At 38.7% G+C, this 71311-nt stretch overlaps 5 protein-coding genes across 13 annotated transcripts; 4 read left to right on the forward strand and 1 right to left on the reverse strand.

Annotated features, from left to right (window-relative positions):
• The first annotated feature begins 20557 nt into the window (after positions 1–20557).
• On the forward strand, positions 20558–20960 carry LOC144712013 (EPIDERMAL PATTERNING FACTOR-like protein). Its single transcript, XM_078586188.1, has 2 exons — positions 20558–20639; positions 20707–20960. The coding sequence occupies exons 1-2, from the start codon at positions 20558–20560 to the stop codon at positions 20958–20960; spliced, it is 336 nt and encodes a 111-aa protein (XP_078442314.1).
• Positions 20961–22710: 1750 nt separating this feature from the next.
• On the forward strand, positions 22711–24570 carry LOC144712446 (phragmoplastin interacting protein 1-like). 4 transcript variants are annotated; one of them, XR_013583796.1, is made up of 3 exons: positions 22711–23434; positions 23509–23554; positions 24238–24570. XR_013583796.1 is itself a non-coding variant. In XM_078586728.1 (3 exons), exons 1-3 carry the CDS (start codon positions 23276–23278, stop codon positions 24376–24378), a joined length of 303 nt encoding a protein of 100 aa, XP_078442854.1. In that variant the 5' UTR covers positions 22711–23275; the 3' UTR covers positions 24379–24570. The 4 variants fall into 4 exon arrangements, 3 of the variants coding, with proteins under 3 accessions (XP_078442854.1, XP_078442852.1, XP_078442853.1); XM_078586728.1 differs by having other exon boundaries at positions 24281–24570; XM_078586726.1 differs by having other exon boundaries at positions 24337–24570.
• An 11310-nt stretch (positions 24571–35880) lies between these two features.
• On the forward strand, positions 35881–38828 carry LOC144711587 (uncharacterized protein At1g01500-like). 3 transcript variants are annotated; one of them, XM_078585557.1, is made up of 4 exons: positions 35881–36025; positions 36295–36417; positions 37494–38132; positions 38515–38828. In XM_078585557.1, exons 3-4 carry the CDS (start codon positions 37494–37496, stop codon positions 38710–38712), a joined length of 837 nt encoding a protein of 278 aa, XP_078441683.1. In that variant the 5' UTR covers positions 35881–36025; positions 36295–36417; the 3' UTR covers positions 38713–38828. The 3 variants fall into 3 exon arrangements, with proteins under 3 accessions (XP_078441683.1, XP_078441684.1, XP_078441682.1); XM_078585558.1 differs by lacking the exon at positions 35881–36025 and adding an exon at positions 36062–36204; XM_078585556.1 differs by lacking the exons at positions 35881–36025; positions 36295–36417 and adding an exon at positions 36475–36509 and having other exon boundaries at positions 37472–38132.
• Positions 38829–44268: 5440 nt separating this feature from the next.
• Positions 44269–47985, reverse strand: LOC144711588 (uncharacterized). Of its 4 annotated transcripts, XR_013583620.1 has the most exons (5): positions 47609–47985; positions 45954–46157; positions 45243–45782; positions 44790–45159; positions 44269–44606 (listed from the first exon to the last, which is right to left on the reverse strand). XR_013583620.1 is itself a non-coding variant. In XM_078585559.1 (3 exons), the coding sequence occupies exons 1-3, from the start codon at positions 47716–47718 to the stop codon at positions 45716–45718; spliced, it is 381 nt and encodes a 126-aa protein (XP_078441685.1). In that variant the 5' UTR covers positions 47719–47985; the 3' UTR covers positions 44269–45715. The 4 variants fall into 4 exon arrangements, 2 of the variants coding, with proteins under 2 accessions (XP_078441685.1, XP_078441686.1); XR_013583619.1 differs by having other exon boundaries at positions 44269–45159; XM_078585559.1 differs by having other exon boundaries at positions 44269–45782.
• A 17552-nt stretch (positions 47986–65537) lies between these two features.
• Positions 65538–70462, forward strand: CAP1 (cyclase associated protein 1). The gene is made up of 10 exons (XM_078586198.1): positions 65538–65839; positions 66855–67023; positions 67192–67256; positions 68106–68409; positions 68485–68632; positions 69478–69587; positions 69673–69728; positions 69821–69877; positions 69965–70108; positions 70200–70462. Exons 1-10 carry the CDS (start codon positions 65573–65575, stop codon positions 70284–70286), a joined length of 1407 nt encoding a protein of 468 aa, XP_078442324.1. The 5' UTR covers positions 65538–65572; the 3' UTR covers positions 70287–70462.
• Positions 70463–71311: the final 849 nt, after the last annotated feature.

A 71311-nucleotide genomic window follows, 5' to 3' on the forward strand; every position in this document is an offset into this window, starting at 1 on the left:
TGGCCGACCTCAGCCTTCTTCGACCACCCCTCGGCCGCCCTCAGCCTGCCTCGACGCCCTTAGCCGCCTCGGCGTCGTTGGCCGCCCTTCGGCCATCTCCAGGGCATGGCATGGAATATCTGTGCCCCACCTCTAGGGCACGGTGGGGAATCCTCGTGTGCCACCTCTAGAGTGGTGGGGACTCCTCGCGCGCCACCTCTAGGGCATAGCAGGGAATCCTTGCACCCCACCCTCCAGGGCGCAACGGGGACTCCCTGCACGCCTCTTCCAGGGCGCGGTGGGGAATCCCTTTGTGCCTCCTCCTGGTGCGGCCCCACCTCTGGACACGGCAAACCTGGGTGGCCGCCTCCTCCACCCTCAGTGGTCATCAAGCCGCCCTCCAACCGCCTCTCAACGGCAATCAAGTCACCCCTCGGCGGCCCTCCAGCTGCCTTTTGACGACACTCAAGCCGCTCTTTATCAGCCCTCCAACCGCCTCTCCTTGACGGCCCTCCAGCCGCCTTTTGACATCACTCAAGCTGATCTTCAGCGGCCCTCAAGCCACTGCTCTTCAGTGGCACGCCAGCCTCCCTTCGGCGGCACTCAAGCCACCTCTCGATGTCCCTCCCTCCAACTGCCTCTCAATGGCCCTCCATCTGCCTCTCAACGGCCCTGCAATTGCCTCCCGACGGCCCTCCTACTACCCTTGTTAAACCTCCAGCTATCCTCCTCCATCTTTCTGACCATCCTGCTCTGCATGCCCTGCACCACCTACTGCTACATCACAATCTGGGCGTGTGTGTCGTTCATACACGCTCTAGCTTGGGGGGGAGTGTTAGAAAGTAGGTGGTATGGTGATGGAGATCACCCAAATGACGTTGACAAAACATCATCGGAGCCGTCATTGTCATCATCAGTATCACCGTCGGTCCATATCCAGCCCAACCGGCACACCAAAGCAACCGTGAAGACGCCCGGGTTTAAATACCCAGTGTAGAGCATGACCGTGTAAGCGTTCACATTTTAATTACATGTTTTGTTCATCCGATTTCATGTTCGTGTTCATCATGACGAGTTCGCCGTACTCGTCATGACGCGTCAATATCGCCGCATTTCACTCGTCATTTTATTTTGAGTCGTTTTAATATTTCTCCATGTTTTTTTCATTTTTAGTGTTTTTAAAGGGGTCCCTTATTGGGCCCCTTGTGTACTGTGTAACGGGATCATCAAGGCCCCATGTAGGGCCATGGTGGACACGTTCAATTTCAGACCTGGAATTTGTACTGGCAGTTATCTTCTCGTCCAGGTCTCACAAAGAAGAAGAGAGGGAGAGAGAAGGAGGAGGAAGAAAAAGAGGAAGAGAGGGAGAAAAAGAAGAAGAAGGAAGAAAAGAGAAGCATGTCGATTTAGGAGAAGGCAAAATGTATCAACAATGCCAGTTGGGCTCCATCCCTATCAGAACCATCTACATCTGCTTCTTCATCGACCATGATCGGTTCCTTTTGAAGAGAGGCAGTCCAATTTTTTGATACCTGTGGAATCGGCCGGAACCCCTTGTTGCACGTTGACCAGACCCACAACCAGAGAGATCTGTGGTCTTCATCGACCATGTCGGCTGCTTCACACTCTGCTTGATCATGGGATCTGTAGTTTGGTCCATGAGCTGAACACACGGCTACTCGCCGTGTGGGAACTGCTCAATGGCAAGAAGACCACCCAGGTCCTTTGGCTTTGTGACGAGCTACGCCGATAGCAGAATCATTTGCAAGGTGGCTGATCATAGTGACACGGCATCCATCCCAGACTGCATCAGTCGACGCGCTGGACACGATTACGGTGACGCCATCGCCCTCCGAGGCTGTCATGCTTGCACCCACACCCAGACTCACCATGTCCCCCGCCGCCGCACACGCCCACACGTGTGTCGTGTCGCCGCTCGCGACCGCACTTGAATACCCCGTGCCGCCCACAGCTGTCGTTGCTGCCAGACGCGTCTGCTCCGTGCCACGGTCACGCATCCTACAGCATCACCAGCGCACTCCGAATGACCTTCAACCTTGCCCTCGCCCTCCGTTCACCCACCTCATGGCACGTCTCTGCTTATCTACAAGTATTTTCCCCGGCCCAACTAAGACAATGACGATGAACACTGCCACCGATGAGGTACGTTGTTCCCCTTGCTCGTTAGTTATATAACGTCTTCTAGTATATTTTCACTGCATTCCATCGTGCTCAGGCTAGATTAGGTGAGAGAAACGATTGAGAAAACTACACCGTGAATGATTTCTTTGGTACGGGTCGAGCACATCCATAACGTGCGAGCCCCTACAAAATTATTCCATTCGGCGCCATAGTCACCGTTGTTGCTCCAGTCACCAGTCTCCCATGAGTCGGGCCTGCATGTACTCTCATCTTCGGCTTCATCGCATCACTTAGTTAGATTCACTTCGAGAATTATCCGTCGAACGACGCCATCGACGACGTCCGACATCATATGGCCTATTAGGCCCACTAGACCCTTAGCCCACTAAGGATTACCTCTCAGTCTCACATGGGATAAATCACTCATCCTCTCTCTCTCAGCCCTATATAAGGGCATGTATCCTTTCCTTTCTAATGAACCAAATCAATCCCTCTTCTCTTTTCCACAATTTTATTTTTAAATATTAAATGATGAGCTGATGCATGTCATTCATTTCATAAAAGATAAGAGAGAAAAGATGATTCCCTGATGTGACGATGTGTTTCTGCGGACAAAATCAGCATTGTTTTTGCTTTAACCCAATGGTGGTATTACACATGTGCACCACGTGTAACGCCACAAATATTGAATTTTAAGCTATAAAGAAATGATTTTTTTCTTCATTCCTTCCTCAATCATCACATTGCATTTATTGTGATTTTAATCCATTATTTTTCTGATTGCTCCAACTCACCTGCAAATTAAAAATAGTAAAAGTTGTCAGTCAATGATTGCGCATTATGGTATCGTGATTGTTTATGACATGATGACACCATTTTGTAATATTAGCTTATCTAATCATTGTCAAAACTCTTGATTGGTCGTGATTCAATTAAATCTGTAGGCCACAAGTGGTAAAAATGATTTTAAAACCCTGAATATATAAATTAATCTTTATAAACTAAATCCTGAGTCATAAAATATACTAAATATATATTTGGAATTATAAGTTCAATATCTCCATGAATATAATGTCAAAAAATTTAGAAAAATATATTTTGAGCTAGAAAATTAGTCTCATTAAGAATTTAATGTTGGGAAATCCTTAAAAATTCCATTTAATCTACAAAATCATAATTTTACTCTATAAATAGATTCAATAATTTTATGCTTCATAAAACACAAATAAATGATTGTTTTAATAATAATATTATGTATATTCCATATAAATAACCCATAAAATTTTCTGTTATTACTCCATTTAAACTTCTATTCTCCCTCCTTAATGGTTGTTCTAATACATTTTTGGTGGCCATAGTACATCAGTTTTTTTTCTCTTTCCTAATGGTGTCTGATTGATACATCAATTGTATGGATATGTTGGTTTGGAGAAGAAGAATTAATAGTATTATCAGGGGCCTTACCAAGTATTAGAATAATATTAGCGCATCAAATATAATTTATTAACCATTTTCTGTCATATATTTTTCTTGGTTATATTCAGGAAGACTGGTTAGATACATAACTTTCCAAGGTCACCAACCATGCCTCATAACACATTATGTATTCAAGAAGTTGACTTGTAAATGCCCTCATATCTAAGTTAGCCCATTTTTTGAAAGGAATAATGAATATTTATACAAGTGTGTACTACTACAAATATTTCTATTCATTCATAAAACTGATTTTAAAAATATGGACTAAACCGGACTCAGAGGAACATGAACCAAAGGGGAGGAGTTCATTGTTTCAAGAGAAGAGGTGATAGCATGCATCATGCACATTCATTTAAATCATCTTTCAGTATATTTATTGTATAATTTTCATGGTTATGATGCATGTTGTCATTATTTTATCATATTTTACCATTACCATGCCATTACAATTAGCAATAAGTTTTCATGAATTGAAGGTTAATTATATATTTTATTCATTTTTACCTATCTCAAGATGAAGCCATCTAAAACTAACCACATTTATTTATTTTACTTCTTTCAGGATACAAGTGGATGAACGAGGATGCAAGAGACGAATGTGAGGATTTGAAGAATCAAAGTTGTCCTTGTTTGACTTTTCAAGTAAAAGTACTGATTCCTATAAACTAACCATTTTCTATCTAATTATTTATTTCAGATGGCATGGTTTAAAGAAGATAAAAATTATAAACCAATTGAGAAATTTCATTAAAATGCTTAACAAATTAAACATACAATTTTTTTAAGTTATATTATTTTTTTTGGAGTTTAATAACTTTTTAGGGTCTAAAATGCAAAAAATATTATAGGCATGGGCCCACAGGAGCAGCTGACATGGATGCGCCAATTTCAAGGTATTTCTTCAAATCAACAAAGCTACATGGGCCCAGCACAAAACCTATGTGCCATGGTGTAAGCCATAGGCACCCAAGAGGATAGATTTGATACGAACATTCAGAAACAACATTTTATCCTCTTCCATAAATTGAAATATTTTCATATGGGGTTGTTGTTTTGAATTTGTATGTAGGTACACTCAGAAAAACATGAGTTCTCGGATGGCAATCTGACAATCAAGGCTTGGATCCCACTATGGATCCCATGACGTGTAGGACATGGCCTCTTCCACAATGACATGTGGCATCATCTCAATCATCTAAAGTTATTAAAAAATAATGGACTGCCAAGATACCTCATGTTCATATGAGTGTATTGAAGTTTTTTCTCTTCACAAGGAATATACCTCAGAAATCCTCAATCAATTGAACATGTATTCTTTTTTGTATGGTTCTAAAGAGAGTGATTTGCATTGTTGACTTAGTTACGCCCCTCTTGGTGCAAAAATATTGTCAATATATCAAAAGAAGTGGGAGAATCTTTGACAACATGCCATATTATTCCAAAAGAAAAGAATAAGGTGATTAAGGACTACTTTTTTGCGTTTTTGGTTAGAAAGATGTATTATTTGTTTATTTCAATTTATAATAGGTTAAAAATACATTTAGGTCATAAAAAATATATTAAAACTGAATATTCAATGTTTTTCCTCAAGTTTGTCATAATTTTTTTTAGGCAACTTCAGATACATTGTCCCACTGGTTTCTCAATCCGATTTCATGGCTTTGGTGGTAGTATGTGCAGATTTGAGTTATATTTTCACTGGTATATAATTATAGGAATTCTACGATTATTTGATCTCCCAAATCATTGTTTGAACGCCACATTTTCTTGTGAGTTGTGACATTTGGGTATTGTATTGTGAGACCATCTCAGTACTCAACTCGCCTAATTGCATCATTTTATAGCTTTGGAATCCTCTGGTACCATCCATGATTCATTAATTTAATTATGATATTATTCTTGGTCAATTTTTTTTCATTTTGACCGGATGTCCTTAATGGGATCATTTTTAAGCCTCGGCTTTGAAATTGTGATATAAATTTTAATATTGCCTAAAAAATGTTGAAAATATCAAACTATGGTTACTCTAAAGTGTATTCTTAAATCTGTTCCTCCCAAAACAAAACATGTTAAAGATGCCTAAAAACTTAATATAGGTCAAAATTAATTAGCTCTCAAATTTTAAATCAAAATCCTGAAAATAAAATAGATTTACTGAATTAAATTTGAAATAACTAAATATTAAAAATTACATCACTCTTCAATTTTCATAAAAAATGTGAATATCCTATCAAAATCCCTACTAAAAGGTTTGAAATTTGTATAACCCATATATGGGTAAGTATTAATCGCTGATCAATCAGTAAGATAGAGGCATGGAAAACTATAGCTAGAATTGAAAATTTTTCATGTATCAGTTTTGTTTCTGTGGCAGACACAAATGTGACTTGAAATATTTGTGATTAAATGATCATTTTGGGATAAAAATTTCTAGCTAGATTAAAGACACTTTGAAATAATTAATTTATAACTGAACATTTCCAAGCCTAAAAAATATCATATGGGAATTCTTAAGAAACTTATCAAATGGGTTTATAAGGGAAGAATGAAGAGGAAAGAGTAAACGGGATAAGCTGATGTTTACCTTCTTGAGTAAATGGGTAAGGCGGTAAACAACAAGGTAGAGTCAACTTACATTGCTCATATTGGAAGAATAAGAACCGTGCCAAGGATACTTTCTAGATTCTAAATGGAAAACCTCCCAAGCATGCTCAAGCCTAGATCACTGATGTCAAACAGTGTGAATCCAGTGATGGAGAACCACGGGGATAAGACACCACCAAGACCAGTTGATAACATTAAATTTGATAAATAAAATTAAGTTTTTATTCTTACTTTTTACTAAATATTTTTATATTTTCACTAGCATTATTCATTATTTAAGGATAAAATGAAAAATTAATGATTTATTTTTCTAACCTCTACTTTGGTATATATTATTGATTTTTTTAAACTAACCTGACTTGGCTCCTTGGAGTCAAGAGGATTTCTCACATCTTCTTGGAGTTTTTTTTTTTAAAACAGAAGTTATGTAAATGCAATGGTGGATTTGGGATGCAAATGAGAGGAAGATAGGAAATTAAGCGATCTAATTGATAATAATAAAAGGACCAATATACAAGAAGCCCACTTTAAAATCCCATTAAAACCTCCTTAAAGAATGGGTCTAGTAGAGGCAAGAATTATGGAACTAACCTACAGTTTGGATTTAAAAGGCCTGTTTTCAAAGCTGTAAAGGTGGGAACGTGGGTCTGGGATGGAAGCCAAGACATCCTAACCTTCCAAGTCCTTGGAATTAAATCCAATGGCTGGGAGAGCTAGGATACTTCTACTTATTCTCTTCTCTGCTCTCTTTGTATCTCATCTTGGATTTATGCTCCCCAATTCTTGTTGGAGGCCTTGTGCATCAAATTTGTTTGATACATTATTGTTCTAAAAGATTATGGGAGATAGATATGAAGGGTAATCAAAATTCTGAGAGAAATAGCACCACTTGGCCCTTGTGGGAAGTGACAACAAGGTTCATGTGAATTTTGTCACATTTTTCTCTAGAACACTATTGGATATCCTAGACTTCAGGATTTCTAACACATCAAAAAACACAGAAAAATTCCTCATGTAGAAAAAGTTACAGCACTCTCAGCCTAGTGCTAGCCCGGCGGAGCGCCGTGGCCCACTAATTGCGGCTGAAGGTTTTCTTCAATATTAATTCTTATTTTTTGCCTTAAAATTCTCCAAAAATTCCTTCAAAATCACATTTTATTATTATAACTTATCTAAAACAAAATAAATATGTATTTCATTTATTTAAATATTTTTAATTAGTTTTATTTATTTTATTGATTTTCCTATTTAGGAAATACTAAAAATCCATAAAAATGTAAAAATCACCTAAAAGAATTATTTTAAAATATATTACAAATAAATTTTACTCGCTCATTACCTGATCCTTGTGGATTCAACCATTACTTACCCTATTCTAGGTAAGGAAATTTTTATAAATATTGTTGCATAAATCAGACCCTTAAAACGACTTATTTAATCCAAATTCTGGTTAATCACCGCTCCTAAGATTAGTGTTTAAGACCATGTCACTTTAAAGGAAAAAGTTTGGGACCATGATAAGCTCTTAATCCACGGAACAAGTTGTTGAGCTACCTATCTATTCTGATCACATGTTATTTGATTGGATCATCAACACATGTGCAACCTTTCATATGACTCCTTATTTTAAGTTTCATAATTATTCTTCATATGAAGACACAGAAGGGTGTGCAATGCAGGGGGAAAGTCCTAATGGTCATAGGTATTGGCCATTTGAAAACTACATGCCTCAGTCTTATTAAACATGTATTATGTGTTCCCGTTCTCGAAGATCAGCAAATATCTCCACAAAGATTTGTAAAATATTTAAAACTTACTTTTTCCAAGACACCTAATGATTTATTTTTTATGATAAGAACAGAAGAGTTCACCTTTTAAAGTGAATAAAGGGTTCTTATATGCGAGTGATGAAGGTGGTGGTGGTTATACATCATGCTATGATGCTTAAGCACCAAATAGTGAAGTAGGCAAGTTGAGCAGATCAACATGATGCATTGTCCCCACAGCCACCCATCATTTGAAGCTTTGATACATATGTTCACAGTACTAGGTGAGGATGGGAATATTGTTAATTTTTACTTTGATACATGTCAATTTTCCAAGCACAAATTTACATCTTTTAATTGGAGAACTAAATGAAGTTTAGTGTCATTTGCTCTTATTCACTATTACATTTGGGGTCCATATTATACTACAGAATTAGAGTTTGCCATGGTTGTTCAAAAGTTCTTTTCCATAGTGAAGAATCAAATTTATACCTCTGTTAAATGCCTAAGTACTGATAATTCAAGGGACTTTATCAATGAAAATTTTTCCTCGTGCTTCAATGCACAAGATTAATTTGATAAGTCCAAATTTAGGGGTTTTATGTCATTGTTTTGATTCAGACTTAACCAACAATATTTATGAAAATTTTCTGCTTAAATACTCTATAATTAATATAGGGAAAGTAAGGGGTCGGTCCACAAAGAGGCAGAAATTTAATTTAAGATTTGTTTCTTTAGCTCGGGATGAAGAAAATGATTTTAAAAGTGAAATGCACAACTTCTGGGATTTTCTGGATTTTTTGGTTGTTTATATAATTTCCAATGATTTAAATTGAAGCACAAATGCAAAGAAATTCTCAAAAAATATTTTTACTATAATTTTCATAATTTTTCTTACCAAAATAAATTTAAAATAAATATTTTAATATTTTTCTGGAATTTAATTTACACCGAAAACCACTAGGAATATTAAAAATGAGAGTTAGATGTTTTTAAGACATTTTTATGTCAAAATGACTGTTAATTGATTATATGAATTTTTATGAGTTTTCCTAATTTTTTGGAAATTTTAAATGCAGACATGTTTTTCTATTTTTCTGATTTAACTGATTTTTAATACTTTAGATATACTAAAAATATAAAATTTACCTGTTCCGGTGATTGCCGGCGGTGATGGTAGCGGTGGTGGTGCGGCGGCGGCGGTGGCAGCAGAGGGCGGCAACAGAGGTGGCTGGGCGATGGCAGCAATGGTGGCACTGGCGGAGCCGCGTTGGCGGCAACGGCGGCGGAGCGGTGTTGGCAGCAGCGGCGATGGAGCAGTGTTGGCGGCAGCGGCGAGGGAGCAGCGGCAACGGCAGACCGGATGGGGCAGCGGGCCTAGTGCGGCCTGTATAGGGCTGGCCTTAGTGGGTCAGCCCACTAAGGCTCAGACCATATTGGCTAAGTCAAGAGTTAACCAAATGGGCTTAGCCCTGTTGGGCTTGACCCAATATGGTCAGGACTTAGCCGATTTGGCCAAGTCCTACACAGCGCTACCCTGTGCCTTGCAGTCCTATGCGCTGCTGGCACGCTGACCGGCAGGCAGACGGCTACCCCCTACGCCACAAGCGCTGCACGGCACTGCACGGCAGTGCATGATGGCAGCTAGAAGAGGGAAATTTTGAGTTTTGAAAGGATGAAAAGTGATATTTAATGCGATCTTTTTTGCGATGCGAAGTGGGGAAAGTTTGAGTATCTAAATGTTTTTAGAGACATAAATAAATGTTTTTAGATAGAGAAAAGGTCAAAATGAGAGTATAGAGAGAGAAAATGAAGATATAGAGATAGAAAATGAAGAAATGGTGTGGAGAGGGTTTCAGAGGGAATTGAACGGTGTAAATGAACGAGATTTTTTATGAGATTTTTTAGGGGATGAACCAAGGATATGGATGAAGGTCTAGATAGAGAAATAACCTATTATAGAGAGAAAATGCCGAAATGAGGAGATAGAGAGAGAAAATGAAGATATAGTGTAGAAGGAGTTTGGGATAGAATTTGAAGGTGCAAATGAAGAAGATTATTATGAAAATTTTAGGGGAGTAACTAGGGATATGGGTGAAGGTATATAGAGAATGTATAGAAAATGAGAGTGTTCAGAGTGAGAAAATGATGGATTTTAAGGGTAAATGGAAGGATAATGATGGGGAAGATAGAAATCTAAATCCTAAAATCTCAATGCAAGTTCATTGAGCCCTCTATGCTTCCTCTCAATTCTGTATCCTTATGTTTTTCCAGGATCAGACATTTTTCAATGCAAGCAAGAGATGAGATTAAGAGAAAACTTCAATAAATTTACATTTAGCAGGTTGAACAACCTGGATTCTGAAAATGCCTTATCCTGCTGGCTAGCCACTTCCTAGGCCACGTCCAGAATGAGGATAAATGAGGGGAAAAAATATATTTATACATTGGGAGAATTAAAGTACCCTTTGGGCATTTTCTATTCTCTTTTCTTGCCATTTTGCATATTTTTCTCCATTGGTTGAGAGCTTCTTCTTGTAATCTTTAGCTTCTTTCTTTATAAGGCTTTTGAGATCCCAATAAGCAGGTCAGGTAGTGGCCCATCTTCCTCAGATTTCTCTTTTGAAGGTCCAGAACTCCACTTGATCCTTTCAAGCCGCTTTGTAGAATCACTAAGCTCACAAATATTGTCCAACTCTTTAAGAGTTACCATCTTCTCATTCCTGTAAATTTCTGCACATCTAAAACTATATAATACTCATCATTACTACAATTGATTGACTTCAACAAAGTTAAGGATTTTAGTCAAAAATAACTGTAATGTGCAGAAATTAAACTTTATAGCTAGTGCATATATATTTAGTTAGTTCGAGTGATAACATGATAATTCTAAATTAATAATACCGAAAACATCTAAAATGTATGAAAATATACATGCATTTATCATGTTATCATAATGCATGGATCTTCTAGGTTTTATACACCATAACATAATAGAGTGGGGGAGAGGTGAATAGGTTATGTGACTATTACTGCTAAATCACCAATTAATTACGATGTGCCCAAGAAATTCTAGGGACAGGTAGTGTTAACATATTTACGTAGAATAAACAGGTTTTCATCCAAACCATTAGGTTATGGAGTCAGTTAGACCCAATGAAGTTCTATGATCATGCTTAGTGGAAGACAGATTTCAGTAAAAAATATTTGGATGCATAGCTTTTAAACATTTTTACAATCCAGTGGAGAAGTTCACCCAGATCTGTGAAAGTTATTTTATTGGGTTATTCACACACCCAAAAAAGGGTACAAGTTTTACCATATTGAACCATAAAGTTTTTGTGTTGGCTGGTGTGACATTTCATGAGGGGTGAAATATTCTTCAAGATTTCATAGGAGAAATCAAGTGGTATATATCCGCAACTGCCCAGAGTTTTGGAAAGTGTAACACATCTACTGCATGATAGTGTAGATGGAGACTTACAAAGCAGGTTGGATCAAGGTCTAAATTCCCAGCTCAGAATTGGGAATAACCTATTGCTTAAGATCAGATACCCTAAGCCCTTCTTGTAATTCCAGACAGAGAAGAAGCAATAAAGGAAGTTAAAAAGATCATGGAAAAGACAAATGAAACCAACGATCAACCGGTAGTTGATGACCAAGATGAGAGTATTGGATGACCTATTGTCATCTGAAAAGGTAGGAGACAGTGTACACATTAAATCAGATATCCACTCACCAATGTAGTTGAGTATCATCATCTGGAGCCACATTATTAATTTTATCCTAATAACCAAGACCCACCATGAAGCTATAAAGGATATGAACTCAAATAAAGCAATGGATTTTGATATGGAGGCATTAATCAAGAATAAGACATGGAAAAATTTTCTAATGCCATGTGGTAAATGTGTAGTAGGGTGTATATGGGTGTTCACCTTGAATTATAAGGTTGACAACAGTTTGAAAAAATACAAAGACCCTATAGAAGCTAAATACTACATACAAACCTACGAGATTGACTATAGAGAGATATTTGCACTTGTTACAAAGATTAACACGGTGCAGATCCTTATTTTAACTAGCATTGAACATAAGTTTGTCATTGTTGCAGTATGATGCGAATAACTCCTTTCTCCAGGTATATGGAACTACCTACAATGTATTATGAGACTGAATTAGGGAATAAAATGGATTAGTTATAAAATGCACTTTATGGTTTGAAGCAGTCTCCAAGAGTATGACTTGGAAAATTTTCATGCTTTCTAAAGACCATGCTTATCTTCACAATGGTGGCAACCATATGCTTTTCCTAAAGCACGCTAACTCTGGTAAAATCCTGATTTTACTGGTGTATGTTGATTACGTTATAATTACAGGTGATGACAAATCTCGAGAATTGATTGTTTAGCATCAAATTTTTTGAAACATTTGAAATCAAGTCACTTGCAAGACTGAGATAATTTCCTGGGTATTGAAGTCCCCTATTCTTCCTAAGGTATATTTATCTCACAATACAAGTATATTATTGATCTCCTTAAAGAAGAAAAGATGAGTGCCTGCAAACCCACTCTTGTACCCATCGACTAAATATAAAACTGGGTCTTTTCAAAGAAGAAACACAAGTGAAAAAAGGGTAATATCTGTTGTTGATTGGAAAACTCAAGCATTGGAATCATACGAGACCATATATGTCTTTTTAAGTTGTGTTATGGATCAGATTTATGGATAGCCCACGACATTCTCATTTTAAGGCAATGTATCTTAAATTGGCTTATTTGAAGGGCTCTGGAGGCGATAGAACCTTGTTCAGCCAAAATGGGAACACCATTGGGGAGATGTATATAGATGCATATTTTAATGTACAATGGTAGATGGACGATCCACTACATGGTACTACACATCCCTAGGAGGAAATGTGGTTATGTGGAGGAACAAGAAACAACCAATAATTGCATTATCTAGTGTGGAAGCTGAGCATATAGATTTAATCAAAGGTATTAGCGAGAATCTGTGGATAAGACGTATCCTTGTAGAGATTGGAACAGAAAATAAAAATCCCAAAGATGTGTATGTAAGGTAACAGTCAATATTATTCGTGATCATGTCCTACACGATAGAACAAAACATTTTAAGCTAAATAATCATTGCATGAGCAGAGAGAAAATCAACCAAAGACAGGTTCATATTTAGTATGTAAAGTCAGGAAATCAAGCTTTATATGTGCTTATTAAGGGAATAGCCAGATCTCTCTTAGACCATTCTTGAGTACGCTAGTGTTAGAAGCATGTACTCACCAGATTGAGGAGGGTGTTAAAGGCAATAAGTCCCCATTCATATTTTATTCTATCCCTTTCTCTTTCATCCTTTATTATTATTTATTATCTTTATTTTTTTGTAACTTTATGGGGTCCAATAATATCTGGGCCCCTCGTAACCCCATAAGTACGGGAGACAGTGTGTTAAGCGCTTGAGTCCTCTTCAATTCTCTCTCCAAAAACCCTACACAGCACCAAGGTCACTGCCAGATGAAGTTTTACACAAACATTTACCTTCTTCCCTAAAATAGGCATTTTTAGATTCTAATCTTTCACTTCATATTACCATATCTTGTGGTTGGATTCCTAAACAAGAATCTGATCCCCTAAATATTAAAGGGATCACAAAATCAATAGATTAAAACAGGATCGACCTTCATAGAAAATAACTCAACTTGATTTCAAATTAAGAAGCTCCATTTTATTTCTTATTTTATTTATTCTTTATTTTAAATTTATTAAAGAGGAGATAAACATAAAATATAAGTTTATCTTCATATTAACGAGGAAGTATCTATCAAATAAGAAGCTATTGATATGATTTATCCTATGATAGTGAGAAACATAATAAATAGATTGAGGAGATGTAGAAAAAAATCATAGAGGGAGATAAGAAGGAAGCCATATCATTAAGAGCCAATACAAAAGAAGGAGATAACAGAAATGACTTGGGGATAAAGCCTATCATAATTAGTCAGAGTAAATGGGGAAGAGATGGGTTCCTATGGACATTAAAAAGGGGTTGAAATTGTGTAAGATAGGCTAGGAAAAGGGGTGAAGATGATACATATATAGATTTCAAAGATACTTTTAGGTGGCCCCAAGAATTATTTATGTGATTAAGATTTAAGGAATACATATCTTTATCCCAGAGTAAGCTTCACCTGCTGGGTATCCAAGACACATAAGCAGGAGATGAAGAAAAATTAGGTGTATTAAGCACCATTGTAATTTATTTCACACCGATCAAAAAATATTTTTAAATTTTTTATCTTGCTCAGAGACATATTTAGAGATTGGTGTTTAGAGAAACAAGAGATGATTGGTGTTTAGAGATTGAATTAATCAAAGAGTTACAAGAGAGGATGAAAAGATAATAAGAATATCATACTAGTAAGGGATTCAATTATTATTAAATTCTAGATAATAAAATGTAGGAGTACTTATGAATATACGGATAGATGGAAGATAGTAAAGTAGTTACAGAGAAGAAAATTTTCAGGAAAGAGGGAAAAGCAAGTCAAAATGAAGGATAGTAAGTGGAAACTCGAAGTGTTTGTGGAAATGCCAAAATAAGAGAGAGAATCTTCATTTAGAATTTTATAATGTAATTATTTATTGAATTAGAAGCTTAAAATTGAGAGAATTTGGATGCATTTTCTAGATTTTATTTAATTAAAAATAAAGATAAAATGTAGAATGTTTGAAAAAGATGAACTCCGATTGTTCGAGGAAATTTCTAAAAGAGAGATAAAATATCTTAATATGAAATTTGTGCTCCAATTTTATGTGTGTATATTTTATGAATCTTTATGGACCATATAATTCTACATAAATGATTTTTGAAACATGTTGACCAAGTAAAAAAAATTTCCATGGAGGGTCAGCATTGGCTTCAAAACCTTTTACAAATGGCATCTTCCTCCAGATTACCTCTCTTTTCTATTCTTTCCTATCATTCTCTCATGTTTTTTCTTCAGGTCCAAGTCTGTCACCGCCTTTGAAAGAAATATTCAAATGGAAATGAAAATAAATGAGAGGAGATTCCTCCATTCACAGTTCAGAATGGTTTTCCATTAAATTGAAAAGAGATGATTGTAGAAGTGAACATAGAAGAATTTTATAGGTCAGGCTATGCACGAGTTCATTTTTTAATTAATTTTGAGATCATTCCTCTGGCTTCTTGTCGAAGTGGACTGCTGCCCTACTTCTTCATTGTCAAATCCATCAGCTGCCATGGAAAGGGCCCGAAAGTAAATTTTTTGACTAAATCACAACCATGGATCCCCTTTAGATACAATGGTCCTCGATCCACATTATCTATGCCTCATCATATGTCAACTCTATATGTTTTCTTCCATTCTTCCATGTGACCACCTATGATTGCCATTTAAAAAACACTACGGCCCCCAAGCCTCAGTCAGCTTCTCCTTTAAGCGCATTTGGCCTACCCACATTTCAGCTCTCAAATTTGGCGCGCATTGGCGGTGTTGCGGCCTATAGTGGCCTCAGCAATCATAGGTGCGGATATGGCTGCCAAAACACTCGAGCCTACGGTGGCAGCCAGCGGCCATCTTAGTGCTTTTGGCTATGGTTGCGGCATCGGCTATCAAAGTTCTCACACCTGCAGCTGCGGCTACAACTGTGGCATGTGGTTGCCTCAGCACCCACTACTGAAGCTGAGTATGAGGCTGCTACTCTTTGTCTCAAACCGCGTTGTCATTTTTTTACAAATTATTTTCTATAAGTACCTGAATATCCACCATTACCTCATAATTAATCCACTAATTTTTTTCTTACCAATAAGGGTCAAACATTATACTGCACTTAAAATGTTGAGGTTATATTCATCGGCCCCTTCATGCAGAAATTGTGCCAAATTCAGGAAAAAAATAAAAAAATATATCAAAGAGGTGAATTAATTCATGAAAAGTGATTATTCACCAAACACAGAGACATGCACCATTATCCAATGTTTAAGACATGATATGACCTTTAAATCATAATTTGCATGTATGAATTTAGATTTATCAGAAGGGTCAGGTCATAGAATGTGGTGGTGAAGTGGAGGTTAACACGGGTCACTCATCAATCTTTAGTACTTCAACCCTTTGATTTTCATGTATGTTCTGATACCTTACCAGGTACCCTTGCCATTTGGGACTTGCCCAAACATTGTCTAATACCATAGTTTGTAGCATCTAAAATATATTCATGTTCTGTTCTAATAGTTTAACTTTTTAATGCGTACTTATGTTAAAAGATGAAGGGACTTTCAAAGTTGGGTCATATTATTACTCAAGTTTTTGAATTTATTTTACCCCCCCTCCCCCCCAACTTATATTGACAAATATTTTTCTTCAAAATATGATAGTTGATAGAAGAGATCCCCTTGGTATTTCATGCATGGACCTCAATGCATAATAAATGGGTAATTTCAAGAAATAAAATCATTACAAACCTGAGGGGTAGTCTTCTCCATACGACATGCCCTTGTTTTCATTTTTTCTTAGCCTCCTAATGATTTACTATCATTTTAAAATAAATTTTATGCAATTAAATATAGAAAGAACACCAACAAACTTAAAGGAAAACTAAATAAGAAATGATATAAGAAATTTAGTTATCAGTGTTGTTGAACGGAAAACCATTCAATAACACAATATTGAAAAAATAACAAAAAATTGGAAAAAAATTCACCACTATTTTAACTCAAACAAGATGGGAAAATTCCTAAAAGAAAGATTCACTCATGGCTTAAAAAATAAATGTAAATTATGGTCAATAGGCATATAATAAAAAGTTATATCTCAAAGCTCCTTTCATAGCTAGCTTGCTCCAAATTGTTGATGATCGGCATACTCTTATTGGAAGATCGAGCATCGTATATTTAAAAATTAACTTTTGAAAGATATGACCAACTTAGGAGAAGAAGTTACAAAATATATGGAATGGTGGTGCCATCCTATACTCAATATCGTTTTTTATCTTTAAGCTGATCAATAGGTTGTGCTGAAAATCATTAATTTTTTTATTTTTAATTATATTCATTTTTCCTTCATATATTTCAAAGAAATATCATCATCATTACTCATGGAAAAATTAGTTACATATTCTATGATATTTCAATTGAAAATTACCTTTCCCATGACTACCTTCATTCAAAAGTAAAATCTACGTATGGAGAATATCATCATCATCCCCTTCTTCAAATATCATACAAATGTCACATATTATTTCATCCAGATCACCCCAATAGTACTCTATTTTTAATTTTCTTCTAAATCTGTTGTTGGATAATAATGCATGTCGATTCAATGCAGTAATTTGTAGCAGATCAACATAACATCGAGTGGAGGACTTGCTTACAGCACCCTCCATATTTTTCTATTCATTTTCAGTGTTTCTGCTTAGGAGATAATTTAACATCCTCTTTTTGTCCTTGTTTGAAGTCAGTCACATCGTTTTTTACTTTCTGGGGATGCTGATCACATGGTTTTCGTTGACTTTCAGGTTGACAATATCCATGATTTTCCCTTTGAAACTCCAAAACTGGACATTCTTCTTCTGCATGATCATAAGTACAGTACACAGAACAATATGAAGAGACAATTTTGGAATTTTCATGCCTTTGTTTTTATTTGTTTGATTAGCGTGATAAGAAAGGTTGCAGAAAAGTGGTGGACGGTAAAAAAATTGTCCCATATGATCATGTGGGAACTTTTACTTGTAAAGCTAAGAGGATGAGTCCAAGAAGTTACCTGATAAGGTTAATGTTTGTTTGAAAATGTTAGAAGTTGAAGAAATCAACACCATGATGATCTAGATTGGCGTAAAAGGTTGGGACACATAGATTTTAGATCCCTGACTTAACTGCCGCGCCATAAGATGGTCCTTATACCCCCCTTGAATGAAGACCGTAAACAAGTCGTGTAATGATTATATTGCTAGAAAGAAATTGTGGAACTCCTTCCAAATACATAACTCACGTACAGATCCACCAGTCCATTGGAACTGATTAATGGGAATATATGTATCCCGATATCTTCCGCTAAATTAGCTGGACACATACCTCTATATTGTTGATTGATGGCTTCTGAGGCCTGATGGGGATGTCAATTTTGAAGCAAAAGTCTGATTCTATTAAGGCTTTTAAGAGATTCAAAGGTTTCGAAGAGGCAGAGACGAAGGAGAACAGTAGGTGCTTAAATACTGATTTTTTCATAGCCCAAGGTGGGCAAGAAGCAACTTACTACCCCCTATTCACCTCGACAGGGTAAGATCACTTGGAAGAAGAATATGAACATAGTTTCCTCTGATTAGAATCCTGTTAAAAAGTAAGTTATTATATTTGGATCGCAGGGGTAATCAGTGAATATTTGACTTGATCGATTAAACGGATTTGCTGCTAATATCCTGAATGAGCGCCCCCCAACTGCCTCCCCTATATGAATCATGGACTGGCAGGAGGCCAGATGTGGGGGCACATAAGAGTGTTTGGTCGTATTGCCTGCCTTCGTCAACACTCTCTGTGAAATTTTAGTTAAGAAACATAAGCAAGGTTATGATCTTCATCGGCTAGGAAGTTGTTGAAGATTCAGAGCATATTTATTTAAATGCATACGCATCTTTTAAGAGAGAGGGATGCGAGACATGCGAGAGGAGATACAGGAAACTGAAAAGAATAATACTTCAGAATCGGTATTGCCACCATCGAGATGCTGACCAATAGGTGAGATTTTAAAAGAGAAAAATGTCGATGGTGAGATAATCGGACGCAATACCAGATTAGTGGCTAAACGCTTTCTAACGAAGCAAGGATCTGGTTTGAAGAAGTGTATGCACCTGTTGGTAGGATGGAAACTATTTGTGTCTTAATGGTTCTTGCAGCTCAAAGGAGGTGGAAACGTGAAATCTGCCTTCCTCAAAGAGACGTTTTTGATGAAGAATTTTATGTAAATGCACCAATGATACACGAATATTGATGAGCATCTGATCTTGCTTGATTTTACCAATAACTCTCCAGAAGATACAGTATCCGTGAATATAATTCAGTTCGTAGAGATCATAACAGAACGCTCATATTCACTAATCATGGATAAACAGTTTGTTGGACGATAGCCAACAGAACGACTTAGCCTATTATTGTGTTGTTTAAATTTGGTCTTGTTTCCGTTGCGGAATAGCTGATGTTTTCGAAGCTCGCCTTATCTCTTCTCTCGGAGATCTCTCGTGTGGTGCCATCGCGACTCCGATCATCAAGAGTTTAGCGCCTTCAGAATATGAAAAAGAACTGCCTCAATAATAAATAAGACGAATAAAGATCCGAATATTGCGATTTAAAGTTCACATGAGTAAAAAACATAAAAAATGTCGCATTGTTCTAACCCAAGAGGTGCATAGATAGGCTAACCCACTAAGTTCCGGGCGCAATTCTGCAGCACTTGGTCACTTTCATTAAATTCCTTAGTAAGAAAGTATCTCTAAGACTTCAGATGAAGAAAATTAGTAAAAAGGTACGCTCGGTCCAATTTTTCTTCATGACTGCTATTGAGATTCAAAATAAGGTTGCGGGATGATCATTTCTTGATCATAGAAATATAGTCACCGTTGACATCATTCCGTGTCTAGAAAAAGATGCCTTTTGTGACGAGCAAAAACCCTTGCGATCAGCTAAATATAATCTCCGACTTTAAAACTGATAAAGATGATCAGAGGACGTTGTCATTAAGAACGCAGGCCAGAAACCATATGATAAGCTGACTGACAAACAAAAACGTAAGGAGGCAGATAGACAGAGAGAACAGTTCCCGCATAGCGGATTCATCAGAAGGGAAACATCAATATCAGTGCATGCTCCGCTTTATGTGTTTGTTATTTTCTGTTATCACTCTCGAGCTGTTGTCCGCAAAAGGAAACTGATTGATTATGTACTACGATTTAAATCAGGCAAAGAGTGTGGGAATGTGGTAACGTGTTGGATTGGACTGCCAGGCAACTAGACACCGATCGCGAGAGCGCACACCCACAGCACAAATTCGTGCTGGACGACGCCAGTCGATAGCAAGGTGAGCCTCACAGCTGTGTGCCTGTCCTTTTGCTCGAAGAACCCTGAACCGCCCTTTTTTATTTTATATTCTTTTATTTTCTACCGTTTTTTTATTCTTTGTTCTCTATTCTTTCCTTCAATTTTTATGTATTTCTGAGAAATATCAAGTCTATCCCGCTTGAAGTTGGAGCTTTCCTGCCCATTCTTTCGCCGCCCCCCTCTCTCTCATACCGTCGCATCACTGATGTCACTCTTGCCGTCATTTTCCACTGCTTTGGTCTTCGGATCTCGCCAGCAGCACTATTTCGTTCTGGCTTCCTTGTAGATGTGTCCTGTCTCTCTCTCACACACCCGCTCTCACTCTCTCTCTCTAGACTTCATGGATTCTAGAAGTAGGCGTTTCATTGCAAGTTCTCGAACGAATTGGTGAAGAGAGTACAGGACGAGGTATAACCTTGTTCCCCTCAAAGCTCTTCTTTTCTGGTTGTTCGCGAATCTCCGATATGATCATCTGCCGTTGGAGTGCCTTTCTTCTATGCCTCCTGCTTCTACTGCGCTGCTCCGAGGCAAGAATTATAACCCAAGGTACGTTCTTTTTCACGCCAATTTTTCTAGGAACGATCGAGCTGCTTACCAATCCTTGTCTGTACAGGCAGAGAAAGAGTTCCCGGTGTTTCGTTGAAGTCGAAGGGAGATGAAGGAATGATGGTGAAGATAAGGGTCGGGTCCAGGCCGCCTCATTGTGAGAGAATGTGCCAGGGGTGCGGCCACTGCGATCCAGTCCAAGTGCCCGCGGTCCCCATGGCTCGCGTCGGTGGGCTCTCCTTCCGTCGCGACGACGGTAGCTCAAACTACAAGCCCGTCAGCTGGAAATGCAAGTGCGGGGATCTCATCTTGAACCCATGATCCCCCCTTTCCCGGCCATGCCCTCAACTCTCTCTTTAGTTTTGCGAGATGGGTAGAGAGAGAATGTGGGCTACTCATCAATTGAATGGCCCTATCGTTGTTGATTACTCACTCGTTCTTGATTCTGTAAAGCGCGCTATCGTCCTGGGGGATACGAATACATAATTCTTATAGGGTATGTTGAGCGGAAACTGCGGAATTTGAGTTTGATTTTGGTATGAAGTTTTCGCACTCTCTCTAGGCTTCCCAATTGGGTGGAGAGAGAATGTGGCTTATTAATCGTAGGAATAACGCTATCGAAAAATCACCATGTACACATATCTGTACTGCATGTTGAGCTGAAACTTAAGAATTTGCGAATAACTTCGCTAGATTTTGCCCGTAAAAGTCGAACCTCCCGGTTATTGTCGAATTATTTATGACTACGCAAGAAACGAAAAGCGGGATCAGAGGAAAGCAGAGCCTCTATTCTGAGCACTCCTATCTTTCTCGTCACTCTTCCTTGAGCTGTCCATTCAACGAGAGGCAGGCTTCTCTCTCTCTCTCTCTCTCTCTCTCTCTCTCTCTCTCTCTCTCTCTCTCTCTCTCTCTCTCTCTCTCTCTTCGTCTTCTCCGCGCCAGGAGCTAGTGAAAAAATGAAGCCCTAAAGGAAATGTTCACCTGTCCCCTCATTTGCCAAAATGGCTGGTGGTTGACATTGAATTTAATGCAGGAAATCATTACATTCTGTCCCAACTCAATCCTGAACATAAACCATCGACCTAGGGCTCCTCGTCCTTTGTTGACCGTACTAGACCACGGTAGGACTCTAGTTTTATCGTAATGACTTATATGAAACATACTTTCTGTGTAATTATTATTTAGATATATTTATATTTTCTGGGTTCTTTTTTACTTTTATTCGTTCGATCAATATCGATGTTACTTCTCAATCAAATTGAAGTGCTGTGACGGAAAAAGAAAATCGTAACTATATACTCTTGTGTAGAGATCAGAGAAAATCTAACGTTCGTAAACAAATCTTCCGTGGCAAAAACACTCCCGTTCTGAGAAGCTAAAGCCACGAAAACATTACTGTCATCAGATTATGGTAACGAGTAAATCTATTTTATTTGACGTTCTCGATTGGCAAGGACGCTAAGCGCGCAAAGAAGATCAGAATTTATGCTGATGAGTGGAAAGCAGCAACAAAAATCCAGAAAATGAATCGAGTATAGAGCACGCCGAGGGGGTTGGAGTGGATTGACTAGGTACAGTACACTACAGTAAATTTTGATGAGAACACGATAGGGGCGAAATCCGAAAACCCAGTTTCTGACCATGTCGCATGACAAAAGATCCTCAGCGACGGGTGTGGGATAAGTCTTATCAGAGAAATCTTTGACTTTGGTCGACCTGAATACCACTGTGACTGAGAAATGGTAAATTCAAGGAGGTAAATGTTACAGTAGGAAATATGGCAATTTACCCCTGCTGGAAGAACAGACAGCTTTTGCGGTCTGCATCTACAGTTGAAAACACTTCACGACTCCTGTTGCGCATGAACTAAAAAAAGAGAGAGCAGCAGCTGAGGAAACAATTCAGCATGTGCCAACCGAGAAGAATAACCGCCAGGTCTTGTAAGATTAATCTTGATTATTCCTTTAAAAAAGGGTCAGTTATGATAGTGTCTGATATCTGTGATAAGACAGCCAATCTATACTACTATAAAGCAAATACATGTGCGCCTCTGGCCTCTGATTGGCTGACAAAATAGTGGGAGAGATGAGAGAGAGTGAGAGCGCCTCACGCGCCTCCTTTCCCGGCCTCCCGCGCCCCTCCCCCCCGCCGCCCCGCCCTTCGAGGCCTTCTGGACGCTTCTGGACGCTGATTGGCTGACTGAGCGGCGAAATGATGGTGCTCGCGAAGGAGAAGCAGAAGCAGCAGCTCAGATCTCTGCTGGCGATCTCCGTGGAGGCCGCGGAATCTCAAAATCAGTGCGCTCGATCCGATTCTGGCAATCATAGCGTTGATCAGCAGTTGCGGAATCCGAATAGCTTCTGATCTCAAAGAATCGCCGAGAAAATCTGCCCACTAGAAGAGGCGCAAAGAAGAAGAAGACGAAGAAGGACAACGGAGAAGTTTCTGCCTCTCCAGGCATCTCCAAGAATAGGAAGAGAGGCGACGATGCGGAGACGAAGAACAGGAATAAGAAAAAGAACAAGATTAAGAACAAGAAGAAGAACGCGAAGACCGAAGCAGAGGAAGAGATTTCTACGAGCGAGAAGAAGGATGATCTTCTCTTCTGTGGTTTGATCCGATTAAAATCTGCAGAGATGAAGACGCAGGCACGAAGGTGTACGTGTTGGGGAATTCTGTACTACTCGACGGAAGACGAGAGCTTCTTCCAGGGCTGCGGGACTGTGACCGAACTCGACTGCATGATATTCCGTGAGAGCGGCAAATTCACAGGAATCGCCGTTGTTTCATTCAAGGTCCGCCTTCTCTCTATCTGATAGTTTATGAATTCATCTCCGTAGACTGAGATTTTCACATGGTTTGAGCGCAGATGGAAGCAGCCACGAAGAGGGCCTTGCGCTCGGTTGCTCTGACAGGTATGATCAAATTCGTTGATATTTATCTTCTTTGTTCAAAATTTGCTGATATTTTTCTACTTTCATCTAAATTCGCTGAGATTTATCTACTTTGATCTAAATTCCCTGAGACGTATCTACTTTGATCCAAACTCACCGGAATTTATCTACTTTGATCCAAATTCGTTGAGATTTATCCACCTTGCCCTAAATTCGCTGAGATTTATCTATTTTGATCAAAATTTGCTGATATTTATCTACTTTGGTCAAAATTTTCTGCAATTTATCTACTTGGATCCAAATTAGCTGATTTATCTACTTTGATCTGAATTCGCTGCGACTTATCTACTGTCACCAAAAAAATCGCTAGGGTTTTATCTACTTTGATCGAAATTAGCTGAGATTTATCTACTTTAGTCTAAATTCGCTGAGATTTATCTATTTTGGTCAAAATTCGCTAATATTTATCAACTGTCCCCAAAAAATTTGCTGGGATTTATCTACTTCGATCCAAATTCGCTGAGATTTATCTTCTTTGGTATAAATTCACTGAGATTTATCTATTTTGATCAAAGTTCGCTCATATTTATCTACTTTGATCAAAATTCACTGCAATTTATCTACTTTGATTCAAATTAGCTGATTTATCTACTTCGATCCAAATTCGCTGAGATTTATCTGCTGTCCCCAAATAATTTTACCAGATGGTTAGGGTTGATATTGACCAGTTTGTGGAGCCTTTGACAGCTGCCTACAGTTCATTGTTGAACGGAAGATATCAAAGTGTTTCTTTTTTTTTGAAGAAACAGAAGAGATCAAAGTTGGGCACGAAGCTCATGTCATGAGATTCTTATTGGAATTTTCCGCGGTTGTGGGGATTGAAAATTATGTATTTTTATGGAAGGAATGAGCCTCAAGGTGATATTGTTAGCCAAAATGAAACAGCTCGCTCTTGATTATTGGGTTCTGCAGGGAAGAAGATTTCTCCACCCTTAATGAAAGAAAGCACACGTAATTCTTTTGCGCAACTATTTGCATGTTTCTTGCAACCTTCTTTGTCATTTGACCGTTGAACTTTGAACTTGGATCATTTCTGCTCGAATAAATATCTGGCTGACATGAATCATAAGCGAAATGGAAGACAAGACTCAGTTCAATTCGCGAAACCCATGTATATTGAGTGGTCATTGGCCGAGATGAAGGTCGTGGCAGGAGGGGAGGGGGTGCATATGTTTACGAATGCTCTCTCCCCGGTGACAACGTCGCGGTGAGGGACCTGAAGCGTGGGTTCGTGGCGTCAAACTCGAAGGATTACTCGGTGAAGGAGGTGGCGAGCTTCACCCCGCAGGTTATCATCACGAACTCAAAGGATTACTCGCCCCTCCTTCCTCCACCGGCAGCCAAGGAAAATCCACAAGCTTTTGTTCTATGTGCTTCGTCAAAGTGGCTGAAGATGGGATTTTTTTCCTCTCTCCAATGTCCCTGCCTTTTCTCCTCTCTCTCTATAGATGTTTATCCTTTTTTTTTATTTTTTAAGTTTTCCAAAATCTGGGGATGATTTGTTGTTAACCTTTATGATTTAAAGAATTTGAGATACCGATCTATGACTTATAGAACAACTGATGCCCAAAACCCGGTTTAAAAGAAATAAAAAATGGCCCTGCTTTCTCTCACCTCTCTCTCTACCCTAGACGAGCCTTGCGAGCGGGCCCCACTAGTATCTAGTATCGAGATAAAATTGGGACGGTTAGGGAACGGCGTCCAGGACATGGACGGGAGTGTGATGTGGAATTCACCAGGATATCGTGTCCTAGGATTTAAAAAATTTCGTCACTTTTTTATTCACCCATTGTATACAAAAAAGAGAGCTGTCGTCTCATCCTTGTCATGCCACTGGACGGCAACTCAGTGATAGGACACAAAAGGATAATCAATAATTAAATATTGTAATTATTTAATTTTAACATTTTCTAATCCCTCTTCCTGTTTCCCTCCCCTAGTAAAAGAGAGAGATTTTCTCCCTACCCAGTATAGGATGACGGTATCGGGACGCATGTTGAATTGGGTATCGTAGAGTACTATTCTGATATCCGGTTATCAGATGACAATATCGGATATCAGTTGCTACAGTAACGATATCAGATATCGGATCTCAGAGTTGGATATCGGATTTCGATATCCAACAAATTAATCCTTGTAAAAATAAGGTGATTAGCTGAAACTTGTAAGTCAGAATGGGTTGGAGAGGAAATTCTTTCGGCCAGCAGGTAATTAGAGAATCTTTTAAATATATAAATAGCTTCATAAAATATATATGCTTCAAAATTTTTGTTTTCTTCCATTCAAAAATGTTGTATACGTATGTCGATATCCGAATATTGACATACATATACAACACCCAAATGTTTTCTTCCATATGAGATAATAAAATTCAGAGTTTACTCTGAATGGAAGTAAACATTTGGGTGTTGTATACGTATGTTGATGTCCGGATATTGGCTCCAATATCCGGATATAGGATTGTATCCTAGATCCGCCCGTCCGTAGCCTAGTCCATATCCGTCGCGATATCTGTTATAGATAGGAATGTCGATATCAGTTGGATATTCGATATCCAGTATCAGAAATCACCTTGTCATTTACCAAATATCAGATATCGGATATGGAACGAATATCGGATAACTGCCTATCACTACCCTCCCCTCTCTCTAATGGGAAATGTTTAAATGCCTTCCCTCTCTCTCTTCTTTGACTTTTCTTCTCCTTCTCTTTTCTCTTTTCTCTTTTCTTCTCTCTCTCACGTTCTTTCTCTTTCTCCTCCCTCAGCCCCCTTCTTTGACTTTTCGTCTCCCTCTCTCACGTTATTTTCTCTCTCTCCTTAATAAACTCCTTTCTTTGTCTTTTCTTCTCCACTTTTTCTCTTTTTATCTCTCAGTTCTCCCATCCTCTTACCTGCCCACTATTGTTGACTATTCCACCATTCTCTTCCCTCTCTAATTTTCTTTCTCTCTCTCTCTTCTACAACCTCCAAATTGACTTTTCTCCGACCCCTCTCCCTCACCTTTCCCCACAACTTCCTCTACGTGAACCACCTTCCCCACAACCATTCTCTCTACCACTTTCTCTTAAACCACCATTTCGAATTTGACATATTGTTTTCTTTGTAACTGCATGTTTCTTTTCCTTTAGAAGAGCCATGAGCCTGCTTATATGAACACTTTTGCTTAAGAATTATTGTGAAGTTGTTTTGTGAGAAAGATTGATTCCTTCGTGATTTCTTCTGGCGATAACGGATCGACAATGGAACGAGTACATGGCTTGTCTTCTTCAACACAGTCAACTCCTCTAGGGTTTCTCCTTTCTCTTTCTCCATACTTTAACCTCTCCATCATTTACCTATCATCTTATTCCCAACATCCCTATCATTAACACTTTCCTTCAAATTAACCTGCCATCTTCACCTAGTTCAACTTGTCATACTTCTTCTTTCACTTCATCAATTTCCACACCTTATCCCATCCAATTCATCCAACTTCACACTTCGCTTCCACTCCGTCCACTTTACCCATCAACATTCTCGTGTCGATCAAATCACACACTTCCATTTATCCATCTTCCCACACACTCCCCTATCTTCATTCGCATCGCTCCTAGAGCTGCAGATCAACATCAACCAAGGCCATTCAACATCAAGATATTCAAGCTATTGGCTCCCATCTCTCAGGTACCTTGAGACACCTTAACTTTTGAGATATTTATGGTTCATGATAATTATTAATTTGCTCTAGTGAGATTTAATTTAGAATTTCCAGTGTTAAACTTTAGACGACCATTTCATATACAATATTTCCATTATATTAAAGTATTACCAAAGTGCCTCATAGAACCCCTGCTCCATTTACGTAGTTCCTTTCTACATGATTAAACTGAATTCGGATCACCCTCAAGGAACTCATAATTAACAATATATTTGTATTAGTTTACAAAATTCATGAATTTATTTTTGTGTCCCGCATCACTCTCAATACCTCTCTCTCAGTCCTCTCTCTCGCTTCCTCTTTTTCAGACTCTCTCTCTCACACACACACACATCTCCTCTTTCTCAGACGCCCTCTCTCTCACACACGCTCACTTCCTCTTTCGCAGACTCTCTCTCTGGTTCTCCCTCCCACCCTCTCTCTCTTTAGGTATCCGCCCCTCTCTAACTCCTTCTCTGTATTTCGGTCTCCCCCTCTATCAAACTCTCTCTCCCTCTTGTGGTATCCTTCCCTCTCTCTGTTTTGGTCTCCCCTCCCCTCTCTAACTCCCTCTCTCTCTTTCGGCCTCCCCTCCCCCATCTAACTGCCTCTCTCTCTTTAGATCTCCCTCCCCTCTCTAACTCCCTCTCTCTCTCTTTCGATCTCCCCCCCTCCTTTGAACTCTCTCTCCCTCTTTTGGTCTCTCTCTCTTTCTCTCTCTCTCTCTATATATATATATATATATCTCCCCCCCCCTCTCTAACTCCCTCTCTCTTTCAGTGTCCTGCCCCTTCCATCTCTCCCCTCCAACTCCCTCTCTCTCTCTTTCGGTCTCCCCCCCCTATCAAACTCTATCTCCCTCTTTTGGTCTCCCCTTCCCCCTCTCTCTTTCTTTCTCCCCCCTTTCTCTCTCTCAGACTCGCTCTCCCTCTCTCTTTTGTTATCCTCCTTTTTCTCTCTCAGACTTGCTCTCCTCTTTTGTTCTCCCCCCTCTCTCTCCTCTCTCTCTCCTCTCGGTATTCTCCTTTTATTCTGAATATAACACAACTTTATAATCCTTTTTTCATCATTTAAAATTTTGTCAGCATCTTCATACGTAACAGCCATCCTGTCCTGTCACATCACTTGTTGTAGACCCTCTGTCACCAATGTCGTGTCGCAATCACATCATCAGTCACGGATCCGTCACGTGATGAATGAGGAGATGTATAATGTTTGTCTATTTTAGATACCGGATATTGGATGTTGAATATCCATCCAGTACTAGATATCCAATCGAATATCCAGGTATCAGATATCAGTATCCTTACCAAAAATTGATATCCTGATAACATTATCTGATATCCAGCTACAGGGTTGAAAGACAAGCATGCATTGTCCCATATGGAAAGATAATAAGTTTTACATTACTATAAATGCTTATTTACAAATTTCAGTTGTAAAAAACTATGCTCTCTATCCATTGTGACTACTATGGCTGAATAAAACTCATATTAGGCCCCCCAGTCTTGTACTAATTGGCCCATTTTATATCGGGCTACACCAAATCTGAAATATCATGTGGAATATTAATTCAAAATCTCTAAGAATCATAATTAATCATCAAACATACTATATAAAGCTCCCTATAGCTTAGTTAGGCATTTCAAATTATTTAAAACATATTTCTATTTATATGTCGGATATCAAAAAAACCGATATCCAATATCGTCTTCCAACTCTTGAAATGAAGACAGATGTCGATAACACAACAGATAACGGTATCAGATACCAGTTCTATGGCAACCGATATATGATATCGGGACGGATAATGGTATCTGATATCGATTCTCTAGCAACCGATGTATGATATCGGGACGAATAATGGTATCAGATATGGGTTCTCTAGCAATCAATATCTGATATTGGGACAAATAATGGTATTATATATCGATTATCTGTATCGACATCTGGTATCCAGGTAACAAATAAGCCCATTCCCGATATCATCATCCGGTATCTTGCTTGGGATGGGAAAACACTACTTTACAAGCTGGAGTTATTGATCTAGAGAAGTATGTGTCACAACAGTTATAAAAGTCACTTCTTCCATGTCTGTCTGTTTTATTTAAAGTTTCTTCATAAAGTTTGTTTGAAATGTTGTTTCCATGCATTATAAATGTGCATGGCATGTATTTGATGAATGTAAGTGCAGTTATTTCCTTTCCCCAATCTCCCTCGCTCTCTTGTCTCTTATGTTCCCTTATGTGTAAAATTATGAGGGAGCCTTGTTTTTTCCAACAGGTCTGTGTCGAGAGAAAGGGGAGGTCTAAATAATGCCTTTTAATCAAGATGGTGGAAGACGGCTAAGGGTATCAGATTGCTACACTTATCGGTAGAGGGTCGATCGTCGAGCTAGAGATATCGTGGTGGGAGACTAATTCTAGGAATAGGAGGCTACATCTGGCTGGCTAGCAATCGTGATTATTCTTCAGGATACTCTCAACCTCAAGATCTGTGAACTGTACTGTTATGTTTGTTCCTTTCTATCATCATGGTGGTGGAGTCGCATCATTGGTATCGTAGCCACAATTTTGGCACCATGACAGTCAAGGAATTGGAAATAAAGATGGTGGAGGATCCGGATAAGTATTTTGCACTGATTCAGGATTGCATGATCTAAATGCATGAAGATATTTAGTCAATGGATGAGAAATGGTAGAGGTCACAAGACGAATTAGCAGAAGACTGGGAAGGATAACCACTATTTTTAGGCATGAATGCTGCAATCAAGAGCTTCAAGACTTTAGGTGTCATCATAAAGAACAATGGGAACGGGTGAGACAGAAGAGATCACACAGAAGGTTAAATCAAAGGAGGCTAAGTTCAAGCGAGATTGATGGGAAAGAGAGGAAGGACCTTATGTACCAGTGTTGGTGAAAAAATTGGAGGCACCAAAAGTGAAAGGAGAAGATGTAGAAGGTTGGTTGAAGAACATGTAATGATGGTTTCAAGTTCAGAAAATACCAGAATAAAAATGGATTGAGAAGATAACGATGTGTTGAAGGAGAGCGGCATTGCAATGGTTAATATAGCCTGAAGATATATATACATTTAATGGTTGAACTGATTTTAAGTAGCAACTGACTTTAAATAGCAAGCATGCATGCGCTTTGGCGATCTAATATCTGACAATATGCATATCAGTTCTTGCATATCAAAAAAAGGGGAACCATAATGAATATAGAACAGAATTTGAGCAGCTCTTGGTATACATACCGTTGATAGATGAAACTACCATGGAAGAGGTTTTCTTGAAGGGGCTGAAGTGAGATATTGACGTGGAAGTTATCCAAGGAAAGATCATTGGGCTTATGTAACTTCAAGGAAGAGGCTCTATGGAAAACCAATAATTAAAAAAGGCAGTCACATACTGATAAATACTTTTGTAACGTCAAAGGGAGACGACCTCCCCCAAAAGTCGTTATTTTGAAACAATGCTACATGCCCCTTTTATGATCTTGTTTATAATTTCAAACACTTTGATTTTATTCTTTGTGATGTGTGAAGACCCATGTATTCTTCTTCCCTTTTGAGATATCATTATTATATTGTGTTTGTTTATAGTCGCTCCATGTTATTGTAGGTTTATCTCCTAATCCAGTATGTCAATTATTTCAAGAAATATCCACCTAATATTATACATGGCCTAAAAATCTTTACAATGATAACACTCTTTTAGTTTCTTTAATCTCCATCACCAAGCCATTGTGCTTGACTTAACATTATCCATCAGATGAATTGTCTTCACATGTATTCTCTGAACGATGTATCAGAATCCAAAGATCATCACTTGCTTGGTATTGTCACCATTGTCTTTGAAATGATCATCCCTCGTTATCTTTGGATAATTGGGTGTGTGAAAGCTGTTGAGAGAGGTGTTAAGAAAGGAAACAAGAAACCCTATAATCGATGGGGAAGATGGGATCAGAGTGAGAGAGAGGGAGATAAAGGAGTGGAGATAGTGGAAGAATAAGTCCACAGTGGGCTAGATGGGCCTTGCAGTCCTACTCTAATAAGCTGCATTCCTTGGGATGTGTTATAGGTTCATGGTATTATATAGGTGCCAAGGGTGTCTTATTCCTCAAGATAAGTATGTAAGATTTTTCAAAAAGTGGTTTTGACAACCTAGCTGATTCACGGTTAAGTCAATAAGGCAATTTCAAAAGACATGGGATCGGAGAAAACTGAATAAAAATAAGTGAGGAACGAAGTGATTTGGGAAATGAGAGAAAACAATAGCTTGACAGACAAAAATAGGTGGAAAACTGACTTAATTTGATATGAGGGTTTCATATACCTATATGGGAACAGAAGCCCTAGTGCAATTCTGATAAGCCTAAAAATGTATGGAAATATGTCGTTGGTTTGACATTTAGCTTATACAATAAAATTTATAAATACCCTTAATCACTAAATATAGAATATAGAGCAAGCAAGGAGTCGAACCACAGGGAGGCAGCAAGTAAGAATTTTTATCCAATTTTTAATGAATTAATCTTGCAATTAATAAACCTTAACTATATTTAATAATGTTTTTAATTAATCAAAATCAAATAAAAAACTAAAGTTTGATTTTATATATTTCAGTCAAAAGGCTCAAGATAGAATTATTTCAATTATAAGATCAGATTAATTCGGATTATTAATTTCTCAATTATTATAAAATTTTAAGACAATTTTTATGAATCAAAATTGGGAATTTAATAATCAAGAAAGGGATTTTTAAATTGGATTTCAAGATGGAAGAATTTTGGAATCAAATTTTATGTTTAGATTTTTTATATATTAAATTAAATTTCCAAATAATAAAAATTGAAATATAGAGAGAGAACTAGACAAATTAACCTAGAGAGAGAAAGTGAAGAATTTGGGGAAAAGATGAAATTCGACCCTAAGTTAAAAATCTAATAATGCAGAAATGTTCAAATTGATGTAGAATTAAAGATTAAAAACCAGATCTTGAATCAGAATCAAAATGCAGTGCTAATTTCATTCAAAACTACTTCTAGGGCATGTACATTTTGCCCATGCCTTGGTGTTTTAGAATCGTTTAAGAAGTTTGAAATACAAATCAGAAACTTACAGATTTGAGTGCAGAATCAAGAACTATCAACTTCCAAAGCAACTCTTGTGTCCTTCCTGGCCAAATCCTTGGAGAGAGCTTCAAAAAATGAATTTCACCCTTTTATAGACCTCTATTTAAAGATCCAACCGTCTGGATTGTAGAGGGAGAAAGGACGAACCTACCCTCAAAATTTCAGCCCAATCTAACATCTAGATCTCTAGATATCGTCATTTTACTATAGATTAATCTAGGCCGTTGTAGATTAATCTAGGCCATTGGATCATCTTGTTATTTTAAAAAAAAATCAATTTTTCTGATTGGCTGACACATGATTTTTCTCATTTTCCGCCTTCTCGGATCACGTTCTGACACATGATTGTCCGCGTCCGCCGCCCTCAATCATTGGCTGATTGAATCTCCTCTTGAATGGCTGAGAGGATGCCACGTACAGCGGTAAGATTACCACTATTTTTAAAAAAATTCGCTAATCGATTTCCGCGGGAATTTAATGCATGCGGGAAATCGAGAAGGGGGCGGCATTTAAAATTTACATGGAATCGATTACCGCGTGCATTTAATGCACGCGGCTTCTCGATTCCGCATACAAGGAATAAATCATAGATGCGGAATCGATTCCTGTGTGCATTAAATGCACGCGGTTATCGATTCCTAAGTCAATGATTAGCCAAATAAAATCGAATGTATTTATTTATTTATTTTTTCGCTGACCGCGCCACGTTACAAGGACTTTTAATCTAATGATTGGCTCGTTATGGCATCGCGATTTGCGATGCCATAATGAGCCAATAATGCTCCTTTTCTTCTCTCTCCTTAATATGCATCATTCATTCGCCTGAATTTCGAGCGAATGACGTGGATGCCATTTAATAAATATAAAATATAAAAAAACATTCTAAAATGTGATATAAATAGAATATGTATTATTTAAATATAAAAAAAATCATTTCTTGGCTAAATATTGGTCAGAAAATTATATAAAATATGGAAAAATTCCAGAAAAATTATGAGAACCCTTATAGCCAAGTATTTAAAGCCCTGTAAAAAATATTTCTTCAATAAAATGAGGTTAAATACCATGTAAAAAATGATAAAAATTTAGAAATAATAGTAAAATCAAAGTGTAACTCGCTAATCTTCAATTTTATATGATAACATGCAAATATGGTCATTAAAGCACATAAATATGTAAAATTCATCAATTAATCCTGTTCATTTACAAGTTATCAAATTCCACAAAAACCATTTTATAATTATAATACGAATGGACAAAAATCTCATTAAAAGATGGATTGGTTGGTTGATTCTCTTGCAAAGTTTTCCACATAATCATCATATTTTCAAAAAGGTATTCCTCTTCTTAGATTATGTAATCATCATAACCAAAGCAAAGGAATTCCTCTTCTTAAACAAAGCAATCCATTTTCATTCATTAAGGCAAAAAAATTTTAATCCATAGTCATCAAACTTAGCACACCACATGTTATAACAAATCAATCTATTTATAGCTAATATATATTCTGATGTGAATGAATTACATGTAACATTTGAGTTAGTTATTTTAAGCAGTTTGAGACTCATGTAAACATGGTCATGGTCGAAAATGATATTATTTTTTAATCTTCCTCTACAAATTTCCGTTAAAATAGTTTTGTCAAAGTCAAACATAAGTCCTATAATATAAGGGTGGACAATTTCAGCATTCAGTTTGTCACAGCTCATCTCTGTTGGATTCAAATAGACAAATGAAGCTAAACCATTTTCCTTTAGTGAGGCAGGATTAAATAAAAAAAATTATACAGGAGAATGACTAATTTTAAGAGGGGCACATTTGTTTGACATGTGCTCTTCAAACTAAGCACTTTGTTATTTATAGCTAATCACTCTTATCTTAATTAACATTGAATAAAGATGACATCAGCCCACCTTTTTAATAATCAAGCCACCTACTTGTGGCTGACAGAGAATTATGATGATAATGAATAACATACGATAGCTAAATAGAATGTTACCTCGGTTATCTTAAGCAGATTGACACTCATAGGGTCAAGATGGCGAATGTTGAAAATTGAGTTATTTTTTACTCATCCTCTGTCAGTTTCTATTGAATCCATTTGGTCAAAGTCAAATATTAGTCATAGATAGGGTTGGACATTTAGGACTGAGGACCGGTTTGATTGTACCGAATCATGACCGTAGGTCCTTCATTTGAGGGTGGACCAGTTTTTCAAACAGGTTAAGGTCCAAGGGTCAAACAGGACCAGAACCAGAAGTATATTATTTCATATTTATTTACGTTTTCATATAATTCTAAAAATATCAAATTGAACTCGACAGAGAGATTTCTATTGAGCTTTGCATAGATACTATAAATTTAACCATCTATGGGCAACTGCTTGATGTAGAGGATATTTAACATTACTATGAACATAAAGTTTATACATTTACTTTTACCAGATTGGGACCAGACTGAAGTTTAGGTAAGGTTTAGGTTTTTGCTAAAAACCTGGACGGGACTAGGACCGTCAAACTCTATTCATAGGATAGAGCCGTTCATCTTCGGACAGGGATCGTCGAATTCTAGTCGTAGAATAGAGTCGTTCATGTCTGTAACGGGACTGAACAAGAACAAACTGGAACCGGACTGAAGTTTAGGTAAGGTTTAGGTCTTTGCTAAAAACCCAGACCGGTCCGGGACTGTCAAACCCTAGTCATAGAATAGAGTCATTCATGACATCATCAATCGCTTGTTGACAAATAAGCTACTGCTTGTTTTCTTTGACTACATTTAGCACAAGTAAATGAACCATTTTCAGTGAGAGAAAATCAACATTGACCACTTTTATAGGGAAACAGCAATAATTTTGTTTGACAAGATTTGTTTGACATATTGTCCCTGTAGTTAGCCCCATTTGTTTATAAAATAAATAAATCAGTAATTGCTCCTTAAGAATAATTATCATTAACCGGGAATAAAGCATGAATAACGTGCCTAAGATTTTCATGCAGTTTTATTTTCACTTTAATGCGGTCAAGGTCAACAATGGAGTACGAGTTGACTGGCCTCGATCAATATTTCATCAGGCCAACCAGTCAAAACCAATGAAAAATAATTTGATCAAAGTCAAAGTCCAGCCATGTGTGGTTAGACTCAAAATAGTAAGCCTGGAATAGAAAGGGACCTGATAATAAAAATCATGTTAGCACAGAGAAAAACTCCGTCGATGATTGTTGACCGGATTCTCAAAAGTTAAAAAATCAAATATTATTAAACAAAAATTATAAAAATAACTGTAAGGTATAAAAGTTTGAGTTTGACAAGGGCAATATTATCTCCTAAACTTGGAATGAGTAGTAGCATAATTATTTTATGAATTACGCTTGAGAATTAATATTGGAAAATGATGCTAACTGATAAATGAGTTATGGGGAGGGCATTTTAGGTAGTTCTTGTGGCCACAGATTTTTTTTCTTTTTTTTGTCTGATTTTTGGTGAACATCGTCGCCAAGGTCGCTTTCGTTGAAGATGTGGGAAGACGAGAAGCGGATAAGATCGTCGCATGTTGGATAAATGAAGAACATGCCAGCAGGATGCAGTCTGAATTCGGCAGAAATTTGAACACATTGACGGTAATTTTCTTTTTTTCTCCATGAAATTCATCTTTACCTGCAAAAGATTTACCTTTTAAATCATATCCTAGAGATCGATTGATATACGAGCGAAATTCGTCGAGAAGTTTTAATTGTTGTTCTTCTTTCAAACAAACCATCCCGGTCGGAGATTTTACTAGATTTGGGGAAATTTTACGGTTTGATCTCTTACCGTACATCCCGATCGCACTTTTGCTTTCATGTTCTTCGTCCAGGCCTCCCTCATCTACGGGTTTATTTTTAATCAGAAGCGGCGACGAGGAAACTACTAGCGCTCTTCCCGTTCCTCCCATCCTTTACGACACTCTGCGGGAAGGGCTCTTGAGGGAGCCAAACATGCAGAGGAGGCGTCCCTGATCAACGAAACGACGGTAAATTAAATGTTTTCGGTTGATCTTCCTCCTCCGTTCTTGCGCAATATGCAATAGATCCGATGGCCTGCGATGAAATCGAAGACTCCGAGGTTTAATTTCCATTCGGTATTTTCCTTCGGAATTTATGCTGTCAAATATGATAATTCCATGAATTTTCTTGATAATCCCCGGATCATTGACGAACTTTTGCTGAATTCCGCGTTTCTTCGTAATCCGCTTGCGGATTTCGATGATTTTAGCTCCGTGCGTCTTCAACCTTCGTCAAATTCTACATCAAATTGTCTTTTTGGTGAATTTTCTCATCGTTCTTGCCTTGAATGCCGTAGATTTAACGGCTGACATGAACTCAAAGACCTAGAGGTTTTACTTCCTGCCGGGTTTCCCTTGATAAACGCCATAGACGGGTTATCCGGCGTCCAATTCTGATTTTTTCAGGATTTTCTGTAGAATCGTCCGGGTGAATTCCACAGTTCTTAATCGGCAAGCATTTTTTCTATGAATTAAGCTCCATGGGTTCCTTCGTCATGTTCTTCAACTTTTGATCTAATTTCGTTCCCATCTTCAAAATCTCCTTTCATGGGAGGAAGAAAAGAAGCCTGCCATGAAAGGCCTCAACTTGGGTTGATGGTGTTCGTATTCAAACGCCCACCTCTGTGATAAAAGATCACCCATATTCCACTTCTTAACTTAACTTAGGCTGGATCCTGCTTCTTTTCTACTTCTTAACTTAACTTTGGCTGGATGCTGCTTCTTTTCTACTTCTTAACTTAATTCAGGCTGGATGCTGCTTCTTTTCTACTTCTTAACTTAATTTAGGCTGGATGCTGCTTCTTTTCTACCTCTTAACTTCATTTAGGCTGGATGCTGCTTCTTTTCTACTTCTTAACTTGGTTTAGGCTGGATGCTGCTTCTTTTCTACTTCTTAACTTAATTTAGGCTGGATGCTGCTTCTTTTCTACTTCTTAACTTAATTTAGGCTGGATGCTGCTTCTTTTCTACTTCTTAACTTGATTTAGGCTAGATTCTGCTTCTTTTCTACTTCTTAATTTAGGCAGGATGTTATTCTCCAACAGATGGAAGACTCGCATAGGGACTGGAAGATAATCAAGCACCCTCTCTACCAGCCAAGGTCGCCGCCATGGCTGGACCTTCGAGTCTTGTACATCAGACTCACCGGCTTCGAGGCTAGCAAGTCGGTCCCAGAAGTTTTAAAGATCACCCACATTCCTCTAACTCCCAACACCATTGTGGAAGTGAATGGGAGGAGGAGCAGCATTTACTCAGAGAGTGTTTCTTCCTCTCTTAGGAGAGATAGAGTAGACTGGGAGGCAGAAGAAGCAACCTATGTGGGCACAGATAGCATAAGGTTGACAGGCAGTGCCATGTTAGAGGTCTGCAATGAGGAGAATTTACTCGTGACTGTGACCTTGGAGCTCTCTAATGGCGATGGAGGGGAGGGAGAAGAGAAGGGTAGGAATGGAAAGTGGAGGATGAGCTGCCGGGCAGTGAGTGGCAGTGGGTTTGTGAAGAAAGCCGGGGACAGGTGTGATCTGGCGGCGGAGATTTATGTAACCGGGCACTTCTCTGGGTCTCCAATTATTCTTACCAGGACAGTTAAGCTTGGGTTTCCTAAGAAAGCCCGGAGGAAGAAGACGACCCTCGATGCCATCCCTGAGTATGACGAAGCCAGACTCGAGGCCAAGATTTTTCAGGTATAAGGATTATCTCTCTCTCTCTCTCTCTCTCTCTCTCTCTCTCTCTCTCTCTCTCTCTCTCTCTCTCTCTCTCTCTCTCTCTCTCTCTCTCTCTCTCTCTCTCTCTCCCGCTCTCCCTCCCTCCCTCTCTCCGTCACTCCCTCCCTCTCTCCCTCTCCCCTCTCTCCCCCTCTCTCTCTCTCCCTCTCTCCCTCTTCTCCCTCCCTCTCTCTCCCTCTCCCTCTCCCTCTCCCTCTCCCTCTCTCTCTCTCTCTTCTCTCTCTCTCTCTATCTCTCTCTCTCTCTCTCACACACACACACGCACGCACGTTCTCAATTTATCAATATCTCTCTCTTCGAATATGTCGAATGTTTGGTCTGATATTGAATGGTCATATAGGATGTTGTGGCAGAAGAAGAGTATGGAGGGTTGTACAAGGAGGCAGATACGATGGATGAAGAGGGAGGGGAGCTTTCCTGGTTTAATGCCGGCGTGAGAGTCGGGGTTGGCATTGGCCTCGGCATCTGCCTTGGCGTTGGTCTCCTTGCCCGCACCTACTCCACTGCCACTAAGTCCTTTATGAGGCGACTAATTTGATCCGCTTTCTCTCTATCTCTCTCTCCTCATGTGCAGTTTCTCTCACCTTCATAAATACCAAATAACTCCTCTACCAAGGCACATAATATCATCATCATCAGCATCATCGAAAGCAAGTAGTCATCTCTCTTTCTTCTCTCTCTCTCTATCTCTCTCCTCACAAGCAGTTTCTCTCTCTTTCTTCAGGAACAGGGGATTACACTATTATGATAGATAACAACAACAACATTTAAATCATCTCTTCCATCTCTTCTCTCACGTTTTTTCCCTCACCTACATCGAGAACCGGGAACTAATATTATAAGTCAGATGACTGCACCACCATTAAGACCTCCATAATAATTAGGCAGTCTCTCTTTTTCCTTGCTTGTCTGCACTGGATATTTCTTTTTCCTGGATTCAGATTAGGCAGCTGCTCTATTGATATATACAACAATGGCACCATTAGGGTCATCCATTGTTATTAGATCATATCTGTCTCTTATCTCTCTTCCCCTTACATGTTGTTTCTCTCTCCTGGATTGGAAATAGGTAGCTACTAAAAAAGTCAGATAATAATGCCAATGGACATGATATTAGTTTGAGTGCATCAAGAGGGACAGGCCTTGAAATTTGATTTATGGCAGAAAACTTCATCAATCTCAGAAAAAAATATGAGCCACAATACATTTGATTCTTTTTAGGACTATTAGAAAATTCCATCTGCATCACCAGAATAAATTGAGCAAAATTTTGATTTGTTTTATCAAACATTTTTTGATTTGTTTCATCAAGGTAAACAAAGTTAGTGATACTTTTTGTTGATACAATAGAATTTTGTGAATTGGTCCTTAAACTGTTCATGGTACGTAAACTTTTTTGGAACAAGGTTGTTGTTGGGTTGCATCAAGAGAGATTGACGTAAAGATTGTTTGTTTAATACAGAACACGTCAAGCTCATAAAATAAGAGACAATGCACATTAGGCTTCTAATTCATAGTATTAGTACTAGTGATCAAAATAAAGTGAATCATATTTTATTTTTTTATCAAATCAATCTTGAGTTTTCATCATTAATGGAGATAAATTTATGCATTATATTTTTTGTTGATCTAATGAAAAGTTGTGATCTAATCAACATATATCTTTCTTTTTTTCCCCCTTTGGTCAATATCTATCGAGCTGGGTTCTTTTATTTCAATGCTATGTTCTGACACCACCCTTCAGGTACATCCAATCCTTTTACTACTGAGTCAATCGGGGAATCTTTTGATCAACTGTGCAGCAGTTTGCATCATTTGGTATCCAATTAACTATTTTTTATGAATATATTTATGATTATCTCCATGCCCCATACTAATTGTCTCTGTTGAAAAAAGTGATGGTGAAAAACACTATGGTGGGGGGGGGGGGAGATTTGAATTGGAGTTTTAAAATATCACATCGTATCTTTTTTTAAATTTGGTTTTTTATCTTCCTAGATAAACACTCACTACTCACTTTGAGAAAACATGTTATCCTGGTTTGAGAACCAACCTATTGGTTCTGTAATCCAGACAAAAAGAGTGGTTAAGACACTTAACGTTCTTCAGCAAAAACCAATAAAACGTCTAAGTTAGAAGTTAAATCTGTATTTTTCACACTCTTGTCTCACAATACCATTTGAAGATCTCTAGGATTGAGACATCTTCAAATCTTCTCTATGAGCCTTCTTCAACTATTTTCTAGAAATAAAAACCACTATAATGAAGGGAACTAGTAAAACAATGTTTAAGCAAATGAAATAAACATTCGTTTTATTTTTCATAAATACAAATAACTTCGTAAAACAAGAAGACTAAAATTTATTCCACCTAATAAAGTCATATATCAAACTAAACAGGACTTCGTGATATTGTGTATTATAGATATTCGATCGGGAAGACATTCAAAACTCATTGGAAAGTGCAGAAATAGTATAATGAGTGAATCAATACATAAGATGTAAATTCACACTGCAATGATGATAGTATGTGGCATAGTTATGCCACAATTTCCTTAAAATGCATATGATTGAATGAGAATATTTTGTCACAATGGTCCCAACTTTTGCTGGGCAGCCTATCCATGTGAGCACAATCAATAATCATTTGGGTACCCATCTCCATAAAGATATGGATATGGACTGATGATATCCATTCAACATGCTTATACTCCTTTCCTGATATGTTTCTCCCAGCATAATGGAGATTTCATGGGCTTGTTCCTGAGAACCCATAAGGTCCACTGGCTGGCTGTTAAGTAAGTCAATGTGTAAGTGCTATGCATTTTTAGTCCACTAAATTTAAAAATTATGTAGATTAAAAGAGCTCATACTGTTATTAAACATTGATCGCTTCTGTGAAGTGAAGTTAGATTAGTTACAATGAAATCAACTTATTTCGATGAAATTAAAGCATTTATAAAGACAATACGTATGTTGCATGAATATGATAAAAAGCAATGTTAAAATTCATTTAAAATAATAAAATTACGTAACCAGTGGTGTATACATCTCATGTGCATTTGAACTAATGCATGTTAATCATACTTCAGTGACAAAATAGTGAGAATGTTTTTCCACGACCATAACACCCTCGGTATCATGAGTGGAGTAGGTTTATAACAAAACACTCTACCATATCATCTCGTGTAATTTTCTAGGAGGTAATAATGAAAAATAATCTCTATAAAATTTGCAATTTATAATTATATATAAACATTTTTAATTTCATAAATTATTTTTCCATCGAAGATTTTTCATTTGGATGAACTTCGGAAAATTGTGCTTTGAACACAAAACTATCCTGGAAATTTTGTTTAATTTTTTTGAAATGTTTTAGTATTTAATGTTTAAATTACTTAAATAATTAGTTAATTGCATAGCTGGATTTTATCCCAAAGTGTGTAATATTTCTTATGCATCTTTTGCATTTACAAAAGTACATCCATGAATAATAATGCATAAGTATATAAAATCCTTACAAAATAATCTGCAGAGGTCAAAAGTGATGAACAGTTGAAAATTAAAAAAGTGTGCTAAATATTTCACGTTCCATAGAGATTTAGTAAATGAAGTTTCATTCATTATCTTTTATCGCGTATAATTTAATAGTCATTTAATGTTTATGTATTGGAAGGACACTCAGGTCAATGTAAACTCAATGGAGGAATCCGATCAAATGGCATTATTTAGAATGCAACAAGTATCAAGATCAAATGGCATTACTTGAAACCTTGGGAATATTTACCTTTTATCCCACCTTGATGTTAATGATAAATAAATGAGAGATTATATTCGATTAAATTATTTTCTCCATATTTGGTCTCTCGTATTAAGTGGAGGGTCCTAACGCTGAAATAAGTATCATGTAGAGATATTAATTTTATTAAATATGGATGTGATTAATATGATAGTATTTAGTACTTATTGAGAATACAATTCATATGCACACTTTAGTTTGGCGTTTTTCAATCCGTTTGAAACTTTACAATATCATCACACTTAAAAATAGAAATATTTTGTGTGCTTTTACTTTATACTAATAGTGATTACGCGTTTGTATACTTACTTTTCTTGATTCAGGGTTTATCATCTCAGTGGTTTCCGTGGTTATACAAGTGAAATGATCTTTGATCATGAGACAAATTATAACGCATAAAATTTTGATAACTGTTTAAGCATTTTATGAATAATATTATTATGGAAAAAAAGCAGAGTAATGACCCTAGATATAATTTCTATCTGTAGGACATACAGAAAGCCATAATCATCCCTCCAACCTTAGTTAAATGCAATTCCGACACAGTTGCCAAGGTATTTTCGTAATTCATCGTCTAAAGGGTCTTTACGTTGTTGATTCATCGTGTTTACCGATCGTACCATATTTGTATTTCATCTTTATCTTTCTGCAACGTGATAAATAATTCTAAATTTTCAATAGAATGTCCTAGGCAGTAGATATTCTTAAATGAGCAACTGCATTGTTCTGGTAACAAAATAATAACTTGATTACCAGTCATGACACCGCCTCAGAGGAAAGTGGCGCCGTTGCTTCTTCGCTCCCGCTCCGCGCGCCTTAACTTGAAATCTGGAGTTGTGTCATATAAAATTCGTTTCTTATCATTCAATGAGCATCTTGTATTTCATAGAAATTGGGGTTAATATATATAGTCCACAAAGTAAAAGCCAGGTATTGAAAATACTAAAGCAATAGTGCCAATATGCAAATCCACTATGTTAAGAATCTAGAGCTACTGTCAGGAAGACTGACCACATTTGAAGAAGATATCATAGATAGGGCATGCCTCGATCTTACCATAGAGGTTCAGCATTAAAAATAAATGTTACGAAGTCAAATAAAAAACATAAGAGAAGTTATGAAATAATTAACTAAGGTCGTATCCTACTCCTACTCCTACTCTTGTGGTATCTCAAGAGTCAAGAGCAAGGAGGTCTCAGCATCCTGCAATTATTATTCAAGAATATTGAGGGTAGAGAAAGGACTGATGTCATATTTCCTCCCCTCTTCCTTCATCCGGGCTTGGGACCGGCATTGGACAAGCCAAAGGCGGAATTAGAGGCAATCACCACGTATTATATTATTATTATAACTGTGCACAATTCTACAGTTATCTGCATTTTCACGTTGCAATCAAATAAGTATTTGATAAAAAAAACTGATGTCATTTTTTCATGTTAAAAGTAGTGTTTTTCATGTTAACATATTTACGGACGCTACACCGAAAGCGACGTCGTGAATTAGTTGTTTTTGCATACGATGTAGAATAAACATGAAGTGAAATTTATGTTTCATATTTGAAGTTGGAAATTAATAATAGATGAAAACTGACGAAGGTTTAATTTGCGAAGTTCTTGGATTAACATTTAATAATAACAAAATTAGTAATGATTCTTCACCGAAAGTAACATCGTAAATTAGGCTGATAAGAAAGTATAAAAATTGCATGTTATTCTCGCAATTGTTATGTATTGGTCAAATATGGAAGGACGTAAGAGTGCTGTAATTATTTTCGCAGGCGATTGCTCGAAACTTTTCGTCTCTCTGATCATTAATCTAAGTTACTTTAATTCATCAATAATTTAATTGAACTATCAAATATTAGATTAAATAAAATGTTGAATGTGTGATAATAAAACTTGTATTGAGTTCGCACAAAATGGCGACAAAGTTGAACGATGATAAGTATATAAGGCAAAGTAATTATTCAGCAGTTAGTAGAAAGTGAGCTTTAACAATTGATCAAACGTGAATAAAAAAAATTTAGGATTTAATTGAACTATTGTACAAGGCAAATTAGGAGCGCAATTCAATGAACGAAGTTAATTAGACAAGTCAATGAGCGAAGAATGCAGACGTTATGTGGGCATGTATTTGACTGAAATTATAAATTAGACGTTTCAAAATGTACAAAAATAATGGGCTACAGTGACAAAACATCCATTCACCTCGTTAAAAGAGATTCCACACATTTTGGGTGAGGAATTACTTGGCATCGGCACATATTCTAACGTAAAAAGAAATTGTACAAGTGATAGACAAGAAATTTAAAATTCCATCGACTTACTGAAGAGTTTTGTACCAACAATTGATAACTCAAATGTATTAAAGAAATATCTAACCGAAGCAAATTTCGATCATCTGCAGGTTGATTAGGCCGCGGAAGGATTCCCCCTTCTCGGACATTTGTTGCAGGGAGCAGAATCGCCGATGATGAGTGATCTAAAATCCACCACTGAGTTTTAACAGCTGCAAAATTCTCTCGCCGCCAGTCGAGCGCATTCATGTCGCCAGCTCTAGTGCTACGATTGGAATTTGCATTCAACAAATGTGTACACATGGCCCATGTCGGCCTATAACGGGCCCGAGCGGGAACTGGTAATATATAACGAACATTGAAAGATGTCGAACTGGACGCTTAAGAAATTGTAAATAAAAGTATGACGCATTGAATGGATGGATGATACGCACCGTTGCGTTGGAATGTTGTGTTGATCGGGGGGAATTGGAAAAATTAAATTAGCGTGATAGTATCTACTTAAGATTCAGATTCTGTACCTCTTGATCAGACGCTTACGAAGAAATTTCGTGCCTCTCCGTCGGTTTGGTGTTGGATGACTTCGTCCCTAATAGATCCAGAGAGCGACAGAGGGCCAGATGCGAGAGCAGACAGTTTGAAGGCAGGGACCCCGGGCAAAAAAAAAATGAAGCCCGTGCGATCCCTCCTTCAGCGGACACCGGCGAAATAGAACTTTTATTAGGGCTGGTGACCTGCCATGTGAGCGCACCCAACATGGCAAAGGTCTGTTGATACATCCACCGACATATCAACCCCCAAATTCTCCAGGACTTTCCGATACAATACATCCCCGCTTCACCGGCATAATCCAAGGAGACGGACCATCACTCGGAAATATTCAATCGCCGCCTGCAGAAGATCGTTGTTGGATGAAGAACTCGTCAGATCCGGCCGCCAGAAGGCTCACCAAACACCATCCGAGCCCCATATACCTCCCGGCGTCCCTTCCGAAGAGGGAGATTCACCGATTTCCGGAAAAAAGAACGATGAAGAACCATAACGACGCCATCACGATCCTCGAATCGTACGCCGCTCCGCCCTGAAATCAAGAAACAAAGAAAAGCAAACGAACGATTTCGCTTGTGAACCAAAATAAGGACACGAAATCAAGCGTCAAGAGAGGGAAATAGAGAGATCGGAGATGATCCATCGGCCCGCGCGAGAGAACCTCAAGAACGATCTGTTCTTATCTCATGGTACCCTAGCCCTCAATTTATAGTGAAAGAAGAGAGGATGAACGGCTCAGATTAAGCGGTTGGCGTAACAGACGGCGGGGATGGCCCTTAGCTGTCAGATGACGTAAGCCCTTACGTAAGCCCGCGGAAACTTCGTCGGCACCGCCTTAAGAGCGCGTACGTTTTACGCGGCCCTCAAACGGTAGCGTCTTGACCACGCAACTTAACATTTACACGTCAATCCCTCCCGGAGAACATAATTCCACAAATGTACGCACTTTTATTTTATTTATGTACCTGCCCATAACCCCATTATTGAAAATCGTAAAAAATAATAGAAAAATGGGAATGGAGCGGAAGGAGGTATCAGAAATGGAAACCCTCGAGATTTTTTACAGAATCTGGCATCAAAAATTATAAAATTAAAATTAAAAATATCGTTGACGGGTGGGTCAACGGTCAACTCACATAGACAGAGGCAAGAGTAATTTTCTCTCTCTTTTTTTAGCTAATTTTCGACGTCTGGAAATGGCCAGGCAGATGGGCAGGACGACTCCGAGGAACAGGAGAGAGCTTGAGAGCCACACGTGTCTAAGGCTAAGAGTTACGTAGGATAGAACTACGAGCAAACACAGAAGAAATGCCCAGAACAGAGCTTCGACGACATCACCCCTGCAGCAAAAAAATATTAATATTAATTCTTTTGAGTTCTTTATAATTTCTGATCAACATGAGATTTATAGTCAATATCGAAAAAGCCATCGGAATCATTTTCCATCTTTTTCTTCAAAAAAAAAAAAACCGAATGAAATGAATTACCGGGTTTCTTTGTTTAATTTATTTCGTGCTTAGAAAAAATGTAGAATGTTCCGGAGCTAGACATGATCTAAATATGGATTTCTGGGCCGTGAATGATGAAGACTTGAAATTTTCTGATGATTATGAGATTGAAGTAATTTTATTTGACAATCCGAAAGGCATGCCACTGAGTTCATGTCTTGTAAGACGAAAAATTCTCAAAAAATCATGTTTTTGCATAGCGTATATCACGGAAAATCTTGAATTGGATGTGGAAAATGTTCCCAACACATTTTGGATATGCGTTGTTTTGACTTGATTGGGTATGCATTTTTGGGTAGTGAAATTAAGATGCAGAATCATGAAGAGGTAGAGATTTTCTAATGACCATGAGATAGGGGTCGGCATGATACAGTAGATTTTGGAAACATATGCGGAAAAACGATCATAATTTATTCGACAATCCGGAAAACAAATAATAATGAGTTTATGCTATTCATGTTTTTGCATAGAAGAAATACATTTCGACGTTTTATCCTCATCGAGTCCATTAAGCAGGTTTATGATCGGGTAAGCATCTCTGGGTCGTGAATTTAAGATGCAGAGTCTTGCAGAACTTGAAATTTTCAGATGATCATGAGATTGGAGTAGATATATTTGACAATCTGGACGGAATATATCACTGAGTTCATTGTTATGGCAAAATTGCCAACTTTTTCGTGTTCTGATTAGAATACTTTCAAAAGCTTTAAAACTGGACGTGAAACGTTATACAAAAACATGTTTCTGATGTTCATCGACACCGAGCAACATGGCTTTAACGACATTTGGATTTCATGAATCATTAAGAAATTGATATTTTCTGATCATCACGATGCTCCATCTAGTGACAATCCCAGTGATCTCATCTTTGATTTCGAAATACTAACAAAACTTCGAGAGAGGGAAATTTTAAAAATGGACTGCCAGTAACCAAGATGATTAAACGCAGAATCGGTAATGGAGCTGAAATAGTTTTCTAGAAGGAATTAATTCAACACTCAATCTCAGGTTTTTGGTGTCTCGGATCGAGAGCATGATTCGCAATTCAAAAAGTAGAATCGACGAGATAGTGAAAGCAGCAAGAGAGCGAAAGCAAGCAAGTTCTATGACCGCCGGGCAGCGAGAATTAGGGCTTGAACGTTATCTCCCTCACTAGGTGTCAGTTATCTGGTGCAAACTTTTTCAGAAATATCATCGCTCGTTAATCAAGCGAGACTTTCTGATTCCAGATTTCGTCGGACGCAAATTATAAAGAACTAAAATAGATCGGATCTGCGACACACCTGCTGCTGATCTGAGGCTTGGGGGAAAAGACGATGAGCGCAGCGCACTTGTGCTGGGACCGGATCTGCTGATCTCTGAGCTGTTCTGCGAGCTTCGAGCGCGTGATCATCTCGCAAACAGCGGAATGGAGAATCCGATAGCAAAATCAAACGAACTAGAGAGTGAAAAAGAAAATCATCACGTAGATCTGGTCCGAAGCATCGAAATCTTGATCTTTCTTCAATTTCACTAGTGGAAAGACGGAGAAGCTCGCTGTCCTCTCGCGCCGCCGCCCCCTTCGCTGGTGACCTACTCTCTGGCCGCCATTAAAATCGAGATCCTCATAATCGCGAGAAAGAATGAAATCGAGATGAGCAAGTTAGCTACTCTTATCGCAAAGTGGAACCAAATATATATGGACAAGGACTCAAATTATTAGATATGTCCAAGTTAAAGGTGTTTTGGACTTAAATGAAAGAAATATTATATATCTTCTCACTGCTAGTGTGGGGCCCCCAATCTGTTTAGTTTTACAGTGTGGCACGACTGCCACACAGTTCCGGATCGTCGGGGATGCGGACGATGGACGGGACAAGAAAGAATGCTAGTGAAATCAGTGTAGGGACGCGGACGGGACAGTTTTTTCGTCCGACTAGATGAAAACCATCCCGTCCGGACGTCTCGGGACGAATTTCCGTCCCGATTTTCATCCAACTTTGTGGACGGGATGATTTTTTCATCCTGGAACACAAAAATCGTCCCGTCAGCGTCCCTGCGCTCTCTAGTTCCAGATCGTCCGGGACGTGGACAATGACGGGACGGGACGAAGATCGTCCCGTCCGAGTCCGGAATCAGTGTAGGGACGTGGAAGAGACAGTTCTTTCGTCCCAGATCTCCGAAGGGGAAGTTTTTTTCGTCCGAGAGGACAAAAACCATCTAGTCCGGAGGTCTCGAGATGAATTTCCATCCCGATTTTCGTCCAACCTTGCGGACGAGACAATTTTTTTGTCCTAGGACGAAAAATCAGTCTCGTCCGCATCCCTGCACTATAGCCACACAGGAGGCCAGCGTGCCTGCAAACATGCCTTAGTGGAGTTGTGCATGGTAAGCAAGGCGCCATCCATCACACTCCTGGCAGTCTATAAATGGGTCTATGTGTCTGCCATGTTCGCTCCAATAACAGTGGCTACGCCACGACTAACAGCATACATGCACAGATGATGTGTGTGCGACGACAAAGCCTGACCTATCCTAGGCAATGACTCATGCAAAGTCGATGTCGGTCTTTGTGCGAAGCATTGGCTGACCCAAGGTGGTGCTGACATGGGGTAAGGAGACCTCGCATTGGGTAACACATCCTTAGTTTATAGTTAATTGATGTGATTATGTATTGATAATCACTATAAGTATTACATTTTTCCAAGTTAATTATTGTTTCAGACCTTAAAATGATAGAAATATCATATATCTTTTAAGGGCTGGTGTCATGGGCTGCAATTTGAAACTAAGAACAATGCCTGGATTAAACATGCACCGGCCTTAATGCTTGGTTGTAAATGTTGATCAGCATTCACTCATGCAACAGAACTCTCTTGGGAATGATTTGGATTCTTTGGGGGTTTGAAAGAGGTTGGCCTAGACCTTTAGTAGAATGATGAGTATAATATTACTACACCTGTAAAGATATATTGGCAGATGTTGCATGTTTCATTCCATAGGCACGAGACCCATACATGATTATAGAGATAGGGCAAAGCCCTTGCATAGAAGGACCCCCAAGGTCGTCCCACTGCATCAACGGCCACATAGGTCCTTCCCGAGGCCTTTTAAGGGGCTCAGCTGCCCCTAATTTGGCATCTTTTGATACAGATCTTAAAACACCAACGAAAGACACATTTGGTGGCAGTGTGAGCAAAAGGAGGAGCATGACAGACACATTTGCTCCAAGCTCTCAGGACGACGCTAGAGGAGGATGAACAAGGCAAAAAAACTACACCAGCAATGGAGAGAAGAAAGAGGGAAAATCGCATATCGAGGTTAGGGGGCGGCAATCGGTGTTCCACCCACTGAACTTCAATTCAGGGCACATTAGGTACTCCTCTTAACTTCTTCTGGTTGATAAATGGTTAGTAATTTTCTTGTTTTTTAAAGATTTTGATTCATCTTAAAGATAGTTTGAGGCATTTCATCGAACACATGCCCTACATCGAGGGATTTTTCCTGATTTTCACATTCTTCTGATGATTTCACAAGTAAGCCAGAAAGTCAAAGTCATCTCATTGGTTGAACAAGGAGATTTTATTTGATTTTGAATACTTTCTATTTCATTTATTACCATTTCAAATTTATATTCTGTTTTGATTAGCATCGATATTTTGTGATATGTTAAGTTTAGGGATAACTAAGAAACATACACATTTCATACTCAATAAAATAAAATAAGGTGTGGATTCTTAGTGAGTTTATGGTAGACTAAAGGGGAGACTACTACACAATCCACTTTGGGTCTGATATACTATAATATTATATAGTATATCAATAAGACAGCATTTTCCCTGGTTTGATGTGCAAACCATACCCAGATAAACTTTTCGTAAGCCTTAAAAAAGCTGACGGACGGTCCACTTTGGTCCGGTCTGACCAAACTTTGGTCAGACTGTGTCCTTCCCTACCTACAGCCAGTGAGTTGGTCATTGTACATTTTGCAGATCTGAAATAAAATATAAAGAGAAGTATTGTTGTTTAGAGTAGCCACGCTGGTGATAAAACATTCAAGCTAGCCACAGACAAGTGAGTATGCTAGCACTCAAACCCGACTAGACACAAGCTACAATGCTTGGAAATAGAGCAGGGAGGACCAAAGAGTCTCACATAGCCCACAAAAGAGCCCACATAGGCCTACTATAAAAGTAGCATCATTAGAGTTAAGATCGAGCACAAATCAACGTGGAAAAATGGTTTATTTTATAGTTTAGTTGATTCAGCCTTAATTTTAAAGAACAACACATATTTTTAAATCTTTCCATTTAGGATTAACCTTTCTACATCTTCTTGAGTGGGCCAAGCTGACAGATATGAATCGTGGTCCAAATGGCCCAAAACATTTTAAAATAATAAAGTATGACTAGGCTTCCAGCCGACCAATTACAAAGCCCACATCTTAAAGAACCTATTTTTAACATTGAAGGATTTAATCTTGATATTTTGTTTTCCTTAAGATTGAAGGATCAGACTGAGATTTGAGACTTAACCTTGTTCCCATTTTGCAGGTTTTTGATTTGTTGATGGGCGCCGTTGACGATGAGGAGCATGCATGATGAATCAATCAGAAGGTCAATCGCTGATGAGGTAGATGGTGGGGAAAGCTAACTAGGCAAGGAGGGGTACATCCTAAAGAAATAGGTCCATGGTTACGACTTAATTATAGTGGCTGGACTCATCCAAGGGAGATTGAACAATTGAGGGCAAACCCATCCTCCTTCCCCTTAGTCATCATTCTCATTCGCTGGACAGTGGAGGCTGGTGATAGGGGGGCCATAGATCAATCCACCAACCTGGGAGAGCCATTGGATTGGGGGCCAGTGGATTGAGGGTCAAAGCTTCTCTCTCGACCCTTTGGATCCGAATTTAGAAGACTGATTTGCATCTCTTGTTGAAGATATTGTAGCAACAATGGATACCCTTTCAAAGGCTCTTAGCTCGTCTCAAGACATGACATACTTGGAGGACCTTGGGAACTTTGGGACTTCACCAGAGAAGGTTCAAGAAGATGAGGATATATGCCTACCCGAAGGATAAGAGAAGAGGAAGTCACACACTAAGGTTAGGGGCAACGGTCGCCACCTCCTCTTCTTCAAATCAGGGTTTATAAAGTACTTTTCCTGGTTGATTTGGATGAAAATTAGGTTATGCGCACAGTAGGTTGAATAAATTCTATCTGATTCAAAGTGGAGTTTGATTTCATCGAGTTTTGGTAGTGCGACCTCTTTGAGGCATTCTATCGAACACCTATATGACACTGAAAATTATATTTTATGTAATCCTGATTTTAACTTATAAATTATTTTATATATATATTTATATAAACCATATTATTAGCTACCGATAAACATAAAATACTACAATTATTCTTCTTAGTTACTCTTAGTAATCATTCTATACTCTATACATCTCCCTCTCTATCTAGCTAATTAAACTATCTCAAAGTTCAAACATGTCCAATCGATCTAATTACTTGACTCTTATAAAATTAAATAATGCCTATTCTCTCACCTATATCTCTAAATCTTAAATTATTAGCATATATAGATCTTTCTCACCTTCTTTGATCTATATAAAATTAAATGATCCCCTCTTTAGGAAATGCCCATCCGATATCTGGTATCAGACATTCGATATCTGGTATCCATAAAAAATTGGGACGGTGTCTGATATCGAATATCGGATGGATTTTGTCTAGCATGTGTAAATGGATATATGGGACGGATATCGAGTGGGTAAGGACGAGGCAGATATCAGATACCAGGTATCGGATATTGATAACCGAATATCAGAACCGGTATCCAGATATCGACATTTGGTATCAAGAAGAAAAATCAATATTCATCATGATTTAAGATGATTTATGTTTACAATGCCATATGTTTTTGATGGAACGCGCCAGCCCACTCCATTGGAGACGTCTTCGGAGTTGCCATCATCATCATCGCCGACCCCGCCAGTTTGCGTCCAGCCCGATCGGCATGCCAAGACGCACGAGAGGACACCGCGGTTCAAGTACCCTGGGTAAAGCACGTCCATATTTTTCAAATGTTTTGATTTTTGACCGGTCTGTGCTCATTCGGTTCAGTATTTTATCGTGTGTGTGTGTTCCTTTTCATCTTGTCCATATTTGTGTTTGTCGTGTCGTGTTCCTATCATCATGCATCGCATTATTTTATGTCACCTTTTCATGTGTCATCGCGTCGTTTAATTCAGTGTCTATTTTGGTTTTAAAGGGGGTCCTTATGTAAATGGAACCCCTTATTGGACCCTCCCTAAGGAGCCCATCTTGACCCTCTATATAAGGGAGAAGAGAGTGCCCTAGGTCGGTCAGACCAGAATATCGTAGTAAGTTGTTTTTGTTCATTTTTGGTCTTGCTAAGAAAAGAGAAGAGGAGAAGAAGGAAGAGGAAGGATAGAGGAACAAGAGGGAAGCCAAAATCTCCGTTGACGTTGGTGCTGCCAGCCTCCAAGTTAACATCCTACTTGTTGCTCAGCTCGTCTCTCAATTGCAGCATTGCACTAGCATTCAACTACGTGCAACGACCGCTAGATCATAGTAGCTGTAGTGCTGATTGGTCACCCGAGACAACTGTGGTCCCTTGCACCTGCCATGGGTCAACCACGATGGTTCGACCCCCGCTTGAGTCACCCGTGTTGATATTTTCCTAGACTTTGCACCGCTCGCTGAACATAACGACTGTTTGATGGTTTGATGAAGGCTCTGATCATTTAGCTGCAAGTCAAGCCGCACAAACCGCTTGACTGCTCGCATGGTGGTCGAACGCGCAGAACATGCATCGACCCTACGCACCGCGTGTATCGTTCAATTGCTGCTCGCACACTACGCATGTGCCCTACCGGAGTTGTGCGCGATCAGCATTGTGCTACCTGCCGCTGGACGCGCGTGATGTCTTTCGCACTGCCAGCTCTAGCCAAGCCTCCTCCCATTCCTACACTGATGGAAATATATGTGGCCGACAAGCCAATCACATATTCCACATCTCATTCCATATTCATTATAGTGCACTTGTGATGTGTATAATGAAGTCCATGAATACATGATCGGACTTTGGGAATTATGATGAGATTATAATACGAAGATCATTAATGATTAAGCATGTGTTCTGAACATTCTTATTCAAGGGATACGCGAGAAGGACATCGAAGTATCCGGATAGAATAACACTATCTAGCCTCACTCGTATGATGAGTATGGTCGGTCCCGTAGCCATTACTGTGGCGACACTAAGGATAGATAGTGGATGTTGTTTAGTGGAAAGAGTTCACTGAATTGATCCGTACGAATCCCTGAATGGTATTATACCGAACTGTCAATTAGGTCAATTTACGTCACGGTTGTGTAAGTGGTCCTTAGACCTGAGACACCAAAGACGTCTTGTGAACGGACAGTTGTACTTTGGCTATGGCCAACGAGTCTCTAATCATGGGATTCTAAACGATCTTAGTTCGGGTGCATCAAGAAGTTCAGGAAGGCGATTGAGTGGTCAAGATGAGATCGTCCGCCCTCGGTATAAGAGGTGACAACTCAAGGAAGATGATGCGATGAAGTCCTTGGCCAAGGCAGCGAAATATCAGAGAAGAGTTCTCCGATGATTTCTGAATGCATCAATACTAACTCGGATGATCAATTAGGGTTTGACAGTTGATCATACCCCAAGTTGTCCAAGGAACGTCAAGTGGATGAGAGATTACACATACACAGTAACCGATGATGAACAGGTTCCATGAGTGAGTCGATACACACTCCTTTGTATCTTCTAGGACGCGAGGTGTAGCTTGGCACCCCACGCGTCGGAGTCTCAACCTATCGATTGGGTTAAATCGATATGACATTAGTTAATCTATTTGATGATATAGTTAATTAATTTAGAAGGCCAATAAAGGTAATTGGGCCGCTGGAGTCGTTAATTAAACCGATACATGGACCTAAAGGGTCACACGCAAATGGTCTTTTGGATGTCAGAAGATATACTTAAGTTTTGGGGGTTTTTATAAAAATACCCACTTAGTATAAATAGGGGAAGGCCCTGAACGAAATTCACCCAGCCCAAAATTGTTCAGGGGCCTTTCCCCTTCTTCTCCCATCTCCAAACACTTCCCCTCCCTCCCCGATGTGATCGGGACGACGTAACGACACCGAAGGAGAAAGAATGGGGCTCGTCAATGAGAAGGAGGAGATCTGGCGTGCCGATGACCGCGTGGATAAGTCTAGAGGCTGCTCATTTGAGCAGCTCGACTCGTCTGACTCAGGGATCGAAGAAATCACGGATGCGATCCATGAAAAGGTACATCGTTTCAATGATTTTTTTGATGCCTTTCGATTCGTTCAAGTCTTCTGCTGCGAACCGTTTTGTTTTGTTCATCCATGTCAAGGCCTATAGAACCCAACATACACTGCCGCTATCGTCGAGCTGCTACCGTGCCTGCGCCTACACCACGTCCCGCGGCGCCCCACCACTACCCACGCGCTCATGCATGTGCCGCGTCGCCACTCGCGCTTGCGTCGCGCCCCCGCTCACGCTTGTGCTGCGCAGCCGCTCACGCCGCTCGTGTGCAGCACTCGTAGGTGCCGCTACCGCTGGACGCGTCTGTGCCACGCCAGTACCGCTCGTGGTGTCGTCATTTTTTCGCCGCGCTATGTCGCCGTGCTGTCGGCTAGCGCACTTTGCGCTGCGATAGCTGCGTTTCTCACTTCCATCATCCTTACCTCCGACCTCCGACATCATCCCTTGCGTTGCATTCTGCCGTCAATAGAGTGATGTCGTGGCCATCTCTGGCACTCCTCCACAACATCTGCCCGTATCGGCTCGTGCACCAACAAAGACTCCAACAACAAGCGACACCGTCGATGAGGTACACCGTTCCCCTCTGCTCATCAGTTATATTATTGTCTTTAGTATATTATCGATTATGCTCCACCGTGCTCAGATTAGAATTAGGTGAGAGTTTACTATCGAAAAACTACAAATTGAGTGAATTCCTAGGTAGGGGCTGAGCCGTCCGTTACGTGCGAGTGCGAACAGAGTTCTCTCATTTGTCACTGAAGTCTCCATCGTTGCTCTGACGAGGGTTAGAAGGTCACCATCACCGTCACTGATCACCCACCCCAGAGCTTAGAGCTCAGCGAAACCCCACGAGTGGGGGCCTGCACCTACACGCGCTGATGGCATTGCATTCACATAGTTCCATTTCCCTTAGGAAAATTTACTTGTCGAACGACGTCACCGACGACGTGCAACATCATTTTTTAATATAGATCCTACCTTGTTAATATATACAGCTCAAAATTTTTGTTTCCTCCATATGGGACAATAGGATTCGAAGTTTACTTAATACTATTGTCCCATATGGAAGAAACAAAAATTTTGGGCTATATATATTAAAAGAGATAGGATTTATATCAAACGAATTAATGGTATATTTAATAAATATTTAACTACTATATTACTACCTCATTTAATAAATAATATATTTAACATATATATATACTATATTATCACCTCATCTAATAAATACATGCCAATATTTTTGTTTTCTGAATCCTATTATCCATTATGGAAGAAAACAAGAATATTGAGATGTATATATTAGACGAGATGATAAATTACTTGCTTGCCCACGTAATTCCTCTCCAAACTGTTGTACGATGACGATGACGATGACGATGAATAAAATATATTCTTACAATCCTTCTATGTTGGATATCAAAATCCGATATTGTCATCCTCCCCGAGAGATAGAGGCGGATGACGACATCAAGATGGATCACCATATCGAATATATCGAATATCGGTACTGTAGCGACCGATATTCAATATCGTAATCCGACATCTGGGTGTAGGTAAAAATAGATACCGAAAATTTGATTTTCGATATCCGGTACACCGTCTGTCTCGAGATCATAATCCGATGTCTGTATTGGGACGGGCGATCACTACCCTCTTAATCTTATCATATTCTTTCTCCATTCTGCTCCATTATTATTTTCATATCCTGCTAAAATAAAATAACCCTATTCACTACCTACCTAAATCCTAATATACCTTTACATACTATATCTATCTTAAAAATAGCCTAGTCTCACTTAAGTAAATGATCGTGCTAAGTATATCAGTTACTACTCATAATCTCAATATTAATCTCTATTCATGGTACTTTTCTTTACATTAATTAAGAAAATATAAAACAACTCTCCCACTACCCATCTTACTTGCTTCGTTCTACTAAAATAAATAAATAAATAATATTCTCAAATTACTCATTATATGTAATATTCAAACAAATTACTCAATATATCTAATATTAATTCTAAACAATAATATAATTAATATCTAATCTTATAAGCAAGTTACACCCACTGATGTGAGACGTCGTCTAGGACGTCGTCCGGTTGGTACTGAGTGATGTTCAGTTATCTAGATAGTGGTGTCGGACATTGTCAACATCATCGTCTGACGGATAAACCCTAACTGGTCGTACTTGCAAGCCCCGACTCGATGAAGTGTGCCAAGCTCTGAGCTCTGAAGGGGTTGTCGGGTGATGGCGACAATGGCCTCTCAAACCTCGTCAAAGGGACGATGGATTCTACGACGCTGAATGGAATCAATCCGTAGGGGCTCACATGTAACGGATGGGCTCCACCCATACTGGTAAGACACTCAAATTATCGAAGTTTTCTCTCACTTCCTCTCTCACCTATCTTTAGCCCAAGCGCGGTAGAGCAATCGAGAATATACTACAAAGGTAATGTAACAGGCGAGTGGGAGGATGATGTACCTCGTCTGTGTGCCACTCGTCATGCATAATCTTCGTCATTGCCAGGGCTAGGATGGGGCTGAGTTGGAGGTGTGAAGAGAGAGAGAGATCAATAGCCGACGACGACATGGTGCTGGAGCGGTGGTGGAGGTAGGACGTGAGGAGTCGAGAGAGTTTGCCGACCACGCCGAAAGGTAGTGCAGACTTGATGACTGGCAACGGATCACTTGTCTGCACCACAAGGGTGGGCGAGCGTTGATCCAGGTATGGCACCGAGCAACCATAGGGCTTGGTCAGCGTGGAGGGGCGCGTCGACAATTCAGCGAGACACAATCAGGTCAATTGTTCCTCGGTCGTAGGGAGTTGACTTAGATCGCGTGTCAATGGGATTCGGCTGCAGGAAGGTGTTAGCCAGAAACGATACACTCATGCGGGAGTTGTCGTCACGCGAGAATTGGTGGAAGTCAAAATGACCGTCGTGTAGGACGAGGTTCCCGATCGGTGCGGAAGGGCTGACAGAGCGTCGATGTTGGCAGCCAATCATTTTTGTAAAATTATTTTTGTAAACAAAAATATTCATGTCTCCTCTTATACTGAGAGTGAATGATCTCGTCTTAACCACTCAATCATCTATGTAAGCTTCTTACTACAACCGAGCTATGACTTGTTTGAATCCTATGATTAGAGGCTCGTAAGTCATAGCCAAAATGTAGTAGTCCATTCACGAGATGTCCTTGGTGTCTCAGGTCTGTGGATCACTTATATAAACATGACATGATCAACCTGATTGACGTTTAGGTATAATACCATTTAGGGATTTATACGAATCAATTCAGTGAAATTTTTCTCCAAAGAACACCCACTATTTGTCCTTAGTATCGCCACACTAATACCCATAGGATCATCTATACTTATCGCATAAGTAGGATCGACTAATGTTATTCTATATAGATAATTCGATGCCCGTCTCGACTATCCATCAAATAGGAATATTTAAATGACATGTTTAAAGACTAGTGATCACTACATCGTGATCTCATCATGATCCACTATGTCATTGCATGTATTCATGGACTTCATTATAAACATCACACTAGAATAATAATGAATGTAAATATTTTATTCAATGAACTTAAATAAACATGGTAGTGTGATTGGCTTGACAGCAACATAATATCCATCAATGATTGATATCCATGGATTGGAAACTCATTAATATATGAAAATAAAAATTACATCATTGATGCAGTAGGGACGGGCAAACATTACATCATTGATGTAGTAGTGGCGAGCAAGCCCAACATCCCCATGGGTACACGCCGTTGTGTCGGTGTGTAGAGCAGTATCACACACAAACACGGTATATTACTATTGGTCTGCATGTGACAACACTGTGCGCGTTCTTGATGGTAGGCGAAACCAACATTGTGTTGCACACGTAACTCAATTTGTAGCAATAATGGTGGGCATGCGACAATGTCGCGCACACATCGCTCCCAACATTTGGGTAGTGAGTTGCATCTTCATCCTGGGTAATGACTTATGCAGATCTGATGCAATAAAATTGATAGGGAGACCCTAGTGCTTGATGACACTGCCTCCGATCCCTATGCATAAGGTGTTAGATGCCGTCAAATGCGTGTGGCGCACTTGGTGGAATTGATAATGGGTTTGTGGGTGCTGTCGAAACCAGATAGGCAAAATCAGCATTCTGATGGAAATGAATTGTGGCGTTAATTTTAGTGTCATTGAAATTTAATTTCATAAATAAATAAATTTTGAATTATAGAAAATCACCCAAATACATGTAATGGGAGTGAGGTCATCTCCACATGGACTGGCCTTTAGAGGTAAATTTAATGATTTAGTTAATGTTTGGGAAAATAATATGATAATAAGTATGATAAAATGACTTGATTATAAGTTGGTTATAAGTTAGAAGAGGTGATAATAATGATGAAGATAATGAAAGGGTGCAAGATAAGTAATTAGTAAGTGGGTATAAGTTGTAAGAGTTCAAGAGAAATACAAAAGGTGGATGATAGAGCACGCCAGCTTGCTCTCTCAGAGACGTCATCATCACCGTCCTTCTCATCACCGACGGCCCGCCGGTTAGCATTCTGCCCAACCGGCACGCCAAGGCGCCACTGATGACCATAATTATGTCATAAAATAATAAGGTAATTTTCATTAATCAAATCATTATTTGCATGCATTATTTCCATATTTACCATTCAAAGCATGATTTTTTACTAACCCCACTTGATTCAGAGAATCAAGTGGATTGGATCTTATCTTTCATTCAAATGAGTTCAGATGTAGATGAAATCCAACAAAAAAGGCACCTGATTAAGCAAGACTGACTTACAAGGTCTACAAGATGAAGGCCAATTTATCAAAGGACTGAAAGTCACTTACTTGGCCCAGCCCTAAAAGCCCAAGAAGCCCAAGAAGTGTGCGCAAGAGAGGAATCCTATAAATACTCTGTCAAAGAGTCATTTGAGGTTGTCTAGAATTTCTGCCAAAACAGGTAAGGGCTTGGAAGAGAAGAGTTCTGCAAACCTTCCAAGAACTGATGAGCATTTGAATTGGGGAGAAGAAGCAAGCTGAGGAGTAGCTTGAGCAAGACGATCACCACCTTGCCGCAAGGATCGTGACACAAGGTTGGCGTGATTGCTTAAGTTTCAGTGATTCTGTAATTCTCCCTCTAAGACAATCTAGGTTGGGTTGGAAAGCACAAAGCAGTGTCTTTCCAACATTTCCAACTGAAATTGTTCATTGTTCTAGGTTAATTTCAAGTGTGTTTGTTCAAAAGTGTTCTCATTTCATCCATTTCTCAATCCATCCATCCATCCAACTTTCATCCACTTCACCATCGCCAAGGATTTCAAGCTCAACAGCAGTTCCTGTGCAAGAACAGCCAAGGCCACGCATGACCCCGTGCACAGAGAGAGCCGCGCACAGCTCCTGCACACAGAGCGTCGCGCACAGCCCCCCTGTGCGCAGAGAGGCATGCGCAGCCAAGGCCGTGCCCAGCCAAGCACAGCCAAGGCCGCGCACGGCCCCGCACACAGAGAGAGCCGCGCGCAGCCAAGAGGCCGTGCGCAGCTCCCCCACACAGAGTGTCGCGCGCAGCCAAGAGGCCGCACACAGCCCCCTGTGCGCAGAGAGCCACGCCTAGCCAAAGAGGCTGCGAGCTTGGCCTGCTCTCGCGCATGGTTACAAGCGAAGGCCTGTAAATAAGTAGTCACAGGTGAGAGCCTGTAACTGAGCAGGATTCTATAAGTTAAAATGATTCTTCTGAAGATTAGATTTTCTAAATCTATTCTTCAGAAGGAATTCCCTAATTGAAGCTAGTGAAGATCAGTTTAAACTAAATTTTATCTACTGAAGATCCTTCTAAGTTGATTTTACTGAGAGATTTCTATAAGTTAATTACTGAAGAACTTTCCAGAAATTATCTGCAGAATATCTACCGGAGAATCTCTATTTGGAATATCAGCATAATTCTTACTGAAGAATATTCTACAGAGTTTTATTGAAGATTATCCTACTCCCTTCTTCTTGATTATTCTTATATAAGTTGCTTACTGAACTAAGTTGAGATTCTACATACGCTTTACTGTAGAATCATATTACTGAAGATCTTTGAATTGATTGTTAGGATAAATTATAGGAATTTGATAACATAAATTAAACTGAAAGAGGAATACTATCGGATTACCTGCTCCTTGTGGTTCGACACCTTACTCGCCCTAAGGCTGTGATGTTAGTTTCATTGTTGACTACCTCAAATACTCACACGACTAATTAGTAAAGAAACCGGTAAAAAACCCATAATTTGAGATTATCAGCCACTCCACTCGTATCTTTATCGTGTTTTAGTTTCTTTCGTCTTCCTCGTCTAGTCATTTTTGTCAAGTCATGATGCTTACGTCGTGCTTCCATATCAGTCTTATTATGTTTTTATTTTGTTTTTGTTATTTTGCCTATGTTTTGGTTGTAAAAAAGGGCCCATTATATAAGGGCCCCCGTAATGGATCATACCCCCCTATGGATCTCCCTAGGGCCCATTAATTCCCCCTTTATAAGGGAAGAGAGGCGCCCTAGGAGAAGGCAGACCAGGAAGTTTGACTTATCGATTTATTGGTCTCACCACGAAGGACGTAGGGCAGAAGAAGAACGAGAGGGGGAAAGAGGGAAAAGAGAAGGGAGGGAAGGGGAAGACAGGGAGGCAACATCAGCCGCCGATCTAGTACACGCCTCCCATTCTCCTCCTGGAATTGCCTTGAGGGTAGCTACCGTCAACTCTGCCAATTTTGGGCAACGGCGACAACTCAGATCTGCCCGTCCGTTGCCGTTCAAATTCGGCGTGCATGTGATCTTGGTGGCCGGCTGAACAATCGGGCCACTAAAGTTATTAGCTAGAATGATACATGGGCCTAAAGGGTCACATGTATAAGGTCATAAGGGTATTGGTGGATATATTTTAGTTTAGTATTTTTGAGAAAAACTTAACGTGAAATATGAAGAGGGAAAGGGATCTCATTTCAAGCACCCAGGCCAGCCAGATTTGAGAGCCCCTCCATTTATCCACTCTTTTCTCCACTTATCCAAGGAGAGTGTCTTCATGGTGAGAAGATCTAGATTTTCAAGAAGAGTTGAAGAAGAAGATGTGGAGATCCAAGCTTCGAGTGATCACATGGATATTTCTAGAGGTCGGGTACATGAACAGCTTCAAAATGATCTCCGAGTGCCAAAGTCAAGGGTGTAACAAGTTCCCCAAAAGGTACATTCAATGTGTTAATTTAAAGATCGATCCGATCAACACACTTCTGCATCCATGGAATCATGTTTTCCATGGACGAACCAAAGCACATAGCCCAACAATAACTCCATGACTTCCCTGTACATAGTAATGATATTTGGTGGACCAAACAATGATTAACTGGTGCTTTAATATCTAAAATAGAAATATTGATGGAGTAGGATAACTAATAAATGTGTTCCCAAAGTTCATACATATTTGTGGTATATATAAGCAATACAAATATTTTAATTTTAGATTTTTTTAAACAGGGGTTAAGAATATGCATAAATGAATTCGATCCTCATATTATGGAATTTTAGTTTGGTTAGAAAATTTCATACTATGTATAGGGAAGTCATGGAGTTATTGTTGGGTTATGTGCTTTGGTTCAACATTCTCATTATAGAATTACTACTTTTTTGAGTGAATATCATTTAAAAGTAACATATTGATGTGGATTATAACTTTTATTCGTTAGAATTCTCAACTATGTATAAACTTGGTCATGAGAATACTATTGCAATAGATAGTACTCGTGGACCATGAACTCCACGATCTTGTTTTAATCTAAGTGGCATAGTGTGGAGATGAAACAAACTGTACCAATTTCAGTTTTTCTATCTTAATCTGGCTACCGGTTTGCCAACTCTTATGAATAGCTAATGCATTGAACTACATTTCCAACATTTGTTTCTGTAGATGTGCCCTTTTATGCATGCTCTATCAGCCCATTGACCCACCCATCAAACCCACTAACTAGTGTTTACCCCTTCAATATCCGTTTGGTATCTGATCTCATAAATTGATAACTGATAACCAATTGAAATTGAGAGGAATACCAGATACCGGGACATAAATCGTAAGAATGAAGATGAGATGGATACCGCTACCGGTTATCAGATCTGATATCCTGATGTCAGGTCTCAAAATCAATGCTAAAATTGGTAGCCAGGTATCGATAGCCAATATCAAAGTCAGGACCATTTTGGGTTGGGCTGGATGAATTATTAACTCCTACAATCTCAGCAAGCCTAATTTCATTAAACTTCAGTAAAATAATTTAAATATTAATTCTATTCTAGTAGAGAATAATTATAACTCTAATTTCTTAGTTGCACATAAATATGTTTCATCTTAAAGTGATATCAAGAAGTATTTCTATTTGTATGTTGGATATCAAACAAAATGCTATCTTATTAAAATTTGATATCGCTATGCAAGCCCTACGACGAAGATGGATGACAATATCATGGATGCCAATCACAATGATTACTATTTTTACTACTAATTTCATATATTTTATGTTTTATTCTCATTAAAATGATCATAAATGCCTGCTATTAAAGCTTACTTGAATTTTTACTAGCTTATAGTTAATTTCTGACTTTTCATGACTTTAGGTATTTTAAGATATTTTTTGACATTCATTTCATGGATAAAATAGTTTTAGAAGTCATGAAAATATATTTACATTTATTTGCATATATTTAGAGGTCTATATTATTTTTGGAGTAGTATTCTTATTTTAATGAATTTTACCTATTGTTGTGGAATTTATGACATTAAATTCATAAAGAAAATAATTATTTAATTCGTGACATATATATTTAAATTTATCTAAATATGTTAATGTCATTGTGGCTTTTGCGCACCTTTTTAGAATTTGCTGCCATGCTGGCAATTCGTTGCATGGATAGGAGGACAGAGAAAATAAGAGGTCAGAGAAAATCAAATGTCTTAGATTGCTCCAAATTCAAACAATGATATCCAATGATCCATCAGGATTTTCAGGATGAAATAATGAGTGTAGTTCTATATTTATCTCCTCTATCAATCCATTATCTCATATCTATTAATAGAACCCCATGCTCTTGTAAGAAGACACCCTTTATAATATTCCCTTATACAACAAACAAAGTGATTTGTTCGTTTAAAATCTAGTTTGGGTCTGTTCTTGCATTCCAAGAGTGAATGATCAAAGGAGAGATTTTCAGATCAAGACGTGCGATGACAATTCACTAGGGACAGTAAATCCACATCACTTACCCCATCCGTTGCTCCTTGTCTCGTATCTGCCACCATCTTCGCCACTTCAATCATCAATCTTACCTTCATCTGCACCACTTCACTCACGCCACACAATCAATGGTCGCCTAAGACTAAACAAGGCTAATGTCATCAATTAAAATTAATTAGGATTCCTCACTAGAAAATTACCAAAAATCTAAAATTAATATATAAATCTGGATAAACTACTTAAAATTTGGATAAAGATTTTTTATGCTTCGTATAATTAGTTTGAATCAAATCAACTTGTTTTATTTTATTATACTAGGTTTAGTTCATAAAATAAATAAAAATAGAAATTAAGTTGAAATTCAGTCATCCAATACTCGCTCCACATGGATTAGACCGTTACTCTATGCTCATAAAGAAAATTATAAGTTTCATTATAAAAATCAGATGCCTTAAACAATGCAATTAACCCTGATTTGGCGTTTATAAATCATGACGAATAAAAATATCGGATATTGGGACTATAGTCACCAATATGGGATATTATCATCTGATATCTGGATATTGTAAATACAAATATCAGATATTCCATTTTTGATATCATGTACAACATCTGTCTCGATATCCTCATCCTCTATTGGATTTGGGACAGGCAAATATTACGGCTAGGACAACTGAGATTGACAACCTACCATGCTGACTTACCAACCCTATTTGCAGATTTGACTAGGATAGGTTAAAATATTTTTTAAAACATACATTAAGTCCTAAAAAAGTAACTTCACAATGAAACAAGTGCCTATATAAGAATAAGAGGTATGGAAAGCCTATAAAAAATTAAATGTTAACAAACATTAATCGGATCGGTCATTTGCGAAAACGCTGACATCGTAAAAGAGCAAAACAATTCTAAAGATACGATTCTAAAAGTATGTGATTTAGTCCTATAGTAGTACACAATTATACGAGTGATGGTCTGAGCATGAAGTTTTGTACAGTGTTGGCATCAACTCTCATTGAAAGGAATTCGAAGACATGAAAAAAAGAAGTGAAATGAATTGCTTCATGCGACAAAATAATCTAATATATTTTTAATGATTCGTAACAAAAAGAAGAAATACCAAAATGAAAAACTCAAATTTCTATCATTCTTCCTTCTTTATAATTTATTCTGACAAAGAATCATTCTTTATAATTCATTCTTTTTAAAAAATGAAATAATGATTTAATTGATAGAAATAGCAGCAACACACCTTTAATGCATGCAAAAAACATTGAGTATAATATTTCTTCATTCCAGAAGGAAAATTTATTGGATCACTGGGAAAAGCATTAAATCCAGTCAAAACCGTAAACAGAAAACTGTATCGTTAAAATCTAAACTCAGGTCAAGGTCAACTTCGTCAACGAATTGACCACCAAGAATCTAAATTCAAACTTAATTATGAATCCACACGGAATAGAAATAATATTCTGGTTGTTTAAAACTTTATTCACGGATAAAGAATAATTCTCGATTATCTGGCCTTTCGGTGCCGCCCCGGGCCCACCTCTCGCGAACTATAAATTTCCTTTCATGAGAACCAAGATGGCATTCTAGCCGAAGGCAGATTGTGGAATGGAGAGGGCGCTGGTTGAGCGGCTGGAGGCGGCCGTTGCTCGTCTTGAATCGCTCGCCGCAGGCGGATCAATTCAATCGATCGATGCCGAAATCAGCGTCGTTGATCCGGCAATCAAGGCATTGGACGAGCTGCGAGAGAATTCTCTCGGCAAGTTTCTGGCTGCGGCGGAGAAGATCGGCGGCCAGGTTCTAGAATCTTCGAAGCTGGTGGAGCAGGCGTTCTCCGTGCTGAGGAACCTCCTTGTCGAGGCCAAGCAGAGAAAGGTCGAGATTCATTTGCGGAACTTGGTTATGATCTGGATTGTTATGGTTTCATTTTTTGGTTTTTTTTTGTGGAAAATGTATCCTAATTTCTGACGAGATGCTCCGATCGAGTGCGTTTATTCGGCTTTTTTTAATTGAGTTTGATTTCATCTTGAATCGATGGACGATCGGCATTCAGTTGCGGAACCTTTGTTATGGTTCATGTGGCTCAGTCTCTGTGATCTTGATTGTAATTATTATTTTATCTCATCTTTGAATGAAATGCTGTTATCACGTTGTAGTTCGTTAAAGTCAGCTTCGCTTCCTGTTTCCATGCGGTGGTGTTTTCCTCGAGTTTGATTGAATCACTGAGCCCTCTGTATTCATTTTCGGAACTTTTGTTATGATTTCTGTAGCTCAGTGAATGATCTTGATTGTTTTGATTCATTTTCGATTTTACTTTTTTAGTTATATCTTATCGTTGAATGAAATGCTGAGATCATATTGTGCTTCCTGTAATTTGGAGTCGTACTGTTCGTATCGAGTTGCTTTAATCTGCGGTGGTGTTTTCCCTTGGTTCGACCACGTGTTAAATCAATGTAAGGTCGGCATTCACTTGCGGCACCCCTGTTTTTGGTGCGATCTAGACTATTATGAATCCTCCTCGAAGTTTTCTTTTTAATTTAGTCTCATCTTTTGAGTGAAATTGTGCGATCATGTGGATCTACATGCAATTCGTCTTCGTTTCCTGTTCACAGCTATTTCTGTTAAGATGTGGCAGTGTACTCATCGATTTGATTTCATGTTGAATCAATGTAAGGTCGGCATTCATTTATGGCGCCTTTATTGTATCGGCAGTTCAGAAATTAATGATTCCTTCACAGTTTGTCCTTATAACTATATCTTTTCTTGGAATGGAATGCTCCGATCATGATATACTTCCTGCAATTTTGCCTCTTTTCCTGTTCGTAGCAAAGACTATCAAGTTGCAGCATGTTTTTATTGGGTTTGATGTCATGTTGGATAAATGATGCAGAAACCTGATACGGCAGAGTTGATCGAATTTCTAAAGCCGCTTAATGAAGTCATTATGAAAGCAAATGCGCTGACAGAAGGAAAGCGCTCTGAGGTATTCAACCATGTAAAGAGCGCCGCAGACAGTCTTTCTGCGCTGGCGTGGATTGCCTACTCTGGCAAAGACTGCGGTGAGTCTGATGAGCCTCACCTTTTCCTTTTTCTTCTTTTGAATATTTCATTAGTTTCATGTATCGTTTCAGTAGGCTGATAGTCCAATAAATGCACAACGCTACTTTTGAGCACACTACTATGTTGGAATTAAATTTCTCCTACTTGTCTTTTCCTTTCCTTCCAAGGCATGAGTCTTCCGACTGCACACGTTGAGGAAAGTTGGCAGATGGCTGAATTCTACAGTAATAAGGTCTTCAACATTTTCTTTATTTCGCTACCCCTTCACTACATGCATAATGCGGTTTCTTTTGCCTCAACGATTGATGGTTAATTTCTTCTGTCTTCTTTGGCAATGAACCATTTGAAATATCATCAAAATAAATTCTACAGCTGATTGTCTTATCTCATCTCTCTACTCCCGAATTACATCGATCATCTTTACTTTCAAAAAGCTTGCCAGTAGTTTTTAATTAAATTCCTTTGTTCTTGGAAAAGTATCCAGTTACATTGAGACTTTTCAAGTAGCTTGTACAGTAAAGTGCTCAAGAGTTCAACCGAGTTTCATGAAACAAACAGCTTCTGCTGGGTCTGCCTCTTGCCTAAATATAATGTTAAAATTTGATTGGATCCGCAGCCCTTGTCTGGGGTATTTCCTTCATTTACTTTTAGGGTAAGGTTCCTTTAAATACCTACAGTCCCCTTAGAAGAAGGACAGTCAAGAAGTTGTTGAACTGAGCTGATCTGGGCCCGTAGCTATTGTTATTTTTCTATCTTGTCTTTCTATCATTCTCTCTCCTCCCTTCTAAGATCCTTCCTCGATGATAATAAAGTGTGGTTCGTTCCTAGTTGGAGCAAGCTCCGTCTCTCAGATACAAGGCTTCAAGGGGGCCGTGGCGTTTGATCAAACTCCTCATTGTCTTTGATTGTTCCATGAAAATAGTTCTTCCGTTGAAACGGAATTGTGAATTGAATTTTCTGTTTTTAATCGAGGCATTACATTCTTTGGCTTACCTATTTGCGGTCCTGTAACAACATTAGTCAGCATCGTCCAAGAAGTAATGTATGAGGATTGATATTGACTGGCCTCTTGATGTTCCAGATCCTTGTGAATTACAGAAATAAGGATGCAAACCATGTGGAATGGGTAAGATGCCTGAAAGAGCTGTACATGCCCAGCTTACGGGACTTTGTTAAGGCATTTTATCCTCTTGGCCCTGTTTGGGGAGTTATGGGCAAAACTGCCCCGGTTCCTGCAAAGCCACCCCAGACAAAGGCCCCCGCCCCGCCTCCACCTCCTCGTGCTCCACTTTTCAGCACTGAAAGCGCGCCGCCACCTGCCGCTCCAAAAGGGGGGCTCTCAGCTGTTTTCCAAGAGATTAGTTCGAGCAAGTCTGTAACGGCCGGTACACCACCCCTTCTAAAGTCCCAACTTTTAAATCTGAAATTTGGTGTATCTGTAATTTCATCTTTTGATTCAGGGCTGAGGAAGGTAACTGATGATATGAAGTCAAAGAATCGCACTGACAAATCAGGAGTTGTCACATTAAATGCGAAGGAAACGCAGAAAAGTCTGCCAGCCTTCTCCAAGGTTGGGCCTCCCAAGTTGGAGCTTCAGATGGGTCGCAAGTGAGATGTCCTCCAGCGATGCATTATTTCTTATTAATTATTAACTGATTTCATGTTAAGCATTAATTATTCAAATCGCATGCATTATAAGTGAGTGAAATAAGGCAGAGGCATGGACACGAGTTGGAGTAAAAGTTTGATTCATTCGACGATTTTGTCATTCTTACAGACACAACGATTAGTAACTATTTTTTCCCTATCCATATACATTATTAACTGAATTTTTCCTTTAATTCAAAGTTAATCGATAATTTCTTTATTCTGTCTGACGCAAAGATTATAAGTTGATTTTTTCATTATTTTGTATAAATTACTGACTGGTCTCTTCGTTTTATTCACATGCTTCATAAATGAGTATAATTATGTCAAAGCATGAACATGTGTTCTAGCAGAAGTCTAGTTTATTATTTTGTATGAATTATTTACTTGTTTCTTCATTTTATTCACATGCTTCATAAATGAGAGTGATGACGTCAATGCATGAACATGGGTTCTAGTAAAAGCCTAATTTAGACAACGATACCGTCATTCCTATAGACGCTAAGATTAGTAACTCTCTTTTCCCTTTTATTCATATGGGTCGTATGCGAGTAAAATTGCGACAACGCATGAACAGGAAGTCGGGTAAAAGTGTGATTTATAGTATTATTTCGTCATTCTTGCATTCTCAAAGATTATTAACTGATTTTTTCCTTTTATGCATATGCTTCTTAAGTGAGTAAAATTGGCCAACGTATGAACAGGAGTTGGAGAAGAAGTCTGATTTATTCCATAATTCTTCATTCGTACAGATGAAAAGATTACTTATTCTCCGTATCTGATTTCGGAATTAATTTCTCATCCAGATGGGCAGTGGAAAACCAGATCGGAAAGAAGAATCTGTTTATCGACGAATGTGACGCAAAGCAATCTGTATACATATTTGGATGTAAAGACTCTGTTCTACACATCAAAGGTGAAGGGGAAAAAACATTAACTTGACTTTCAGTGTTTCTAGATAAAGTATTTATCCAAAAAACCTTTCTCTTAAAATTTCCCAGGAAAAGTAAACAACATAACCGTAGACAAGTGTACAAAGATGGGAATCGTGTTCACAGTGAGCGTCAGACACTTCTTTCGTGTGATAATTTCTTTCGCATTGATCTGGATTCCTAACATAATACTATTTTTTCTCTGTTTTTGAATCAGGACGTTGTGGCAGCTTGCGAGGTGGTCAACTGCATTGGCGTTGAAGTTCAGTGTCAGGTAAAAATCTGGAAATATTTCAATAACACTTCACCTTATATCCTGTAAAAGTATATGTATTTAATATTTCATTGTGGGTCCATCCAGGGGTCAGCGCCGACAATATCGGTGGACAACACGTCGGGGTGCCAGCTGTACCTCAGTAAAGAAGCCTTGGCTGCTTCCATCACTACCGCAAAGTCGAGCGAGGTCAACGTTTTGGTTCCTGGCTTGACCGCCGAAGATGATTGGGTAATATAATAATAATAATGATGGTGATGATACAAATAATATTACTGTTATTTTTTCAGTTATTAATGTGCTTCTAATATTTTATTGGCAGGTGGAGCTCGCGCTGCCTCAGCAGTTTATTCACGTATTCAAGGACGGGCAGTTCGAGACATCCCCAGTTTCTCACTCTGGAGGTTGATCTGGTTAGCTCTTTACTTGGCTTCTTTTATGTGATTCCACGCCACCCGCCTTTGCCTTGTTCGAGGGTTTGGTCTGCTCATACAAGATCTTTTTTTTTGTATTAAAAAAGGAGAGTGCTGGTTTATATTTTCTTTTAATCAAATAGTAATTTGGGCCGCAAAGTATTGCCAAGGATATGTTATCGCTCCAGCTCCTTTGGGATCCTTTTCTGGCTTTATTTTGGGAGGCGATGGCAAATAAGTTCGTAATAAGGCCATATTTATCATTCTTATTGTTTTGAAATATTGTTCCATCTTATTGTTCATTAGATCATATCTTAAATTGACATATCAGCTTTACTTTCCTACGATTTTCTGTAATGGAATCTAAGAGTCTGTAACGTTGTAGACAAGTCGGAGACTTGTTTTAGGGCAGTTGTGTGGAATGGCAATATTAATCCACAACTCTAATTGGAAGTGTATATTAATCAATTAAACCCAAGATGAATGATGTGTATCCTCTAACTTCCTTAGAATTTTTAATTTAACATAATTCACTCCGTCATATAACAAAGCTGTGCATGTGGATGGAGTATGTTGCTACATCATAATCATGTGTTCTAGTTATCGTTTGACTGAGGCTGAACAGTTTTTGACTGGTGATTTTGATATCAAACTTTTTTTGTCCGGTCTTCTGATCACCAATACTACTTTATTTTGTAAAGTATTTTGTTGGGGTTCAAAAAAATTGCAAAATCTACATTTCTTATCATGATAGTCACGGCTCCGTGATACTCAACCGGTCTAATTTTACAGATGTCTACCTTTTGAGATAATCTGTTGAGTTTATGTGGTTGGTCATTATACTTGGAAGAAGCAGGGGCAAATGAACTGGGATGTGATATTCGTTTTTCACTTTTGTTGGTATCTGTTTCTTAATTTTTCTGGTTTAAATTCTCAATGGGATGTCTCGTAGCTGTTAATTGTTCAAGTTATTCATTAAAAAAAAACACTTTAGTTATTCCTTTTAGTTATCCACTTGTAG

Source organism: Wolffia australiana, chromosome 14 (assembly GCF_029677425.1).
Source record: "Wolffia australiana isolate 7733 chromosome 14, ASM2967742v1".
Lineage (NCBI taxonomy): Eukaryota > Viridiplantae > Streptophyta > Magnoliopsida > Alismatales > Araceae > Wolffia > Wolffia australiana.

What these genes read in the sequence shown, in the direction of transcription:
- LOC144712013 (XM_078586188.1), top strand. Translation starts at nt 20,558, where the DNA reads ATGATCATCTGCCGTTGGAGTGCCTTTCTTCTATGCCTCCTGCTTCTA. An exon ending in GGCAAGAATTATAACCCAAG is followed by an intron (nt 20,640 to 20,706) that starts GTACGTTCTTTT and finishes TTGTCTGTACAG; the next exon opens with GCAGAGAAAGAGTTCCCGGT.
- LOC144712446 (XM_078586726.1), top strand. Translation starts at nt 23,276, where the DNA reads ATGAAGACGCAGGCACGAAGGTGTACGTGTTGGGGAATTCTGTACTAC. An exon ending in TCGCCGTTGTTTCATTCAAG is followed by an intron (nt 23,435 to 23,508) that starts GTCCGCCTTCTC and finishes GTTTGAGCGCAG; the next exon opens with ATGGAAGCAGCCACGAAGAG. An exon ending in GCGCTCGGTTGCTCTGACAG is followed by an intron (nt 23,555 to 24,336) that starts GTATGATCAAAT and finishes TTTTTTTTGAAG; the next exon opens with AAACAGAAGAGATCAAAGTT.
- CAP1 (XM_078586198.1), top strand. Translation starts at nt 65,573, where the DNA reads ATGGAGAGGGCGCTGGTTGAGCGGCTGGAGGCGGCCGTTGCTCGTCTT. An exon ending in AGATGGGAATCGTGTTCACA is followed by an intron (nt 69,729 to 69,820) that starts GTGAGCGTCAGA and finishes TTTTTGAATCAG; the next exon opens with GACGTTGTGGCAGCTTGCGA. An exon ending in GCGTTGAAGTTCAGTGTCAG is followed by an intron (nt 69,878 to 69,964) that starts GTAAAAATCTGG and finishes GGGTCCATCCAG; the next exon opens with GGGTCAGCGCCGACAATATC.
- LOC144711588 (XM_078585559.1), bottom strand. Translation starts at nt 47,718, where the DNA reads ATGATCACGCGCTCGAAGCTCGCAGAACAGCTCAGAGATCAGCAGATC. An exon ending in AAGCCTCAGATCAGCAGCAG is followed by an intron (nt 46,158 to 47,608) that starts GTGTGTCGCAGA and finishes TTTTTGCTGCAG; the next exon opens with GGGTGATGTCGTCGAAGCTC. An exon ending in TTACTCTTGCCTCTGTCTAT is followed by an intron (nt 45,783 to 45,953) that starts GTGAGTTGACCG and finishes GGTTATGGGCAG; the next exon opens with GTACATAAATAAAATAAAAG.
- LOC144711587 (XM_078585556.1), top strand. Translation starts at nt 36,490, where the DNA reads ATGAAATCGAAGACTCCGAG. An exon ending in ATGAAATCGAAGACTCCGAG is followed by an intron (nt 36,510 to 37,471) that starts GTTTAATTTCCA and finishes TTCTTAATTTAG; the next exon opens with GCAGGATGTTATTCTCCAAC. An exon ending in TCGAGGCCAAGATTTTTCAG is followed by an intron (nt 38,133 to 38,514) that starts GTATAAGGATTA and finishes ATGGTCATATAG; the next exon opens with GATGTTGTGGCAGAAGAAGA.